This window comes from Pinus tabuliformis, chromosome 9 (assembly GCF_031772625.1).
Source record: "Pinus tabuliformis cultivar Carrire ecotype Pingquan chromosome 9, CPIR1, whole genome shotgun sequence".
NCBI lineage: Eukaryota > Viridiplantae > Streptophyta > Pinopsida > Pinales > Pinaceae > Pinus > Pinus tabuliformis.
The window spans coordinates 1,463,283,611-1,463,355,699 of record NC_142307.1 but is presented as its reverse complement, the minus strand read 5'-3'; the positions used below and the strand labels follow the sequence as shown (position 1 = coordinate 1,463,355,699).

Below are 72,089 nucleotides of genomic sequence, written 5' to 3'. Positions count from 1 at the left end.
AGAACTTCTGGGAGAGGCTGTAATCAGTTAACCTTGTTCCTTTAGGGGTTAGAACAACACTTTTAGGGACTTAGGAGCCCTTGGTTTATGGACATTTCATGCTTGGGGTTGTAGTGCCCAAAAATGTCTATAACACTAAGAGAATAGTTTCTTAGAGAGCCTCGATGTTTTGTCTTACGTCTATTGGAAAATGCAAAGTGGCAGCTTATTATATCAATTTTCATTAACCTTAATATTTTCTTGTGAACTTAGTTAGTCTTTGTTTGTTCTTTATTTAGATATTTTCATCAAAAAAATACCAAGAACAAAAATAGTAACAATAGAGTACATAGAAATTAGGCTCTCAGCCAGGGAAAAACCACTCCAAGGGGAAAATCTAAAAAAATCTTTTCTTCTTATAGAATTTGCTTCCAATGATATAACAAAGATCCAATTCTAGACCAAGTCCTCCTCCAAGTACCAAGTCACCCCTTCCAACAAGTCCTTCCTTGATCTAGCACCAACCAACTTCAAAATGCAGCTTCAACTTGCCAACTTCAACACTGCTCCTTCGACCTGCAACTTCGGCCTTGTAGCAACTACAGAAACCCTAATCCAACTTCCTCTTGATACCTTCCTTGATCAAGGCAACTCCTCTCAAGTTCAACGAGGTCAAGGAATACTATTCTTCCTTCCATCTACAAGAGACTACACTTCGTCCTCCTGCAACTCAGATCTGCAATTTTGGCCTCCTTTCTAGCTACAAAAACCTTAAAATTTCACACATGAGAGAGAGAGAGAGAGAGATATCTCAAAAAAAACTCTTCTTTTTCATCTAGACCTTTTATTTTAATGTATAAAGAGTTTTTCAGAATAAGTCACATTGAAGATTTGGGTCGACGCGTTTCGAACCAACAAGTGTGGTTCATCTTCAAGACACGATGAAGAAACAGATCCAGGAAGAGGGTTAAATAGGAAGACAGGTCAACCTAACAGTTAGAAGAAAACGACTATGTTTGACTCTGGGAGGGAGAGGGGACAGGTTTAATAATAATTAAATTAATAAATATTTAAATATTTAATTTTAATATTAAACTAGTTAACGGTTGTTAACCAGTTTAATATTAAAATTAAATATTGAAATATTTATTAATTTAATTATTATTAAACCTGTCCCCTCTCCCTCCCAGAGTCAAACATAGTCATTTTCTTCTAACTGTTAGGTTGACCTGTCTTCCTATTTAACCCTCTTCCTGGATCTATTTCTTCATCGTGTCCTGAAGATGAACCACACTTGTTGGTTCAAAACGCGTCGACCCAAATCTTCAATGTGACTTATTCTGAAAAACTCTTTATACATTATGATATGGATCACATAAGCTTGAATTCGAATATCACTATCTTTTATTTTCTTGTCTTCTTACTTCCCATCTATAGATTGAATTTTTTCCTTGAGATAGAACTTCTTGGTGAGTAAGTGATAAATGAGGTTGAACTGTTACTTTATATAGCCTTTCCAAAGGGTTGAATACTCTCCTTTAGGCCGACTTGAAGCTTTCAGGGTCGACTTGTACTTTTAGAGTTTCCATAACTTTCTAGACTCAAAAATAATTCCTTTTCCAATTACATTTTTTCCAAAAGGGTATTATAAACATGATGTTGACTCCTTTGACTCATGACAATAAATCCTAAGACCTAACAAACCCTAGAAGAATGAAGAACATGCTTTTACCTAGAATACCATCAATAAGAAAGCATGAAACCCATGCTTTAATAATAATGACTTTTTCTTTTCTTCTTTTATTTGCTACATAGGATACATATTGAAATGAGTACAACAAAAATTATTAAGACCAGAACTAGTTACATTTTTAACATTCCCTCTTAACTAGGGAAACATCATTCTCAAACTAAATATTTCTCATAATAAGAGTCAAATTGATAAACCAACTGTAAGCATCATCATTATAACCAACATTATCACTGAGGCCTATCTTGACAAGCTCAACTTTATTTAAGAGAATTATGTTGGGAGTCTTTACATGTGATATTGCATTACCTCTATAAGGTACATACCCCATATGGATGTTCACAAGGTATGTCCTTTTAGGACTATTCTTACCTTGGATCTCCAATCCCGAATCCTAAAATAATACCTAAGTCCTATTCGACCACTCTTCTTTTGGATACCTATCATATCCTCAAGGAGTGTCGGTACCTTTACTTTCTTGGATTCTATATCCTCAAGGAAAACCATAGATGGTTATCCAATCCTCCACCATTCTCTTTTCATCACTTGAATAAGAGAATGCACATGTGATGTCCAACATCACTCCATATCAACCAGAGAGGATATCCATATTCCCTCTTTCCTAGGGAATAGATCCTTGCTCCTATTTAAGAAGACTCTTTTCCTTCTCTTAAAACTATAGAAGATTCCATAGTTCCTTTCTATTTGGGAAGTCAACATCACAAGCCTCATAGCTTTTCTTTATAAGAGTATCATCTACTTGTTCTCCATAGTTTCCTGGCTCCCTCTTTTATCTTCATCTCATTGTATTGAGATTGCTTTCTTTCAAGGTATCTGGAGTCATTGTCACTCTTCTATATTGTGACATGATCCAAGTCGTTTTTCTTTCTCATCACTTTCATCATAGATGAAGGCATTGCATTGAATCTTTCCAAAATTTCCATGTTGATCATAGCTTCCTCATGAAAGTGATCTAATTTTACCTTCAAGTTATCTTCTCACACTACTACCTTTCAATCCAAAGATGGACACATCTTGACTTCACAGTTGTCAGGTACCAGATGTTGAGCTTCCCTCAACATTCTTCATACATTTTCATTCATACAATTGAACTTGCCTCAACTGTCATCATGTATTCCTATAACATTCTTCCAGGTAGCAAAATAATATGTTAACCAAATAACCAAAAATAATTAAAACTATACTTACCTCATTATGATGACCTTCTCGTTCCATCAACATCCTCATTGTCCATCTCCATATGAATCTTCCTTCATGCATCATAGTGCCCAAGGATCAAACTTGATTACCAAGTTACAACCCTTTCTTCCAGAGATTATACTAGATGTTTAATCATTATTTACATATTCTAGAAAAAGTCTTAATCTTTTATACATCCTTAAGTAAGTCAAATTCTCCCTTTTAAACATCATATAATCATACTAATAATGTTACAAGAGTCTACATACATCAATCTTATCCAAGAGTCACTTTCAATGTGCATTACCATGCTTCTTATTCCACCATCTAGATATATGTATCATTATGAGCCTACATCTTGACCCATTGTATTCTTTCATCCCTTTACTAGTATTGTTTCCGCATTACATGGAATGTATACTAACTTTGTCATAGTGCTTCTCCCAAGAACGTTGTGAAAATGATGGTTCTTTGAGGATCATAATGATCCACCTAAGCAAGATGACTACCTCTAAAACAATGTTAGATAATGCCTGGATGAAAAATATGAAAAATGACCTATCTATTTATTATCATATGATTTCTATAAAGAAAAATAACTAGGTAGACTCTAAGTATGCTGTACTACCACATGTTTCTCTTTATGATGTTATTACAAAAATCAAGCCCCTTCTACATTACACAACAATTCATACTATCCTAAAGGAAATACCAACTTTATAATGAACCTGTCAAACAAGATGCCTTCTTTAATAGTAGATATCTTTCACATCTTCTTTCTTGGGCTTCTTCTCAGGTTCTCCCATTTCCTCGACCACAAGAGCCTCGCTTATTTCCTTTCTCTTGTTGTTCTATTGACTTGGATAGTCCCTCTTATAGTGTCCATATGCATTGAACTTAAATCATTTCACCTTGGACATATCTTTTTTCTTGGACTTCCCAAACCTTCCTTCTTTAGCTTCTTGACTCTAATGTCATTATGTTGGGAGGCTTGAGACTACTCATCATATCCAATGTCATATTTTACCTTGATCCTTGATTCTTCCAAAATTAATTGTGCCCACAACTCTACAAATGGATTTGAATCTTTCTTAGAGTAGATGCTTGTTGCAAAGCTGCTCCACTTTGGTGGCAATGCATTTAATACATAGATGCTCATTAATGAATCATAAATTGTCTCCAAGTCCCTGTAAATGATATCTTAACTGAAAGATATTCATTAGAAAGGATTCCATGTCATCATCCTTTAATTTCTTCATCTTGTATAGTTTATTCCACAAAGACATATTTTGTCATGATGTACTTACAGAGTATAAGTTCACTAGATTGTCATACATAGCTTTGGAAGTTTTCAAATTTGCAACAAATAGAACAAGAGGATATTTTATGGATTCAACTATGATCCTTTGTGCCCTTACTTCCCCTTTCTTATAGTTTTCTATTTCTTGAGTCTTTTCTTTGCTAGATTCAGTGATACCTCGTGCTCTGTAAGTGCCAGGTCAATCCTTTTCTTCCATGCAAGGTAATTTGATGCTCCAACGATATTTTTTCTCTCCTTGCAGAAAGAACCCATATGGCTAGTAGAGTTATACATAGAGTAATAATATGATACTTACTTGATAACCAATACTATCCTCTTCCTTGATGATGTTTTCTTAATTCCCTCAAGAACTTTGAAGAGACTTCAATAATGTCCTTGAAAGATGTTTCCTAGTTCCTCCAACAATATATTTCAAGACGAATGATACCAACATCCTTTTGATGCTTCCTTTAAATATGTCTTTTAATGAGCCTCTAAATAGATCTCCCTTTCTCAAGAGACAACATTTCTTGTAGTATTCCATTGATGACAACTTTATGTGGTCTTGATCCTATTTAATGTAGAAACCCCCCTTGTAGATCAATAGCCATTATACTTCTTTTCTTCTACAAATTATAAGAAAACCCTTCTTTGTGTCCACAAAATGATCCTTCAACTACCTTCTTGTTCACCATAGCTCTAATACCATGTTGGAAAATGCAAAGTGGTAGCTCATTATATCAATTTTCCCTAACCTTAATATTTTCTTGTGAACTTGGTTAGTCTTCTTATGTTCTTTATCTAGATATTTTCATTAAAAAAATACCAAGAATAGAAACAATAACAACAGAGGACACATAAATTAGGCTCTCAGCCAAGGAAGAAAAACCCTCCAAGGGGAAAACCTAGAAAACTATTTTCTTCTTATAGAATTTTCTTCTAATGAGACAACAAAGACCCAATCCTAAACCAAGTCCTCCTCCAAGTACTAAGTTAGCCCTTCCAACAAGTCCTTCCTTGATCTAGCACCAGCCAGCTTCAAATTGCAACTTTGACCTATCAACTTCAACACTGCTCCTTCGACCTACAACTTTGACCTTGTAGCAACTGCAAAAACCCTAATCCAGCTTCCTGTTGATACCTTCCTTGATCAAGGAAACTTCTCATAAGGTCACCAAGGTCAAGGCAGACATTCTTCCTTCCAACTAAAAGAGACTACACTTCATCCTATTGTAACTCGGATCTGCAATTTCATCCTCCTTTCTAGCTGCAGAAACCCTAGAATTTAGCACATGAGAGAGAAAGATAGCTGAAAAACAAATCTTTTTCTTCCTCCATACCTTTTCTTTTCTTGTTTTCTTGCTTCCCAACTATAGATCGAACTTTTCCTTGAGATCAAACTTCTTGATGAGTGAGTGTTAAACGAGTCAAACTGCTCCTTTATATAACCTTTCTAGGGCGTCGAATTCCCTCATTTAGGATGACTTGAAGTTTCTAGGGTTGATTTGTACTTTTTGAGTTTCCATGACTTTGTAGACTCAAAAATAATTATTTTCCAATTACAATTTTCTTGGAAGGGTCTTATAAACATGATGTTTACGCCTTTGACTCATGACCATAAATCTTAAGACCTACCAAACCCTAGAAGCATGAAGAACATGATTTTACCTAGAATACCATCAATAAGAAAGCATGAAACTCGTGCTTTAATAATAATAAATTTTTATTTTCTTCTTTTGCTTTTTACATAGGATACATAATGAAATGAGTACAACAACAATTATGAAGACCAAAACTAGTTACATTTTCAACAACATCTTAGGCTTTTGACACTCTGAAACAAAGTTGATGCCACAACTACAAGTCAAATATGGATCATAATTTTCACTTATGCCTACACCCTCAGCAAATTCTATCCTTGACAGAGCAAGTGCAGAGATAGCAGGCCATAATTAAACAATTGAAGAATGAGATGGACTGGGTATGCCGCCAATTTACAAATCTTCAAACTCAGAGAAACAATGAGGGCAATAGAAGTACAGCGAATAGTTCCCATGGCAGTCCCATGGACAAAATGTCCATAGACCTTCCATAGTAAGATATTATAGTTCCTTGTAAATGCATTTTGTTAAGCAGTCAGTATTGTCGAATCTATAGTAGCAAATGTCTTAGTTTTGGTTCTCAAAAGGCATGCAGCAAGAATCTGATAGAAAATTTTGAGATACTTCCTCCTAACCTTCTCGAGGCTTTTGTATCTTTGAAAAAAATGTAAATTCCCTGAGTACCTTATTGTGACTGGGCACATAATTAATAGAAACTCCTTCCTATTTGTGTCAAGAAAAATAGTCACAAATCAAAGGTTGAGATTTCTCTTAAAAGTAGTTGTGCCATTTTTTCCCTTTAATTAAATTGATTAATTGAAAAAAAATGGCATATGAACATGAGTTGAGATTTTTTTGGGCATTTAGTATTAATAAGCTATGGTATTGGCCCATGATATCGTAACAAAGCTTATTTACAAGTTAAGAATTTCCATAAATAAAAATCTTGTTCTATGTTTTTTTAAATTTATATATGTTTAATTCATTATTAACTATTTTTATAAATAATAATAATAATAAAAGTTATAATTTGATTAATTTTTTAGATTTCTTTTTTTTTAATTTGGTAATGTGAGATGCAACATGAGATAAGTGTTTTAATGTTTATTGGCATTTCCCTATCATTTAATTTATATAGTTGCATTAGTTTTAATATTTTAAATTTAATAATGAATGTAAAAGTAGATTTTCTTTTTGCATATAGGTATATAGTGAATAATCATGTCGGATAAGTGTTTTGGAGTGACCCTGTATGTTCTTTGTGAAACATCGGATGCATCAAGGGAATGCTTCACCCATCACCAAGGACAATAAGTTGAATTGTGTTCACTTTTTGTGCCTGATAATGGGTGAAGTGTTCACCCGAAATGTGGGACAAGAAACACAGGGTTATCCAAAAATAGTTGTCCAATATGTAGATTATATTTTCCTTTATATTTTTGTTCTATTTTAGTAATTAATTTTATGTTTTGTAATGGAATAGACATTTTTTATCAATAATAATAATAAATGTTTTTTATTTAATTAATTTGTTATTTAAAATTAATTAAACGATTATGTCTATATTACGCTGTATGAGCTTTTGGAATGTGGAAAGTCCATGGAATAACTAGAAGTTTCAACTAAATTTGTAAGAAATGTTTAGAAGAAAAATATTATATATTAAAAAATCATAAAAAAAATATTTTAGATTACAATTGACAATGTATTCAATAATTATAAATCTTAAATTTTATTTCAAACAAACTGGAGGCCAATTCAAGATGGTTGTGAATACTAGAATTGCTACATAGAATTTAAACTATACTATATTATATTTTATTATATTGGTATATTAAATTCTAGTTTAAGTTAATTTTGCCCAAAATTTGGTATAGATTTATATGAATCATATGTTTAAGTTGTTTAATCTACAAATTTCTAGTGCATTAAGGATTTTAGGTTGTTGAATCCATTATGCATTCAAAAGTTCATTTTAAACGGTAGAAATAGAAATGTTGATCAAAATTGTATTGCCAGATTCCAACCAAAAAAGTCATTTCATCTATTAGTTAGACTGTTCCATTTTGAATCATGTAATCTAAATAATATATTAAATAACCCTTTTATATACACTTTTTATGGTTAATTTTGCCCAGAATCTAGTATAGATTTGTAAGAATCATATGTTTAAGTTGTTTACTTTGCAAATTTATAGTGTGGGGATTTTTAAGGGTGTCAAATCCATTTGTGCATTCAAAATTGCATTTTAAACAACATAAATAACAATATTTCTCAAAATTGTATTGTCGGATTCAAGCCAAAAAAGTAATTTCATCTATTAGTTAGACTACTCCATTTTGAATTGCATAGTCTAAAAAATAGACGGAATGTCCCTTTTACGGGCAGTGTTTCTTGTTAATTTTGCTCAAAATCCATATTTGTAAGCATCATAAGTTTAAGTTATTTAATATGAAAATTTCTAGTGGCTCAAAGATTTTTTAGCTTGCTAAATCCATTTATGCATTCAAAAGTGCATTTTAAACAACAAAAATAACAATGTTTCTTGAAATTGTATTGTTGGATTCTAGTCAAAAAAATCATTTCATCTATTAGTTAGATTGCTCAATTTTGAATCATGTAGTCTAAATAATAAACAAAATAGTCATTTTCAATCACTTTTTTTGCTTATTTTTTCCCAAAATTTGGTATAGATTTGTAAAACCATATGTTTAAGTTTCTTAACCTACAAACTTCTAATGCATCGAGAAATTTTTAAGGTGTCGAATCCATTTATGCATGCAAAAGTGCATTTTAAACGACAAAATAACAATGTTGCTTGAAATTGTGTTGTCAGATTCCAACCAAAATAGTCATTTCGTAAACGAAATGGCCCTCTTACGGGTAGGATCATATGTTTAAGTTGTTTAATCTGCAAATTTCTAGTGTCTTAGGGCTTTTTTAGGGTGCAAAATCCATATATGCATTCAAAAGCGCATTTTAAACAATAGAAATAACAATGTTACTTGAAATTGTATTGCTAGATTCTAGCCAAAAATGCCATTTTGTCTATTAGTTAAAATGCACCATTTTGAATCATGTAGTCTAAATAATAGGTGAAATGGCCCTTTTATCCCCAAAATCTGGTGTAGATTTGTAAGAATCATATGTTTAAGTTGTTTAATCTAGAAAATTCCTAGTGCCTCAAGGATTTTTCAGTGTTCCAAATCCATTTATGCATTCAAAAGTGCATTTTAAATAATAGAAATAATAATGTTGCTTGAAATTATATTGCCATATTCTAGCCAAAACAAGTAATTTCATTTATTTTTTAATAGTTAGACTGCTCATTTTTTAATCACATAGTCTAACTAATAGACAAAATGGGCCTTTTACGGGCATTTTTTCTGGTTAATTTTTCCCAAAATCCATTTTAGATTTGTAAGAATCATATGTTTAAGTTGTCTAATCTGCTAATTTCTAGTACCTCATGGATTTTTCATGGTGTCGAATCCATTTATGCATTCAAAAGTGTATTTTAAAAAACATAAATAATAATTTTGCTTGAAATTGTATTGGCGTATTCTAGCCAAAGAAACCAAGATATATAGATATATATATATATATATATATATATATATATATATATATATATATATATATATATATATATATATATATATATATATATATATATATATATATATAGATAGATATATATATAACATTTCTTTTTGACATATTTTATAATTTATATATATGAGAAAAATAATTTATTGTAAATGTGGAGTTTTAATATGCTTATTAACTAGCATTTGCACCAGATGTTGCAAAGGAAACGCCGTAAGGCATAAATTGAGGAACAATCATGACACGGGAATGGGAAAAATGGGAAAATCTAAATAAGATGCAGAGATGGTTAACGTTTTTTTGTGTTTCCTCATACTGTTGATGATGCTGGCAATTTTTTTGACATGATGAATATATTGGGCTTTGATAATAAAGCATCTGAGCTATTTAGGGTGTCATTGGTGTGGAGTATGCAGATGGTAAGAGTTGTAAACAAAACAAGGTACAAAGGCTAGCCAGTCTCCCACAGACAACCAAGTTACTGTTCTTGGTGAAAATTTGCATGCCACTTTAGAAAGTAGGGTTACAAACGGAAATCAAGTCGGAAATCGCAGATGGACAGAATCATAAAAGAAAAGCAGGTACAGAGGCTAGCCAAGCTCTCGCAGACAACCAAGTCACTATTCTTGGAGAAAATCTGCCTACTACATTGGATAATGGAGTCAAAAATAAACAGCATGTCAGATATGCCCAGAATAATGTTGTCTTGCTCATGAATGCACACCAACATCATATAAAGAATGTGAAATCTAAGCATGTCCAAGTAGAAAGAAACACCTTTCCACCAATTAATCTTCCCCTTCTTCCAAATGATGCTTTAAGAAGAAATCTGGACATTGATCTAGAGATCGCAGATGTACAAAATTATAATAGGGAATTTTTACGGAATTTTGCATTGCCACCGAATTTAAGTACAACAAGTGTTAATATAGCTGAATCTTGTGACTATGATATCACAAGCCATTGTTCTCACTTTACCTCGTTGACTAATAAGATTATTCACAAATTAAATTAAATTTAATTTGATTATAGATTCTAAAATATTCTGGAAATCAGATAAATCCTGAAATATTCTCGGAATAAGATAAATAGAAATTATGGTTGAGTCCAAAATATTCTGAAATCTGCCATCTAAAAAAATGAATTACCCAGATTAATATCATCTCAAATCAATGAAACAATTCCTTTTCCTCTCCTTCAGATGGAAGATTTGTTCTTCATAGGTCTGATCAATCAAGGTACAAAAAAATGTGGATTTGGACTGAGGTGAAAAAATAGGCCTCTAGAGGCTAACAGAAGAATCTTGCACTGCCATCATATCCCCCTCATGGAACTTGGATGCATTCTCCTCTGATAGAATTAAGGAGAATATTAATGGGGAACCAAATCCCAATTGGGAGATACCACTGTACTAGTAAGACTTGCAACATTGTGGACATCACCACGGAAGAGGTAACCTTTCTCTCTACCTAGTTCATTGAAATGGGATAACATGGACATTCCTTAAAAACAGCATATTTGGCAAGATAAACCATCCCTGATTCAGTCCAAATTCAAAAGGTTTGATCTTTAGTATGAAGTTTTAGACTATGCAGGGGTTTAAGTAGGGCCTATTGTGGTTCTTAGCCAATTTGGATCCTACGGCGAAATATTCATAGCTGAAGTTGATGGGTTTTCTCTCTACTAGTTAATTCAAATGGGACAACAGGGGGCATTCCTTAACTGCGACACAGTTGGCTAGGTAAATCATCCCTAGTTCAGTCCACATTCAAACGGCCTGATCTTTACTATAAAGTTTAGACTATGCAGGGGTTTAAGTAGTGCCTATTTAGGTGCCTGGCCAATTTGGATCATAGGGCGAGATATTCACAACTGAAGTTGATGACTTTGATTTTCCAAGGCTTATAAGATATAATAATAAAACACAGGTTTTTGTGGTTATCCTTATTACATTATGTCATACATTCAGAGAAGAATTGAAATTAATTATCCCAACCAGCTTCTAAAAGTTCAACTAATGAGGCAGTGAAAGACTCTGAGATTAAAGAGTCCTAGTTAGCACATCAGAACCTAGTTGATGTTATGGACTCTAAAAACTGTGTTAGAAACAAAAATCAAGTCAGATATGGCCAGAATAATGCTATCTTTTTTATGAATGCTAAACAAACTGATGGTTTGAGCCAAAATATGAAAACTGGTCTGGAGTATGCAGATGCACATATTTGTAAAAGGAAACAGGATACAGAGGCTAGCCAGCCTCCCACAGACAACCAAGTTACTGTTCTTGGTGAAAATTTGCATGCTACTTTGGAAAGCAGGGTTACAAACGAAAAGCAAGTTGAATATGTATTATGACCAGAATAATGATGTCTTGCCAGTAAACACAGTTCAACATCAGATGAAGAATATGGAAGCTAAGGAAATCTAGAAAGGCAACAACATCTTTCTGCCAATTACTCGCACTCTTATTGAAACTGATGGTTTGAGCCAAAATCTGAACATTGGTCTAGAGATCGCAGATGGACAGAATCATAAAAGAAAAGCGGGTACAAAGGTTAGCGAGGCTCTCGCAGACAGCCAAGTCACTGTTCTTGGAGAAAATCTGCCTACTACATTAGAGAATGGAGTCAAAAATTAAAAGAACGTCAGATATGCCCAGAATAATGTTGTCTTGCTCATGAATGCACACCAATATCATATAAAGAATGTGAAAGCTAAGCAGGTCCAAGCAGAAAGCAACACCTTTCCACCAATTATTCTTCCCCTTCTTCAAAATGATGCTTTAAGAAGAAATTTGGACACCGATTTGGAGATTGCAGATGTACAGAATTATAATAGGGAATTTTTGCGGAAATTTGCATTGCCACCGAATTTCAGAACAACAAGGGTCAATATAGCTGAATCTTGTGACTATGATATCACAAGCCATTTTTCTGACTTTACCTCGTTGACTAACAAGATTATTCACAAATTTAATTTAATTTGATTATAGATTCTAAAATATTCTGGAAATCAGATAAATATTGAAATATTCTAGGAATAAGATAAATAGAAATTATGGTTGTGTCCAAAACATTCAGAAATCTACCCTCTAAAAAAATGAGTTACCCAGATTAATATCATTTCCTTAAATACAAAATCTTCGTTCAAGAAACTTGCAAATCAATGAAACGATTCCTTTCCCTCTCCTTTAGATGGAAGATTTGTTCTTCACAGGTCTGATCAATCAAGGTACAGAAAAACGTGGATTTGGATTGAGGTGAAAAAATAGGCCTCTGGAGGCTGACAAAAGAATCTTGCATTGCCATCGTATCCCCCTCATGGAACCTGGATGCATTCTCCTCTGATAGAATTAAGGAGAATATTACTGGGGAACCAAATCCCAATTGGGAGATACCACTGTAGTAATAATACTTGCAACATTATGCACATCATCACGGAAGAGGCAGCCTTTTTCTCTACCTAGTTCATTGAAATGGGATAACAGGGACATTCCTTAACAGCAACATATTTGGCAAGATAAACCATCCTTAATTCAGTCCAAATTCAAAAGGTCTGATCTTTAGTATGAAGTTTTAGACTTTGCAGGAGTTTAAGCAGGGCCTATTTTGGTGATTAGCCAATTTGGATCCTACAGTGAAATATTCACAGCTGAAGTTGATGGGTTTGTTCTCTACTCGTAATTCAAATGGGATAACAGGAGGTATTCCTTAACTACAACACATTTGGCTAGGTAAATCATCCTTGGTTCAGTCCACATTCAAATAGCCTGACCTTTACTATAAAGTTTAGACTATGCAGGGGTTTAGTGCCTGGCCAATTCGGATCATAGGGCGAGATATTCACAACTGAAGTTGATGACTTTGATTTGCCAAGGCTTACCCAACGATGCTTATGATGATTGAATTCCATTTTGAAGAAAAAAATTCATCGTTGACTCAGTTTTTAGTGGTGATAAGAGGGATTGAACCTCAAACGTGACTGTGACAAGAGGTGCTGAGAAAGCCATATACGATATTGACTGGAGGGACCGAGAACCAATTTGGTTTGATATATGATTTGATGGCAGTAGTAAATATGTTCATAGGTACGCTTCACTATGGCTCTCATGGACCTGTAATTGAATACTATGAGGACTTTCATTTTTCTCATTTTATTCAAAAATGATGGGAGAAAGTAATTTCTTGCAGAAAGGAGTAAAACCAAAGCCTCCACCTCATGAAAATTCATCTTATGCCACTAATACAAAGAAAAGTGAGTAAAGAGGCTAGCCAGGCTCTCATAGACAAACAATTCACTGTTATTGGAGAAAATCTGCCTAATACATTGGAGAATGGAGTCAAAAATAAAAAGCATGTTGGATATGCCCAAAATAATGTTGTCTTGCTCATGAATGCACACCAACATCATATAAAGAATGTGAAAGCTAAGCAGGTCCAAGCAGAAAGCAACACCTTTCCACCAATTAGTCTTCCTCTTCTTCAAAATGATGCTTTAAGAAGAAATCTAGACACTGATCTTGAGATTATGTACAGAATTATAATAGGGAATTTTTGCAGAATTTTGCATTGCCACTGAATTTCAAAACAGCAAGGGTCAACATAGCTGAATCTTGTGATTATGACATCATAAGCCATTGTTTTGACTTTACCTCGTTGACTGACAAGATTATTCACAAATTTAATTTAATTTGATTATAGATTCTAAAATATTCTGGAAATCAGATAAACCTGAAATATTCTAGGAATAAGATAAATAGAAATTAGGGTTGAGTCCAAAATATTCTGAAATCTTCCATCTAAAAGGTGAGTTACCCAGATTAATATCATTTCCTTAAATACAAAATATTCATTCAAAAAACTTGCAAATCAATGAAAGGATTCCTTTCCCTCTCCTTCATATGGAAGTTTTTTCTTCATAGGTCTGATCATTCAAGGTACAAAAAAATGTGGATTTGGATTGAGGTGAAAAAATAGGCCTCTAGAGGCGGACAAAAGAATCTTGCATTGGCATCATATCCCCCTCATGGAACCTAGATGCATTCTCCTCTGATAGAATTAAGGAGAATACTAATGGGGAACCAAATCCCAATTGGGAGATACCACTGTAGTAGTAAGACTTGCAACATTGTGGACATCACCACGGAAGAGGCAACCTTTCTCTCTAGCTAGTTCATTGAAATGGGATAACAGGGACATTTGGCAAGATAAACCATCCCTGATTCAGTCCAAATTCAAAAGGTCTGATCTTTAGTATGAAGTTTTAGACTGTGCAAGGGTTTAAGCAGGGCCTATTTTGGTGCTTAGCCAATTTGGATCCTACGGTGAAATATTCACAGCTGAAGTTGATGAGTTTTCTCTCTACTAGTTAATTCAAATGGGATAATAGGGGCCATTCCTTAACTGCAACACATTTGGCTAGGTAAATCATCCCTGGTTCAGTCCACATTCAAACGGCCTGATCTTTACTATAAAGTTTAGACTATGCAGGGGCTTAAGCAGCGCCTATAAAGTTTAGACTATGCAGGGGCTTAAGCAGCGCCTATTTAGGTTCCTAGCCAATTTGGATCATAGGGCGAGATATTCATAGCTGAAGTTGATGACTTCGATTTACCAAGGCTTACCCAACTATGCTTATGATGATTGAATTCCATTTTGAAGAAAAAAATTCATCGCTAACTCAGTTTTTAGTGATGATAAGAGGGATTGAATCTCAAATGTGATTGTGACAAGAGGTGCTGAAAACACCATATATGAGTTTGACATGAGGGACCAAGAACCAATATGGTTTGATATATGATTTGATGGAAGTAGTAAATATGTTCATAGGTACCCTTCACTGTGGCTCTCTTGGACCCGTAATTGAATACTATGAGGACAACATCATATAAAGAATGTAAATTCTAAGCCGGTCTAAGCACACAGTATCATATTTCCACCAATTAGCCTTGCCCTTCAAACTGATGCCTTCAGAAGAAATCTGGACAGTAGTATGAAGGTTGCACGTAGACGGAATTGTAAAAGAAAAAGGGGTGCAAAGTCGAGGTTGATTCACATGGAAAACCAAGCTCCTATTCTTGGAGAAAATCCAAATTCTAATTTGGAGAGTCAATATAGTTGAATTCTACTTTAAAAAAATGAAAAACAAATGATATTTCTACTTTAAAAAAACAAACATTTTGCCTAATAAAAAAACCTGGAAAATACGTACACATAAATCCTAGCTCAATGGGTTGCTGAGCTGTTTGGCACAAAAATCGCACTGATGGGAGACGGGCTCTCATATCTGGGCTTCCATCTAAAAGCGAATGGATATCGCATCAGGGATTGGCAGTGGTTGATTGATCATTTTTACAACAAAATCTCTAGATGGGAGATGCGCTTCCTTTCCTTAGTTGGCAGGCTACTTTTGGTTCAAGCTGTTCTCTCTCAAATGGCGGTATATTGGGCGCACCTTTTCCTTCTTCCTTCATCTATTTCAAAAAAGATGACTTCTCTGGCAGCAAACTTCTTATGGGGCGGTCGTTCTATCCAGTCCAAGATTCACTTAGCAAAGATGGATTTAATATCAAAGCCGAAGAAGAAGGGCGGCTGGGGCCTTCTGAATATGACCTCTTTTGGGAAAGCTCTTCTCTGCAAATCGCTCATTAGAGGTATCTATGGTAAAAGCCAGTGGAGCAGCATCATAAATCAAAAATATCTCAAGGGGCGGAATATGGTCTTCTGGTTCAGAAGGAAGTCGTTGGGAATCAGGTCCGGCTCCATCATTTGGAAAAGTTTCAGAAAGCTTCAAACCTTCTTCTTAGGGAATCTAAAATGGACTCTCTCTTCCGATTCTTGTGTCTTCATCGGCCTCGACCCAACGCTGCATAATTTGGAATCGTTGATCTCTCCAGATTTGGTCCTCTTCTTCCTTTCAAAAGGTCTCTTTACATGGAATAAGCTAATTCAGTCTTGGATTTCTCAAGCCCCAGTTTGGAAGAGCGCAGATGAACTATCCATCCCCCCTTCTCTTCATCCCTTATGGGTTTCGGCTGTCAACAGTTTCTCTAGCAAAGGAAGATTGCAATCGGGCTCTGCTAATGAACTCATCTGGTCCCTAGAGAAGCCTGCCCTTCTAACTTCTGTTAAAGACTTATATGCAGCCCTCTCTATTGATCGGCCGCCTCCCTCGCCCTTCTTTCCTCCCATTTTTTGGAAAGCCTCCTGCCCGCTTAAGATGATTCTTTTCTCCTGGCTCCTTTTCTCAAACAGAAATCTCTCTTGGGAGGTCTTGCAAAGGAAAGGCTGGCAGGGGCCGAGCCAATGTCAGATGTGCCGCATCAATGCTGAATCCAATCTACATATGTTCTTCCAATGTGGCGCTTCCTCCTCAATCTGGTACGTGCTGTCTTTAAACTATGGATTTTCTCATAGAGCTTTTTCTTCTGTTCAGGATGCCTTCCTCTGGTGGAGTGCGCAACGTCCCTCTTGGCGTTCTCTTTTTATCATCACCTGCTGGTTCCTTTGGAAGTGGAGGAACGATCATATTTTCCAGAATTCTTGTCTGCCTCTTGACTTCATTTTGATAAAAATCTCGGGATATATGCCTTCTGTGGATTAATTTCCGTCTTGGCATTTTATGTCTTTATCCTTCGGGGCATTTTTGTTTAAATTCAGACTCTTATTATCTTGATCTTGATGGTTCCTTCCTTCTGAAGATTCTGTAGTGCCATGCACTCAATATTTTGTTCTATCTCAGAGATTCTTGCGGTGCTGATTCCATGACAGTAACAGGTCTCTGCATATTATGCATCAAAGGCCTTATGCCTTCGCTTGTATCTGGACTTTTATATGCTCTTAATATAAATCATGAAGCTTTTTCTTTCTAAAAAAAAAAAAAAACAAAATGGTAATTCAAAAAGGATACATGGATAAGTATCAACAACAAAATTACGTTATCCATAGCTTAGAGCCCACACTTAAAATGAAAATTTAAACATCTGTAAGGTTAAACCTGCTTCAAAGTTCATGCCATGAAGTGACGACCCTAGAAGGCTCTAAAGTTCTTTCTTGACCTTTTTAAGGTTTTTTCCTTTCTTGCGTTACTTTTAGGAAAGAATTTGGTCCATACCGGTTGAGCTGGTCCAAAGGTTCAGGTCCAGCTAGACTTGAGCCAAGTCCAACAAAACCTCGTAATTATGAACCACAGTGGGTGGCCATTGCAAACCTCACAAGGCATGCTCAGAACGCCGGTGCCTAATATTCACAAAGTTATTTTTGAGCCCTGATCTTTGCAGCACAAAATCAAAATCAAAAGCTCAAAAAGTATGGGTTTCTCAATTGTAATGCAACCCTAGCCTAGCCATTGTAGAGGAACCAGATTTGTAAAGGGTTAGTGTTTTATAGTCTGTCATAGGGTTTCAGACACGGTTTCCCAGGTGCCAATATCAGCCCTAGGTATGTTTTAACTTTGTACAGGTCCCAGATTTTGTGCAAATTTACTATGCGTAGTTAGGCATTTGAAGTGAAATAGGCGATCTCTTCTGACCTCATATGGCTTAGAAAAGCCTAAAATTAGTCAATAATAATTGTCTAATTGTCTAAGCAAAACTGCATATAAACTGTAGCCAAGAATTATATTGACCTTATTAATAAAAGTCCTAAAATAGGGGTTAAATACTCACAACGGTCATAGTGGTAAAGCTAGACATTACTTGTCTAAGATTCTATCAGAGTCTGATTAACAATCAGCTTCTCATCTGCCATGAAGCTATGAGAAGGGCGATCAAGCTTCCTTGTTTTGTATTTCATTTCAATCCATTTGTCTTTAGCATAAGCGATGGTGTATGCACTCTCTGTGGGTATTGTTGAAAGCAGATCAAAGTGTCACGGCTAGCAAAAAACACAGAGATGTTTTCTATTGACAAGCACAGCGCAGGAAAATACACAAATAGCCCACGAGCTTTACAGCGTGAAAAATCGACAACGTGATTTGAAAGATTCGAACAGCGGGCCAAGTTTCTGTCAAACTCAAGTCATGTCATTTCTTTCCATGCGCACAGGGTTGCTATGGACATGGATAGGCCGAAGGAGCGTGCGATTCGCGAGGCAGGTGGGAATAAGAAAAAACAATGCATCAGATTTTCCACAAACCCTTCAAATACAAAACATAACGCAGCCACAGCATTAACAATATAGGTACAAAGAGTAATTGACTTACAGTGATTTCTGGGAAAGTACTTGAAAATGCAAGGTGGGCAGCCTTGAAGTATTCCTGGGCAGAAATCCCATGTGTGAAGCAAACGAGTCTCTGCAAAGATATAACAGCACAAGGCTACGCATGCAGGGAAGAAAGACATGAAGAGTCTCTGCGAATAGTCTCATGGCCAGCAGAAAGTCTCATCGCCAGCAGGCAGTCTCTGCGAAGAGTCTCATCGCCAGCAGGCAGTCTCTGCGAAGAGTCTCATCGCCAGCAGGCAGTCTCTGCGAAGAGTCTCATGGCCAGCAGAAGAGTCTCATCGCCAGCAGGCCAGGCCTGGCCTTTCATGGCCCATTACCATGGGAAAAAAACCATTTTTCTATGAAAAAAACAGATTAAACGAACGGCAGAAAACACCCCAATCATCTAACACACAGAATCAATGGCTCAGGATTGCACACGTCACATTTTAGGGATGTCTTTCTCAGAGGGAACGCCTTACGGCGTAAATATTATTATCAACCAACATAAATTCATTTTAATTTTTAATTTACTATTTGTTAAGAGAAATCAAATACCTAGAGATAGAAACATTTCTTCAAGTTTCACATTCAATAAAAATTTGCATAATAAAAAATGTAGATTTAAAAAACTGAGTAACTCTAAATTTAAATAAATTTATATTGATTTATTAAAATGATTATATTAATAAATGTAAATATAGTTGATATAAGTCGAAAATGAAAACGTAATACTAATATTAAAAATAATAATAATATTTTGAATAATAAAAATATTAAAAATAATAATAATATTTTGAATAATAAAATTAATTCGATTTTCCAACCATGGCTGGGTTCCCTAATCCATGGGATACAATTTGAATTTTGTGTATCTTGGTGCAATTAACAGCACCATGATGGTTATAAAGCCATGGTGCTGTCTGTGAGAATTCCATGGTATGCTTTCAGGATTCTGAATTTTGCGTCAGTCTGTAATCTTTGAGCTAGTCTGCAATGGAGTACTTCCAATTAAATAGTAACAGTTGTATAACTGCCCGTTCTCGTTCTTGGCACGTGGAGGACATCATCCTTCTTATCAAGACGTTCAATGAAACCAACTGCATCAATGTCGATGGCTCCCGCATCAGCGTTGCCCATGTCACAGCCCTGGGCCGGAGGCCCCAAGTGAAAGTGACACTAGATAATCATGCCAGGAATTGCAGAGAACGGGCTGAGAGGTGTTCGTTGTGGGTGCAAGAGAAAGCGAAAGGAGGAGCTGATATCTATGGCGTGACCACTGGATTCGGCGCCTGTTCAAGCATGAGGACCAACCAACTGAGCGAGTTGCAAGAAGCCCTAATTCGATGTCTGCTAGCTGGAGTATTCACCAGCCCTTCTTCATCACCGGGGGAGCTCTCCCCCATCACCACTCGATGCACCATGTTTCTAAGAATGAGTAGCTTCATCTATGGCTGCTCTGGGATTCGATGGGCGATCATGGAAGCGCTACAGCAACTTATCAATTCTCATATCACGCCCAAATTCCCCTTGCGAGGCTCTGTAATCGCTTCAGGTGACCTAATTCCCTTGGCCTACATAGCAGGTCTGCTAATTGGGAATCCCCAAGTCAGGGCTCGAATTGGGGCTCATGGTGAAGAACAAGAAGTGCCTGCTCGTGGAAATGCTCTGTGGAATGTTCTGCGAAGTCATCTTCGGGCGGGAAGAATTCGCGCATTCGCTGATCCACGAGATGAAGCCGCACCCCGGCCAGAGAGAGTCTGCGGCACTTCTTGAATGGCTTCTCAGAGACAGCCCCTTCCAGGAGCTTTCAAGAGAGTATTACAGCATCAATTCTCTGAAAAAGCCCAGACAGGACCGCTATGCTCTGCGTTCGAGTCCCCAGTGGCTGGCCCCTCTGGTGCAGACCATAAGAGAAGCCACGGCCACAATTGAGACAGAGATCAACTCTGCCAATGACAATCCCATCATCGACCCTGTCAACGGCAAGGCCCTCCATAGTGCCAATTTCCAGGGCAGCGCAGTGGGATTCTACATGGATTATGTTCGTGTAGCTCTGGCTGGACTAGGGAAACTCATCTTTGCACAGTTCACAGAGCTCATGATCGAATTCTACAGCAATGGGCTCCCGGGAAACCTTTCCCTGGGTCCCGACTTGAGCTTGGACTATGGCTTCAAGGGAATCGACATAGCCATGGCTGCTTACAGTTCGGAGCTTCAATTCCTGGCTAACCCAGTCACTACCCACGTTCACAGCATCGAGCAGCACAACCAGGACATCAATTCTCTGGTCCTCATATCTGCCAGGAAGACTGAAGAAGCTCTGGATATCTTAAAACTTATGCTGGCATCGCACTTATACGCTCTCTGCCAGGCAATAGATCTCCGACAACTGGAACAAATTCTTCTAAATATTGTGTTAGGAATCATCTCAAGTGTTTCAGACGAATGCCATCTCCCGGAATCCATTAAAGAACAGCTTATTAGCGTTGCCAGGGGTATTCCAGTGTACACATTTAGAATCCCCCTGCAACCCTTCCCTCCCACTTGTCTCTGCCCTCAAACAAACAATTCTTGACACCATTGTTACATTCCACGATATTAAAATTGTAGAGCAGATAACAGAGTTCGAATCCCACCTCAAGCAGCGCCTTGAAGAGGAGATAACAGCAATCGTGCTTTCATCCGAGGAGCGCACCAACAGTCACATGCTGGAAGGCCCCTGTTGCAGAACGTTAATCCATGGCTCTAAATTCTTTCCTCTGTATGCATTTATCCGGGAGGAACTCAACGCGATAATGATGATTCCGAGGACAGACCACACGCCCCAAGAGGGCACCCAGAAGGTATTTGATGCAATTGTTGATGGTCGAATCACTGCATCGCACGAAATATTGTCTCAGTGCCTCGCGCATGCCGAGGTTTCTGCCAGTCGAACGATCAATCATTGCCGCAATTTCAACTGTAAAAGGCAGTCGGAGCTTTCAACAGCGAGCTATAAAACACCAAAAGTATGAATGAATTCCGTCCACAACTCTTTAAAAATGTGAACCTGAGAAACAGGAAACTTGTACACTTGACGCAGGATATGCAAAACTAACCTGTGTCGCTTCAGACCTCAGGGCGAGCGACTCTTCACTGACCAGAACGTTTTTCACAGATGATCTAATGGCTGGAGATGATTTAATCGTCTAACAATCCATTTAACGGCCCACGTTGAGACACGGTGGCATGGAGGGGAGTTCGTCTCAGAGGGAACGCCTTACGGCGTAATTAAATTTAAATATAAAATTTTGAAATGTCAACCTTACTAATTTAAATCATCATTATTTTAATTTATATGCTGAAATAGATCTTATTTTATAATTATTTTATAATTATTATTATAATTATATATATATGAGAAAATGAACTTACTGTAAATATGAAGTTTTAATATGTTTATTAATTAAATTTAAACGTAAAATTTTGAAATGTCAAAATTTCTAATATAAATCATCGTTATTTTAATTTATATGCTGAAATGGATTTTATTTTATAATTATTATATATATTTTATAGATATTTTGTATTTTGTTGTAAACTGAAAAATTCTATTGATCAAACAAAAATAAATTTGCATCATTTTCCATGATGACTCTTTTTTTGGCGCAATATGCCCTATACTAAAAGTATGAATGCAAAAATGAATGTTACTGAGAATAAAAAAAATAGACGTAAAGGGACAAAAGAAACAACTAGAGAGGAGAATAACCCAAATTGGGGTTGATCCTTGAGGTGACATTCCTTTCCTTTCTTTTTTGAAACCTTGACCCAACCTTCTGAAGGTGGTTTGATCAAAGTGATCTACAAATTATCATTGCGCACAGAAGGAGAATCCTTATCAAAGTCTAAAGAAGTCGACTCATGAGCTCGTTTCAATATACCTAAAGAAGCATTATTATTCAATATATGTGTGCTTGCCGAAGGAGCATGGTTCACACCAGGAGCCTCAAGAGATGTTTGAGACATCGAGTCTTCGAACTTGTCCTCCAGATGGATTTCATCATCAACTTCTTCATCATCCTTTTCTAATGTAGAGGAGGCCTTGCCTTCCATAGGAAGAGGTTTGCAGAGATTCCAAATTTAGATCTGGAATTGCAGATGTTCAACTTATGTTGAGAATTAAACACCAAGAAAGAGTTTTTTAAATGGCCTATTTGATGACAGAAGTGACAATGAAAAGCGATATTCCAATAATCCAGATCCTGGGTCCAATGAAAATCACTGATTTTTAAATTGGTTTTTTTTGGCATCCCTTTACCAATATCGATATCAACACAAATTTTTCCACATATGTATACACCAAGCTACCCACAAGAGGCATCAGTAGTAAGGTAAAAACCCATAGAGTCTACAATGCCTTGAAAGGTTGCATAGTGCCACAAGTGAGCTAGTAGTTTAGGAAGTCTAACCCATATTGCCATCTTGGTAATGACAATTGTGAAATGGTCAAAATCTGGAAGCCAATGGTTTAAAAATATTCCAACATTGCCCCAAAATCAAGACCTTTAGATAAAGCTTCCATTGGTAGAGATTGATCATGTGAGGCAGAAGCCATTAAAAAGGTAGATTAGGGTTGCCTCTGAATACAACAGATGAAGATCCTCGATATATATATATATATATATATATATATATATATATATATATATATATATATATATATATATATATATATATATATATATAGATATATATATATATATATATATATATATATATAGATAGATAGAATTTGAAATATCATAGTTAGGAATATGATTCATTGTTATTTAAAATATATAGATATAGATATAGATATTAAAATTAATGTGATATGTGTATTAGGAATTTTTTCCAAAAAAAAAAAATGTTTATAATTTTACTAATAAAAATATAATATAACAAATTCTAGTGTCATGGACTTAATTTCCTTTTAGTTGAACCTCTCATCCCAAGCATTATCTATGGCAGATGCTTAACCCTAATTTGGCCAGGTAGACATGGAGTCTCACTTTGTCTTGGCCCATTTAAGGCTTACAAGGGCTATCCTAGAGTTTGCATTGTTAACCATAGGCATAGGATCCAATTAGCGGGGTTTAGTGGGGTTGGGTTTGAAAGGATTCGGTTGTCCGCTTTAACAAAGAGGTTCCTAACATTTAGTTTTGAGACAGTAAGAGGCTAGGGATTAGAGGAAACTAGGCCTTAGGGTGCAGTTTCGGATGGAGAGTGTTGGGTATATCGGACTGGTGTTAAAGTGAAAATGATGAGACAAAGGGGTCGTGCACAATGAGGAGTTAGTATGCGCGGTCAAGGAGTAGAGCACAGAATAGAAAAGGAAGCAGTGGAAGAAGGGGATGTTCAGGACGTCGACTTAGATGAGGTGGTGGCAAATAACACAGAGCACTGACTCTGCCATGTTATTCTCCCCGCCTCCCTTGACACATTGGCAACACAATTGAGACATGTCACTATGATCTTGGAGTAGTTGGGTCAGGACAGACACAAGGATCGTAATGAAACCTTCAATTTCATGAACGGTCCTTAGCGTAATCAATGGAGTATATTGGACAAGAAGGTGCCACTTCATAGAGGCCATCGTAGGCTTGTAGAGCACATGGAGCAGTTGTAGGGACACCTGGGTCATGTCGAGTTCCATGTTCACGGAGATCTTGAGCATCCAAATCCTCCTAGAAATGATCTAGGCCATCCACCAGTGCACTAATGATAGAAGGACATATGTATATCTTAGGGGTATTTTGGTCATGTTGGGCTTTCTAGTTTTATGTATTATGAAAGTTTTGGCATTTTGAATCTAATTTTTGTGTTGTTCTTCTGGCCAACAAATCTGATTGAAGTGCGGTTGGAAGAATGCAACTAAATTACCAAACTCTATGTAATCTTTTGACAACTTAATAGAATAATTTTGACTGACAAAAAAAATGCAATATAACAAATTGAATTCGAATTGAATCAGCTTGTTATTTTATTACTTTTTACTTTTATTATTTTTTAAATTTTTTAATTTAACCAGCGTTTTATTTTATTTTTATTATTTTTTATTTAACATTTCATTGTGACATTTCTCTAATACTTTATTAGAGCATCTCTCATACCAAATTGAAAATGCCTCTCAACTTCCTTTAAAAATTAAAACATCCAATATCATCAAATGTCTAATTTACAATTATTTATACGAAATTAAATTAAAAATCAAAATCTTGCTATTCGAGTACACTCCCAAATAATGTAGAAAAATATATCTCATATAAGAGAAATTAAAGTCATTTCATATTAAATTTAAAGCCACTCGAAGTAAATTTGCAAGCATTTCCTTCATCCTTAGTGTTAGATGTGAACTTCCAAATCCCTCGTTCTCCCAAGAGAAATGGATGCAAACAAACTTGAATCCAAGTATATGAAAAAACATTGAAATTGACCAAATGGAGCTCTACGGTTTGAAATCCATTTTAGTATTGAGTTGTCTTTAGTGCAATTTTTTTAGAAGTTTTTCTGTTGGGTTTTTCCAATTTAATTTCTCTAAAATCCGGCAAGAATTTATTGAAATCACAAATTTGATGGGTAACCCCTACACAATCTAAGTGCCCTAGGGGTTTTTGAGGGTGTTGAATCCATATATACAGTCAAAAAACCAGTTTAAATAACACAAATCATGGTTTCACCTCAAAAATTTCCATTGGATTCTGACACCGGAAAGTCCAAAAAGTCACACTAAAGACATCTCCGTTTAGTAATAGTTCATTAAAGTGGACTACCTTATAAATAAGTAATGAACTTGTGTTTTTTTGAGATTTTCTTTCTGAAAAAAACAAAAAAAGAAAGATAATTTGGACTTTGACTAATATAATTTGATAATTGGTTAGAGTATTTATATAAATTAAATGTTAAATCAATCCACATTGATATATGAAGTCTTTTTATCATTAATATTATTATTATTTTTAATATAATATAATTTATTTTGCATTAATTAAATAAAGTTATTAAATAAATAAATTATAAATATGATATTAAATAGTGATAAATGTTATATAACTATAATTTTTTTTTATATGTGATATTTTAATAATACTTATTATTTGGTTTATGTATATTGGGAAAAAATATAAATTACAAAATATGCCAGGGTAAATGAGAAAATATGAATATTAGTAATATTTATTGATTTTTTTTCATTTCATAAAATTGCTAATCTAATATTATTTAAAGTTACCATTTTGTCAGTGTAACAATTGTGATGCTTATTGACATGAGTGAGGAAGTACGTTGAGTATAAGATATATTCCATATGAGGTGGATATATGCATTTTGTCATTTTTACCCATGCATTTAAAGTTAAAGATTGAAACTCAAGTCCAATTCCAAAATCTACGCACATGTCCAATTCCAAAATCCACACACCTATGCCATAAGTATGTGTTATTCCTTGCATTGATGAATAAAATTTGGTGCCGAATGATTTTAAACGTAATATAATTTTATAAAAATTATCTTAGGATGAAATGTACATATATAATATAACTTATTGTATATATAATATAATACAATTCTTTATAACATGGTATATATGGATGATGATCTTAAAAGTTAAAGAAAAATGTTTTTAAATTAATTAATTTAATTTAATATTTTATTTTAATGGTTAAAAATATTCCAAGAGAAATATTCTTGGATATCATTGAATTTTATGAACTAATAAATCATGTCGATTGCTGGTATAAAAAAATAAAAATAATAATAAATTTTGTAGATTGCTAGTATTAAAAATAAAAATAATAAATAAGATATATTGAAACTTGTTATGTTGGGTGAATAGGCCAGAAAATATATATATCTAAAACCATTTTAAAAACATTAATGTAATTATATGTATGTATGTATAATGATGAATAATAATATAATATTGATATTTTGAATTAGTTACAGGAGAATCTCTAGTAAAAATCATTTTCCATCAACATTTCAAATTACAATCGGGATCCATCATCAAGACTTTTTGAATGCTTGATAGTAGAAGAGCTTAGTTGAGGGATTAAATAGTAATGAGGAGATCTGCAGCTCTTCTTCCTATCTTCACTCTAAATTTTTCGAATAAAATGATTTCATTCCATGTATCCCCCCGTATAGGGAAATGATTCTGGATTTAAGACATCTGTGGTTTATATATTTTGACTCAGTTACCAGAGAATCCACAGTAAAAGCCATTTTCTATCAACATTTCAAATCCCAACCAGGATCCATCATCAGGACTTCTTGAATGCTTGATAGTAGAAGAGCTTAATTGAGGGATTAAATAGTAATGAGGAGATCTCCTCATTACTATTTAAAGCATTGAAGAAGTCCTAATGATGGATTGGTTGGGATTTGAAACGTTGATGGAAAATGGTTTTTACTGTGGATTCTCCAGTAATTAAGTCAAAAGATATAAACCACAGATGTCTTAAATCCATAATCATTTCCCTATACGGAGGGGATACATGGAGTGAAATCATTTTACTCGGAAAATTGAGAGTGAAGATAGCAAGAAGAGTTGCAGATCTCCTCATTACTATTTAAAGCATTCAAGAAGTCCTGATGATGGATCCCAGTTGGGATTTGAAACGTTGATGGAAAATGGTTTTTGCTGTAGATTCTCCGGTAACTAAGTCAAAATCTATAAACCACAGATGTCTTAAATCCAGAATCATTTCCCTATACGGAGGGGATACATGGAGTGAAATCATTTTACTCGAAAAATTTAGAGTGAAGATAGCAAGAAGAGCTACATATCTCCTCATTACTATTTAAAGCATTCAAGAAGTCCTGATGATGGATCCTGGTTGGGATTTGAAACGTTGATGGAAAATGGTTTTTACTGTGAATTCTCTGGTAACTAAGTCAAAAGATATAAACCACAGATGTCTTAAATCCAGAATCATTTCCCTATACAGAGAGGATACATGGAGTGAAATCATTTTACTCGAAAAATTTAGAGTGAAGATAGCAAGAAGAGCTGCAGATCTCCTCATTACTATTTAAAGCATTCAAGAAGTCCTGATGATGGATCCCGGTTGGGATTTGAAACGTTGACGGAAAATGGTTTTTACTGTGGATTCTCCGGTAACTAAGTCAAAAGATATAAACCACAGATGTCTTAAATCCAAAATCATTTCCCTATACGGAGGGGATACATGGAGTGAAATCATTTTACTAGAAAAATTTAGAGTGAAGATAGCAAGAAGAGCTGCAAATCTCCTCATTACTATTTAAAGCATTCAAGAAGTCCTGATGATGGATCCCGGTTGGGATTTGAAACGTTGACGGAAGATGGTTTTTACTGTGGATTCTCCGGTAACTAAGTCAAAAGATATAAACCATAGATGTCTTAAATCCAAAATCATTTCCCTATACGGAGGGGATACATGGAGTGAAATCATTTTACTCGAAAAATTTAGAGTGAAGATAGCAAGAAGAGCTTCAGATCTCCTCATTACTATTTAAAGCATTCAAGAAGTCTTGATGATGGATCCCGGTTGGGATTTGAAACGTTGACGAAAAATGGTTTTATTGTGGATTCTATGGTAATTAAGTCAAAAGATATAAACCACAGATGTCTTAAATCCAAAATCATTTCCCTATACGGAGGGTATACATGGAGTGAAATCATTTTACTCAAAAAATTTAGAGTGAAGATAGCAAGAAGAGATGAAGATCTCCTCATTACTATTTAAAGCATTCAAGAAGTCTTGATGATGGATCTCGGTTGGGATTTGAAATGTTGACGGAAAATGGTTTTTACTGTGGATTCTCCGATAACTAAGTCAAAAGATATAAACCACAGATGTCTTAAATCCAGAATCATTTCCCTATACAGAGGGGATACATGGAGTGAAATCATTTTACTCGAAAAATTTAGAGTGAAGATAGCAAGAAGAGTTGCAGATCTCCTCATTACTATTTAATCCCTCAATTAAGCTCTTCTACTCTCAAGCATTCAAGAAGTCCTAATGATGGATCCCGGTTGGGATTTGAAATGTTGACGGAAAATGGTTTTTACTATGGATTCTCTGGTAACTAAGTCAAAATATATAAACCACAGATGTCTTAAATCCATAATCATTTCCCTATACGGAGGGGATACATGGAGTGAAATCATTTTACTCGAAAAATTTAGAGTGAAGATAGCAAGAAGAGCTGCAGATCTCCTCATTACTATTTAATCCCTCAATTAAGCTCTTCTACTATCAAGCATTCAAGAAGTCCTGATGATGGATCCCGATTGGGATTTGAAACGTTGACGGAAAATGGTTTTTACTGTGGATTCTCTGGTAACTAAGTCAAAAGATATAAACCACAGATGTCTTAAATCTAGAATCATTTCCCTATACGGAGGGGATACATGGAGTGAAATCATTTTACTCGAAAAATTTGGAGTGAAGATAGCAAGAAGAGCTACAGATCTCCTCATTACTATTTAATCCCTCAATTAAGTTATTCGACTATCAAGCATTCAAGAAGTCCTGATGATGGATCCTGGTTGGGATTTGAAACGTTGACGGAAGATGGTTTTTACTGTGGATTCTCGGGTAACTAAGTCAAAAGATATAAACCACAGATGTCTTAAATCCAAAATATTGATATTATTGAAAGGTTATAGTTTAGTTAAATGTAAAATTGGTATATGAGACTAATTGTTTATGTGACAAAAAAAAAAAAATTAATAATAATTTGATCACATTTACATACTCTACTTTTTTTAGGTTTAAATATATGATCTGTAAAAAAGAAACACATATTCTAATCATTAACCCTATTAACAAAAAAAAAAAAAAATCATATATACAGATATAATTTAACACTAATAAAAAAAATTTAACATATACTCATTTCAACCCCTAAATACTTTAAACACTAAGAAATTATATTTAAATTAGTTTTATCTTTCTTAGTATTTGTAAATATAAATTATTATATTAAAAAATATAAAAATAAAAATAATTTATGGAAATATTATAACGGAATATCATTTGAACATGCTTAATGATTAAAAGCATGTACTTCTTAAAAAAAAGTTATATACTCAAATCCAAAATCAAAATTTCAACATTAATAAAGAAAAAATTACAATAATCTGATTAATCCTTCAATATATGATGATGATGATGGTGGTGGTTAACGTCCGCTAAGACCAAACATTGGTCTATCGGACCTAAAGAAACAAATTATTTATTTTGATTTAAGATTTTATTCCTATGCTCAAAAAGCTTGGAGAGAAGCCTCCCGAGCTCACTATAATTTTGACATTGTAAAAGGCTAGGAAGGTTAGTATTGTAACAAAGATTGTGAAACTGAGATCTAATGTGGTTGTACGCGGGGCACTCTAAGAGGAAGTGGTTTTCATCCTCGATGTTCCTATTCTCACATATATGGCAGATCCTTTCCATCCATGGCGTTTTAGGAACTGTCCAACGACCTGTTTAACTATGGAGCTCATGAGAATTCGTTTTAATCTTTGCTATATTAATTTTCTTCTTTGAGCTAGTTAAAATAGAGAGATACTTTTGATCTTCTAAGGTGGGTTGATGACCTTCTTATAATAACTTAATTTTCTTTTAGCCGCTAAATCTTTCTCACACCACATTTTTTCTTTGAACTTAGAAGTAACAATATCTTTAATGTTATTTATGTTTTGCAATGCATCATTCTCGTTGATCTCCCAATAGTTTAACCAGGCCCTTGTGTCTTTATGCCACCCCCGATTGAGCCTTAGGTGGTTTTGGCTGGAATTTAAAGCTAGCTTAGAAAGTCTATAATCTTTAACTAATAAATACTTTGACGCAAGGAACTCTTAATTTTAATGCATGTAATCTCTATTTAAGACGACCAAATCTTCAACCCAGTACCATTCTCACAAAACTTTTTTTTCAAACAAATTCACATACAACTTTACTTGCATCATTACGGGAAATGTTATTATGGGGAGGAAAGTGCACGAAAATAAGTTACAAATATTGGAACATTGACTTAAAAGAGATAATAGAAATGAATTAATTTGAAAAATAAATAAATAAATATTATTTATTTAATTAAAAAAATATGGTTAAAATTTTATTTATTTGTCATATTTAATTCTAGAAAATAAATTACTTATATTAAATTATCACTATTAAAATTTTCTATAACAATTATTGTATTAGAAAAACCCAAATCAAAACTATATAATTTCAAAATTACTTTGGAATAATATTTATAATTACTTTTTAAATAACATTTTTTTTTGAGCTTTTCCCAATGGGGTTTCTATTGTTGGTGATGACATCATGGTCAGAAAGTTTGCAATGGCTTTCGAAAATGTCGACCTCCAACATGCTAGCTAGACCACAGGTTTATTAACTCTAGGGAAGGCATCCACCACCCATATTGTATGTTGTCTTTTATCAATCTCATTCATGCCTCCGGTGCATCTAGACTTTTCATGGACGGTTTTAGTTACAGGCTCCTAGATATTCTCTCACATTTAGACTTGGTTTCATTTCTCCCTATTGTTTCCATTGCTAATAATGGAGTTCAGTTGTATCTCCTTCCTTTCTCATGTCTGCCTAATTTCTTCTTTATGCGGGAGCATCATAATAAAATATGTATTTTTCTAAAAGGATTTCAAAAATAAAAAACAAAAACAAAAAAACTAGAAATAATTTTTTTTAGAAAAAACATTATGATAAGTTCTAGATAAATCAAGAGGACTTTTTGCTTTCATCTAAAAAGACAAGAGATAAACCACCTCTTGAGAACTCCAAATCTTTCCTTCTTAAGTATAAATAACATTGTAATCATTTTTCATAAACCAAGCAAGGTATTGGGCCTTTAATAAAATATGGTTTGATCGTTTTTATGAATTGAGTTATTTGTGCTATCAATGTGGCATAGCTTCCGTTGTGTCACTTTATTATCATTGTGGTATCAAAGCAGGACAAGATCTTGAAGTAGATAAGATATTGTGTGGATAAGAAAGGATGTGTATTTATGCGTGACATATAGGTAGCAGTAGTGGAAGAAGGCATGGTGGAAATGATTACAACAAAGGGATTTGTAACAAAGAACTGGCGATGTTCTTGGGTGAAACAAGATCGTTGCATAGAATCTTAACAAGTTCTAGCTAAAGTTGTAAAAGAAGAGGACAAGATACATTCTCAAGAGTGTGAGTAGGTGCAAAAGCCTAAAAGAGCGAGGAGTGCTTAGGAGGTTCTATAGGAGAGAACCAGAGGAATACCAAAATTTTGAGCTAAGGAAGAACCTTGGTGAGGTATTGGGTAACAGGTTAATGGAGAAGACCAGTGCCCAAGGCTTGATTATAGCTCACAGTGTCAAGCAATAGGAAGCTCACAAAGGAGAAAGGAAGATGACTATTAATAATCATTGCAAAGGTTCAAGTGCAAAATGGCATGAGGAAGAGAATGAGCTGAGAGGGTTTTGACAAAGAAATGGTTGAGTTGAAAGAGAGGCTTAGTGTAATAAGCATGTTGCTACAATAAATGTATGAAGACTAGACATGTGGATAGACTCTAAAGAAGAAGGTCCAATGACCTGTTAGGCATCTATATGGCAGGAAGATGATGCACCTGTTGAATGCTCAATTGAAAAATGGAGAACTCAAATAAGTTGAGTGTGAAGAGGAAGAGAGAGTTAACTACTATGAACCAGAGTAAGGAATACTCTTTGGAGAAGAGGATGAGGAAGGTGTTGAGGAGAGACTATCTGAGAGTCTCATGGACTATGTGAAAATTCCAGAACAATAGATTATGCAAGGAGCATCAGTAGAGGCTCAATAGCCTCACATTTTTAAAAATAATCAATTGTGTGCATGTGCAGGACATGTAGATCATGAAGGTGGATAGTCACTACAAAATGTCATGAAGGGAAAAATGTAAAATTGAGAATGATAGAGGATTGGCTAGTTAATCCAAAGAATGAGGAAGATTGCATGAAGATCGCAGATAGGAAGCATGAAGAGGAAGAAAGTAGAAAATGTCATCAACAGATTGTAAAAGATGACACAGAGGTTGAAAAGGGAACAAATGCACATGGATAGGTAGTAGACTACATGTTTGTAGATAACAATGAAAAAAAAAAAGCATTCTTATGAATAATGGTGATTTTTGTAATAAATGTGCGATGCAAGTAAAAGTGAGAGTTTAGAGAATGAAAGACAATTTTTCATTAAGCAACAATGAACAAAGTTACCAACTTAAGAAGAACTGTACTGAGTTCTCATTTTTTTAGAGGTCATAAAAAATCATGATTTTCATGCTGATTTTGAAAAGTGTTGATGTAGCATCAACCTTTTTTTTTGGAGCATATTTTTGACACTTTAACTTTTCTTATGCATTAAGTATGGACATTTTTTTTAAATGTTAGTGATTTTCATGTCCATTTCGAAAAGTGTTGATGTAGCATCAATCTTTTTTTTCAAGGGGGGCTTATTTTTTACATTTTAAATTTTCATGCTGATTTTGAAAAATGTTGATGCAACATTAACCAAGTTTTTGTTTTGCATATTTTTGACACTTAAAATTTTATTTTGTCTTAAGTATGAACATTTTTTTTTAATGTTGGTTATTTAACCATTTTTTAAGTTGTTTTCTTCTTCTTCTTCTTCTTCTTCTTCTTCTTCTTCTTCTTCTTCTTGTTTTATTCCTGAGATGTTTGTTTTTTAGGGGTTGTTCAAGTTTGTATTTTTTGTTTTTCTTTGTCACGTTTTTTTGTAATGAATTTTTCCATTTTTTTGCAAAGTTAAAAAAAAAATAGTAAAAGTAATATTTTGAAGTTATGATTTTTTAAATATTTATGTATTGTTAATTAATACTTCAATACACATAAATAATTGTCACAAAAAAATAATAATTTTAAACACTTGACAAAAAAATACACATTTTGCATATAGAAATAATTAAGAAAATACACATTTTGCATATAGAAATAATTAAGAAAATACACATTTTGGGACTTTTCGCTAAAAATGACATGTTAATTAAAGGATTTTTATACCCGGATGCGGGTGTTAACTCCAGCTATTAATGATGCATCACGCCACCGCACCATCAAGTCTGACGGTTGGCAGGCAGGCGTACTCCGAGATCTGCGTTGGTAGTTATAGGTTGCAGTTCAAGGCAGGTGATTTCATGTCTGCTCAGATTCGAGGGGAATTCGCATTCAAGGCAAGCATGGCTACTCAGTCCTTGATGCGATCCAGGCTTAAGGAAATGTGCCATTCTCCTGCGGCAGTTAATGTCTCAGCTCCTTATAATATGAGGCATGTTCAAGTTTATGGCCAGAGTTCTTCGATTGATGCTTGTGCTACGCTCACAACTCCTCACGCCTCCAGTGTTCTCAGGCTCGAGTGGCGTTTCAGGTCTATCGCTCTGGGTGCTATGCCGCGTAGCAGGGGTGTTCCGCGACGAGGGGGTCGGTCTGGCCTCAGAACTGGCCTCGCTCCTGCGGACGTGCAGCATGTAGTCCCGATTACCTCTGCTTCCCCCTCATCTCCGCCATCGGACCAGGAGAGATTTATCCCAAGCAGTTCATATCAATCTTTCCGCCTCAGGTTCCAAAGCAGGCTAATTCGTCCAGTGGTCACGTTAAATTTCACTGTGTATATCTCAGAGGAGGAGCCTCGCACCACCAGCTCGACTTCCCCTGATTCCACAAGCGCACAGGAAAGCAGCATTCTCCTGGGGGACATGAATGGTCTGGTTTACAGGACTGATTCTTTATATGAGGAAACCCCGGTCCAGGAAGAGCCTCCGCCTTCCAACCCTACCAAGAACGAGGAAAAGGTCAGCGAACATTCTCCGCATGGTCCTGGCTGGCTTCACCTGGTCACTGACTCTCGCGGAGAGCCGATTCTAGATGAGGATGGATTTGTCACCTGGCTGCCCTCACCAAGCCCGGAGAAAAAGGAGCAGCAAGCGTCGCTCAGCCAGGAGGTCTAATCTTCTTCGGGTGCATATGTCAAGCTTTTTTGAACTTGTGTTGTGGATTCTGCAGCTTTTTCACCCTGTTTGTTTCAGTCTAATGCCCCTAGTTGTTAGTACTGTCAATACAGTTGTTATACCTTGTTCTAGAGTCAACTATGTTAAATGGCTCTGTCTAGTTACGATTTCTGTTGTTTATGGTAAATGTAGTCCGAGTCCAGTTAGTCAGAATGTCAGGACAAATCAGAACTATGAAGCATTTTTTGTAAAACCGCTTGACCGATTCGTCAGTATTGTTCAGGTTTTTTTGATTGAGGACTGGCCTCGGCCTCCTCGGAAGGACTGTCCACCATGTACATAATTTTCTCTTTTTAATATAGAACTAGTCTTTACTTAGAAAAAAAAAAAAAAAAAAATTAAAGGATTTTTATGGAAAAAAATGAACATAAAAAAAGTTAGAAAAATAGCAATTTTATGAACTTTTTATAAATTTTATGTCCAAATATAAAATGATAACTCACCTAAAGTTTTAAGTAAAAATAACAAAAAAAAGTATATGTTTAAAAAAAATTAAAACAGCTTTAACAAAAAAATTAATAATAATAATAACGAACAAAAAAAATAACAAAATTGTTAAAAAATAACAAAATTAAAAAAACAACAAAAAAATTAAATAAGAATTAAAAAAACAAAAAAAACAAAATCAAAAACATTTAAAACAAAAGTTTGGAAAAAAAAGGGGGTGCCGCCAGCTGGAGTGGGAGGCACAATATATAACCCCAAAGAACAATCTGCTTATAACTTCACTTAGGGTTTAAGAATAGCAACAAACAACCAAGATGAATTATGGGCACTATGGAAAGGATTGGACATCACCATAAGCAAGGGGATAAAGAAAATCAAGGTTTTGGGATACTCAATGGTTGTTATTAGATAGGTCACCAAAGCGATATTATGTAAGAACTCTAGCCTCACCTCAATTGTCCACAAGATCTCCTTGCAATGTTTAAAATTTGACGAAATTTACTTTCAACATATTTTGAGACATTTAAATGGTGAGGCAGATAAGTTTGCTAAGCTAGGCTCACAACTTGAGTAAGAACTATTGAGACACGGGATGGAGTAAGGGTTATGGTCCTAATTCCATGAAATCAAAATGGAGTTAATGCATCAATTATGGTGGTTGCTTCAAATGAAGCCTGTGGAAATAAAAAGAAAGGAATTAAATGAGAAATGTTATGTGGATTTCCATTTCCCTAGCTCTGTCCTCTTGAATGGCCTTATGTGTGGTTGGAGTGAACACTCCACATTACATTCCCTACATGGAGGAGATAATAGTTGGTACAATCGGCCAGGAGGAAGGTCGTGTATTAAAGAGAATTATACCCTTCGTGTTATGTTGAGGATCCATCTAAACTCCTCGAAAGCCATGAATATTAATGCCCTAGAGAAATTCCTTTATGCAAAGATATTTTGTAAGGCTGTGGAGGCTAATTGGAGTTCTCGCTTGAGGCTAGAATTAATGATTTTTCTCAGGGATTGTCATCATCAGAGAGCGCAAATAATGTTAAATTTGGTGGTTCATTAACTGGTCAGTTGTTATGGATGAAATCAAGAGCAAAGGTCTAGAAGGGGAAATGGCCCCCCGGAAAAAATCGGTGGAGATGTTGTTTAAATTGTTGATGGGAATATATGACCTCACTGTTAAAAGGTTAGAGCATGTGGAGTGGGAAACGGATGAAAGGTCCAAGCTCATGGACCACAATTTTGAATGGTTACAAGCTTGAGTGGATAGAAAGTTTGTTGGTTTGGAGGCGGAGTAGGGAGGTCATGAAATTTTGTACCTGGAATTTTGAAGCAACAGAAATAACCAATGGTCGTAAATAGTTCTGGCCATGAAAACCAACTCTTATAATATAATAAATAGTCATTCTATTTAAAAAATAAATAAATAACATTATAAACAAATTTAATTAAAAATTAGTAATATAAAATTTAATTTTATATATATATATATAGAGAGAGAGAGCAATTAAAATAAACAAATTGACAAATAAACAATCTGCAAAACAAATTGAAAAAAAAAAAAAAAAACATAACTAAGAAAATTTAAAATATATATATAGATATATATATATATATATATATATATATATATATATATATATTTTTAAAAAATTCAATAAAAAAAATATTATGCAATTTTTTAACAAAATAATAGATAATAAAAAATATTAAAATATTAAAACAAAATATTAAAAAAAAAAACATATTATAATTTTTTTAATAAAAACATACATAAAAACAAATACAAAATACAAAAATATTAACATAATAATGATAACAATAAAATTTTTAAAAATGTATTTTAAGTGGTTGTCCCTCTCGACGTTAAAGGGTCGTGAGCAAGGCAGCTTGAGCGGTGGCAGCCACTCCAACTACTCTCCTGGTGGCGCTTTAGCATCGAGGCGAGCACTTAGAGATCCACCCAATGACAAAGGGCCACCGACAGGGAGGTTGGAGCTACGTGCGCTCTAGCCACCCTGTCGCTGCTACAACCACCCTGTTGACGGCCATTTCGCACCGAGGCAAAGGCTTAGTTGGCCACCCCAATGCCAAAAGGCCAACTAAGAATTTGCCCTAGTTTCAAAGAGCAACCGAAAAGTGGTTGGAGCAAGCCGCCACCAGTAAGGCGTTTGGGTGGGGGCTCATCAATTCATAAAAAGCCACCCACACACTAATGGGTTGGCAGTTCATCGATTCCCTGAATCGACAAGCCACCCACATAGCATCAATTAATTCAACTGGCCCCCACCTCGATGCCAAAGGGCTACAGTCAAGGCAAGACAAAAACATAATAATAATTCTTAAAAAAATTGTTATGTTTTTAATTGTTTTTAATATTTTATTATTATTATTTATTTATTTTCAGTTGATTTTTTTATTATTTAATTTTTAAAAATTTTGTCTTGTTTTTTTTAATTTTTATTTATTATATTTTTTAACCATATTTTTTTTATTTTTTTGATATATATATATATATATATAATAATTTTTCTCTTTTATGAGTTTTTTTGGGTTTTTTAATATTATGCTTGAATGTTTTTTTGTTTTTTTATGTATGTTTTTTTGGGTAGTTTTAATTTTTAAATTTCTTTTCATATTTTAATCTTATGTTTTATTTTTTTCACATGGAAGATATTCCCTTTAGGGAGTTGATTGGGTAAACACTATTCAGCCCAACGAATCCCTTCACTTCATTTTTGTCCTCCTCCATCTCGTTAGAATTTGACATGTGGAAGTTATCGCAGGCAAGTTGCTCCCGCGTATACCTCACCCCTTTCTTCTTTGTTTTGTTGTTTCAATGGCAGCGGCTTCATAAGGAGCTTCAGCGACTATGCACTTCTTTAACGGGTTCATCTTCTTTAGCCACTTAGGCACCTTCCTCCTCCAACTCCAATTGGTCCATTTTTTCTTTGAGCCCTTTCACCTACTATTTCACCTTGAGTCTCATAAATTTGATCCAACCATAAGAATTCATTCATTAATTTAATGAATGAAATGTTGGGTCGCAGAAATCCGCAAATGAATATCCCCATCCCTGCATGCCAACAGACTCATCTTTATCGACTTCCTTTGCCTCCGCAAAGTGCAAATGTGTCTAGAGAAGTGTAGGATCTCGGCCATGGAAGCGGGGCAACGTGTACAAGTTCTTACACAAGAAACATTGACCAAAAGCACTGACAGTAACAACCATAACTTCACTGCCCTTTTCATTGACCTCCACAAATGACTAGTGAAAAAAAATTGAAATGTGCAGTGACCTCACCATAGGTGAATCCACCATTTTAGCGAATTCTTCTACATTAAAAAAATGCAACACCAAACCCAACTTTTCCAGAAGTTTTTGTGCCTCAAAAGAAAAGGAAATCTTGAAGTGAGGTAGATGAAAAGATCTGACTTCAACTTCATGTCCTTGGGATAGATGATTCTCACAAAAATTAAGATCGATAATTTTCTCAAGATCGAGCAATAGTTCTTCTTATTGGGCAGGAAGAAACACATGGAAAATAACACTTATCCTTGGACATAGTTGGCAGTTGCTAACTCTCTTAATAAATTGTTTATTTTTTGTAGTCATCATGGGCACTTACACGATTTCACCATTAAGAAAATTAAAAGTGCCTTCTTTTGTTGTCAAATTCTTTTTTCCATGTACCCTTGAAGTACAAGGCATTTTCCAATACCAACCTTGTATATTTGTACACATAATCATATGGTAGTGGTTATCGTATTTTCCCTTCTATTTCATTTGTATCTTATTTATTGGTCTCCATTCCAACTTCATTCTTTAGTTGCTTTCAAACATTTTATGAGCTTTAAAAAGACCAATTATATAAGAAATTGCATTGATCCCCTTCTACAAGTATAAGACTAGAAGCATAACCCTTTAGAAAACAAAGAACAATAAACAATAGGAAATTGAGCTTTGGTTGAAGTCATAATTCATTTTAAATATGAATAGGGGTTCTTTTATCATGGATGCTTTAGTATGATTACAAGAAATTCTTAATTCTAACCAATCAACCATTTGACCTAATTTAAGTTCAGTGGGAAGTTCAACTTGATCTAGATAAGATCTTCAGCAAGAAGAAGTGTTGATAAAATAACAAATTCTTGAATAAAACAATATGGATTAGGTGGTGTCAATGTATTTAAACATCCCACTCTATTTGAGTTTAGTGTACTTAGGTTGTTGTTTCCACATAACAGTTTAACAATTATAAAAATGCTAAAGTGAATTGGCCTAAGAAATGAATGTCTGGCTGGTCTCCGACAGCTTAAGATATCTGCACCATCACAAAATTGTGCATGGAGACATAAATCCCCCCAATCTGTTGATAAACAGGAAGCAGGAAGTAAAATTTGAAGATTTTAGGGTGAGAATAATTTTGTCTCAGACATTAGATCCCTGCAATACATATTTGGGTACTTGTGCTTACATGAGCCCCAAGAGATTTGACCCCAAGACCTACGACGGAAGGTGCGACAGAGCTTCAGTAGAATAGAACTCTAGCTAAGCCGATTGTTGTTTCTCTTTGTCATTTTGAAGTGCATAAATGAGAGGGTGGTGAGGCAATCATATTAGGCAGTAGGGAGGCAGTGCTTGGGAGCAAGTGTGTAATTGATAGAAATAGAAATTTCTCCTACAACATTGATCATTCAAATGTAACGTGTGTGGAAACAAAACCAAGCTAAAGAGCCCATGATGAAAGCACCACCATTGAAATAAAGGTAGTGTTGTTGTTTGTAGTACGTACATGAACGTCTCTAATTACTTGGATTCTTTCATGACAGACGCAACCACGTGGAGTGCATGCTGAAGTTTATATAGTTGTTGTTTATTCCAACATTGTGCCCCTTTCATGACAGTCACAACCATGTGGAGTGCATGCCGAAATTTATAGCACTTTCATTTATTTCAATGTCCAGCCACTTTTTTCTTTAAAGAAATTAATTCAGAATTAATTTTTTTTGATGATTTGATTAGATTAAACCTTAATATAAAAGTTGAATTAATATTATTTATATTTTTTATTTATTTGATAAATTGTTTTGAAAAATAAAAAGGAAAAAATTATTCCTAAATTTTGAATATAGATATATAATTTAGGATTTACTAATTTTATCTTAAAAAATCTATACTTGAAGAGAAAACAGCTCTATGTAAATAATTTGATTTGATTAGTGTTAATTTATAATTAGTTCTCACTTGTAGTTATATCCTTTAATAATTTATCTATTAAATGTGCTGCCATGATTTTTCAGTGATATTTTTGTACCACGTAGAAATTGGTTTATTCTATGGATTCTGAAAAAGATACGAACGCTTTGTGAAGCATGTATTTGGAATTTTTAAATAATAATTGTAGCTAATCCTAAACAGCAAACCATACGACCATAGAGAAAATTTTACTTTTTATTTTTCTTAAATGGTTTATTTTACTTTTTATTTTTCTTAAATGGTTTTTATTTTTCTTAAATGGCTCAAGATTCGTGTAAATATATGGTTAATGCATGAATTAAAGTAAACTATTTTGGGAAGGATTTTTTTAACGTATTTATCTTGGTGATTAGCAAACACTTTTATATATATGGGTTAATGCATGAATTAAAAGTAAACTATTTTGGGAAGGATTTTTTTAACGTAATTATCGTGGTGATTAGCAAACATTTATATATATAGATATAATAATTAGATAAACGTGGAAAAAGGATTAAGTAATTTTGAGTTTTGATTTTTTAAGATTAATATGTTAGGTATTTGGTGGATATTAATGATTATTTAAAATATTTTTATATTTTGAAATAGAATTTAAAATTATTGTTTTTAGTTAAAAAATGTTTTTTAATATAGGAAAATAGGTTTGTTACTTTTTTACAGATTATTATTAAATTTAATATGAATAAAAGTTTACTAATTTAATAAAAGTAAATATTTATTAAAATAAGCATATTGGATCATCTAATTTTCCTTTTACTCGGACCATCATAAAATTTTACTTTTTTCATTAAAATAGTATTTTACTAGAAAATCATATCATATCACATAATTCTATTACTTAATTGATATTGATAAAATGTAAACAATAACCATTTCATTTAGCCTATTTAATAACAAAATTATAATAAACTCTACCTAATTAAAGAAAAGAGAAACACAAATATCTCAATCTCGTAGTCTTAGTTTCAACATAGATATGATAAGTTTCACCAACAAGTATGATATGGTTTACGTTCTTTGTGATTAATATGTGGGGTTGGCATGGGAAACACTGTTCATCCCAACCAGTGAGATCCATTCATCATTAGTTCATTAGTTCACTAGTGGGTTGTCCAAATGATCTTCCCAAATATTCTATTCCTTCAGTGTACCCTTGCACCTTTAGGGGCAATTGCTAGTTATTTATTTTTAAATGTCTTTTGTCTTTTTCTTTTTTGGGTCATTTTAATTACTTTGTTTTTTTGTCTTATTTTTTCCTACTATTTATTATTTTTTAAATCTTTTTAATTGTTTTTTATATTATTTTGTTATTTTTTTGTCTTGTTTTCAATTTTTATTTATTTATCATTCTTTTTTAACCTTTTTTTTGCTATAGGGGTTGCTTCAATACTCATCTAGCAACATGACTCCACTATGTGTCAATTTGTTAGTTGATTTTTAAATTTTTATTACAATGGATCAAGTCTACCTCCACTATGTGTCAATTTTATAATTGGTTTTCAAGTTTCATTCTAATGGGCCAAGTTTGCCCGTGTTGAAGAATGTAACTAGTGTCGGTCTTCATGATTGTATTTTTCTAAAGAAAGAAAAAATATTTTTTATTATAAAAGAATTTGACTTATTAAAGCATGGTTTTCATGCTTGGGTCAATGGTCAAAAGGTCAAAGCACCCATTGAGAGCTCTAGGATTTTTTGTATTGTGTCAAAGTCAAAGGAATAACATAAAAGATATTTCATGGGAACCTTAAGTCAAAGAAGAAGAAAAAAATTGTGTCAAAAAGACTCCTCCACCAAGTCAACTCTCTCTCCTACATGTCGATCTACCCTACTCCTTCAAGTCGACCTCTTATTGTAGACTTGAACTACTATATATATACAAGTGCACTCGCAATTAAAGGTGACACATATGTGATTCAATATGAAGCTATGAAGTAGAAATAAAGTGTAAATATTGGAAGATCTTATCCTATGTCTAAAAGAAAATCAAACTGAGATCTAAGTTATTAAAGAATAAAAGGAATGTGAATGTCATATCTTAAAGGATGTTTCATCATAAAGGAAGATTCTACATGAATTTGCAGGGTCGGGAATATTTGTGATATATCCACGATGTTGCAGGACATGGAACCACGAGGTTGTAGGACATAGATCCACGAAGTTACAGGACATACCGAGATTTTTGTTGAAGAACAAAATTGGGACTTGAGAGGTTGACTTGGTGGAGAAAAGGAGATCATTTGTTTTTGTTCTGGTTGTCTCAATTTGATCTGAATCTACTAGTGGAAGAGTTTGACTGGGTTTTCCCCTTTATAGGGGTTTTTCCCTGGTTGAGTACCTATATTTGGTGTCTATTTGTTTTTCATGTTTTGGTAGTTGTTTGATGATCAAAGAGATAATAATAACAAGAAGAAGAAGAATTTAATAAGAATATCATAAGCATCTATCAAAGTTAAAGAGAAATCTAATTTAAATGCCCTAACTAAGTTGCCCTAGATTTCTCAGCATGGTATCACAGCTAAGGTCAGTGATGAAAAAAGGGCAGATGGAAGATCGCTATTGGTTGGAAGAACAAGAGATTCATACATACCTTTCAAGGTCGAGCCATCCAAAAGAAAATCAAACTGATTCTACACATTTCTGGGCACATTCTATTAGTCCTTGCCACAGTGACTAGGTCACGGGCCTAAGCAAGGAAGAGCAAAGGATTTTGAAGAGTATTAAACTATGTTTCAGAAGTCTGGAAGTTTAGTTCAATAGTATATTTAAGGCTGATCACTTTCACAAGGAAATCAAAGTCCAGTAGCCTATAAGTCAAGGTCTAAAATCATCCTCAAATTTTGTGATATCTCAGTAATCTGAATTCTCTAATTTCAAAGATCTTAAAGTCTAGAAGTTTGTGCACAATTTCTGGGTGACTGGATCCAAGTTTAAATAGTCTCATTATGGACTAGAAGAAGCCCTAAACAGTCAGCAAGGAAATGGATCAAGTTCTACTTTGACACAGTCACCATAATATATGAAGGAGTTGAGACTCGTATGAAATAAAAGACCTAGGCACACACACGCACACACACACACACACATATACAAAGGACCAAGTTTTATAAATTCATTCTTATAAGCATGTTTAGAAGCCACCATAAGGATTACAGTCTTCACTAAAAAGAGACTTGTATACATTTATTGAGAAGGGAAGTTGAGACCACTGTGACATAGAACGAAAAATTGTGCATCTACATATAATGTCCAAGTCTAAATGATGACATAGAAGTTGACCTAGAATCAACCAATCTTGAAATTGATGAATCATTGAAACAAATCAAGGTCTACAATGATCTACGTCAGTATAAGGAGAAGTCAAAAATAGAATATCTGTAGCAGCCTCTACTACAGTCAATAAAAGGATATCCAACATTTGAGGACCAACTCAAAGCCTTCATCAAGTAAGTATTGTTATTGCTCTTTATGTTTTTAGTCATCTAACAAATGTGTATGCAGTTTGCAAGAAGAGATAACAAGCTCTATGAAACATCTATCCTTCAAAGGTATGTAAGTTTTGAGGTATGTATAAATTGCTTATTTTCTAGAGTTAGTTGCTAGTATATCTCTAGGAATGGAAAATCCTCATTAAAGATTATTAATATCTAGGAATAATACATATGATAGTCTCTCTTAGAAACCCTATCTCACAATTTTCTAGGATAGTCCATGATATATGACGATTCTTGGCAATAATGAAATTAAGAGATGTCTAGATTTTGTAGCTCAATTCCCTGGAAACTCACTCTAATGAAAAATTCTAGATGATCATCACACTATTGTACTTGCATATTTTGGTTGTGCTTTCCAAGAAATATTGCAGGGATATATTAAGAACGGTGACTTGGTAAATCAAACCTGTGAAACACAAGTTGGCAAATAAGGAAATTAACTATGAAGATGTTATCAAATTTCAGAGGGAGCCCTTCATTAAAGAAAACTTACTAGGTTTGTAAAAGGAGTAACTCAAGTTATGTATAAATATTTATAGTAAATCTTATTCACATTACAAGGCACAGTCATTTTGAAATTTGGTTTATATTACTAACTCTTTTATGTATAGGATTTTGAATCATAAGGATTATTGTTTGGGTGATTAATATTTAGATTGAATCTACCCTTATCACACTATATCGTGTTGCTTTGGTGAAACCCTAACCTTTAGGGTTCACTATAAAACCCTAGCCTTTTGATGCTTAGGGTATTCTAATGATGAAACCCTAGTCTACTTAAGGTTTGTTGATAAAGTTTAGAACCTGTAATGAAATATTACTCTCTTGATGCTTATGGTTTGTTAAACCCTAACCTTTTTAAGGTTTTTTGCTGATGTTTAAAATTATATGATAAAACCATAGATTTTAAGGTTTGGTGATTTTGGGTTTATGACAAAACCCTTGAAATAGTTAAATGAAAACCTGGGTGTATGATCTTTTGCATGATTGAAACCATAGTTTGGCCAAAAATTTTGGGGTTTGATGTTTGTATCTAGGGTTTACGATAAAACCTTAGTAGAAGACTGTTTAAGAATTATTCTTGTATGCTAATTTCATTAATGAAATCTAGGGTTTGTGACAAAACCCTAGTAGAATTTGACATAAAGTTCTGTTGTAGCTGCTACAACCACCCTCCAAAATTTTGCCCATGCTTTGATTTTGGAGACTTCCTTCTATCCACAAGAGCTTATATTTCACTTTTTTCAAGTCTTCATGTTGTGATTAAGATTTATCTTTTCATGTTGTGCTTGTGATTCTTTGTTTTGACCCTAATATGAACCTTAGCAGTCACAAGCAAGCTTCTAACTTGACCTTGCAACATTGTTGGGCTTGCCTCTAGAAATTGCATAATCTTGGAAGGCAAACCAGCCTTGATGATTGGAATTGCGCAATCTAGAATGGCAGGTCTTCCTTGAGCTCAAAAACTACGCAATCCTAGATGGCAGCCTAGCCTTGAGCCCATAAACTATGGAAAGCATCTCTTCAACTCAGAAACTGCGCAATGCACTGAGTCAAGAAGTTGCCCAATCCTTGGAAATTGTGCAATCCTTTTTGGTAGTGTGCATTCCCAGTTTCCTAAAAAATTGAAAAGAAGAAAAGAAAAAACATCCCTAGAAAATAGGAGACATTAATTAATTTCCCGAAGGTGGCACACTTACTTTTTTTGGAACTTTCCGCCAAGTGTCGTTTTTCCCTTGATTTTAGGCATGCATGTCATAAACCCTACCCGGCCTAAATATATAAAATAGATGCACCTAGATCTCATTTGTATATTTGGTCTTGGATCTCTAGCATTCCTAAGGAGATCAAGGAGCCTTCGGTGGAGTTTGTGGCTCTTTTCTGGGTGAGTTTTTCTTTTGTCGTCTTTTGTCGCTTTTTATCGTTTCGCTTCTATGAGTGTTGTTTTGCTTGTTTATTTTAATGTTTTTTGGTGTTTTAACTTATATTAGCCTGTACAAGTGTTGGTTTATTCCATTGTTCACTTTTAGAAGTGTCACATCAGATTTCTTGTGTTTTCTCATTTAGTGGTCATCGTTTCGGTGACTCCCCATGAATGTTATTTTTACTTTTGCATGTTGATCTTCTACACTTTATTTGCATTAGTCCATCTATCCTTAGTCATATTTTCACTTTAACTTGCACCATCACTCGGATCTGCCAGTTTCCCACACTCTTTCTGAACAAATCTGCCCTTCCCTTGGCCAACAGTTACATTGTCTAGTTGGGCATTTCACAAGTCAAAGGCTCAAGCTTGATGCTTAGCCTTTGAGACTACGCAATGTGCAGTACCTAGCTATCCCAACTGTGCATTGCATAGTTCCAGGGCTCAAGCATGTCCCTTGGCCACTGATATTTCACAATGCATAGCCTTTGCCTTAGTCTGTCAAGGTTGAGACTGCACATTGTGCAGTCCCTAGCCTCAAGTTGCTCCCTTGGTTGTTGAGACTACATAATGTGTAGTTCAAACATCAAGTCCCCCTCCTTCACCTCAAGAATTGCACAATTTTCCTTTTCAGTCCAATGGTTTTTGGTGTGATCTTACTTTGAGATTCAATTTTCTTAAGCTAATTTATCTTTTCCATGAGTGCATTTTCCTCCTATAGGTATTGTGGTTGTTGATAAATTCTCATCATTAGCCACTATTGTCATGGCTCCAAATAGATCTCCTTCAAAGGATACCACAGAAATCAGCACCGAGGAGGCAGTTGAGAGTACGCCAATGAACTTGTCAGTTTACTTAGATACTCAATTGTTTATAGAAAAGGAATCATATATCACATGGCAGAAAGTGAATGAAGCATTCTTAGTAAGAAGCTTCAAAGCAGACCTTGAAGGCCAGCAGTTGTATATCAACGTCCAAAGGTCAGGGTTACATAAGGTTGCATGCAGGTACCTGGATTTCCCATGTGTAGACATCATCAACTGGATATTGTCTCATATAGATCCAAAGACTATGACTCTGAACAATATTAGTGGACAAAGGCTTGCTTCTTTTCTGGAACTGGATTATCATCTCATGTATCATTTTCCAAAGCCGAAATCACTCATGGATTCTTACTTTTATGTTGCCACCAACTACTTGAGCACAAAGGACATTGTCAAAAGTTGGGTGAAAGAGCCAGCAAAGTTTCATCAAACACCCACCAACACCTACAAGACAAAATATCTCAAGAGGGCCTATCAGCTCTTGATATTTCTATGTTAGAGAATCCATTGCTATCATAGCACTGAGAATTTCCATGAAGGGTGGGAATTCTTACTGAACCAGGTTATGAAAGAAGGAAGACATTTCAATTGTTCAGATTTGTTGGCTCAACAACTAAGGATCCATGTAGATAATGCCCTCATTGCTCCCAAGGGAAAGCAAGCTATATTTTACATGTATGCTTATCTACTAGATGCAATCTACACTCACAATGCATTCCTTGACATGACTTGGACCTGGACACCATGAGAGCTTGTCATGCACATCTATTGCAAACTGCTTTTAGAGTGTAGCTATAGAGGAGTAATGGAAAAGTTGAGTGATCACTTCCTCATTCTGTTGTACAAGTTGATCTTTGAGGAAGAGCCATCTTGCATGTCACGTGGGGAAATGAAAGCAGTGTCAGAGATAGCAGATTGGTTTTCCTCACTAGATGGCACTTTCCTTAAAGTTCTTGGTGGACAGAAGTCTCTGCATCTTTTACCGAGGTATGCCACTAAAAAATTATTCATGCAAGAAGTTGTGTACCATCTCTCCACAAGGTTGTCATCAGCTTTGCACAAAAAGAAGAAATCACCTTGGCCCGCTCTTCCTATGTAGATCAGATTGTATGAAATCAAGAATCTGAAAGTTGTAGACGTTGAAAGCAAGGCAATAGAGAAATTTGCATTCATTTGTTTGGAATTCAATCTGTATGGTCCAAGGAATGCCTGCAAAGACCATTTTGTGCGGATTCATTATCAGTGACTAAGAGGGACCTTTCACAAACCTGAAGAGGAAGCATGGAAGAATTTTTATAATGCCTCCAAGTCCCGCAAACCAGACATCTTCACTGGAACATCGCAGGTTACTTCGAAGAAATAAGTCACTCTAGAGGTAGTACCAATGGAAAGGCACAACCCAGAATGTGATAAGGTCAAGAGGAAAGTTGTGCACAGTCCAGGAGGATAGTGAAGCTGATAGATGAAAGTAGATCCAGTCATACTTAAAGCGGCCATAATAGCAGAGAATAAGAGGAAACAAAGGATGCAAGAAGAAGAACAAAAGTAGAGGGAAGAATGAGAGTAGAAGAGATTTTAGGAAGAAAGGCAGAAGTAGAAACAAGAATAAAAGTGAAGAGTAGAGGAAGAAGAAGTCGCACGAAGACAAGCCGAAGAATAAGAGCAGAACTGATAGCTAGAGGAGGAGAGAAAACAAATGCAGGACAAGGAGCTCGCTCAAGAGATTGAGGAGTTAATCGAGATTCAAGACATGGAGGTGGAACTGGAGCTGCATAACCAAGATGTTTATCTGATGCCAAGTACACAGTAGGTCACCATTCATTCTCCCCATCCTCCAACAGTAGAGAAAGCTCCAAGAGAGGAAGAGGAAATTGTTCCTCTTGATGATGGTCTAGTTATGGACATGTACAATCTGACTTATGACGAGCTTCAGAAAAATATTGTACAAGTGAGGATGAAACTTTTTCCAGACGACCTCGCATCTCCTACATTCATTGGAGAAAGGGTGATTATGACAAACACCACAATAAATCTAGGTGCCATTGTCTCATCCAACTTGGCCTTCACATGTGCTACAAAGACAAACACAGACTATCTGATGGTCAAGAACAAATATTTGGAAAATAACTTGCATTCTACAAGGCAAGAAGTTAAACAACTCCGAGCAAAGGTTCAGAACACAACTCCCATGCAAGTTTATTTGGAAGAACTTAAGGCATCCATACTTGGTGAAGTATCAGCAGTGGGTGAAATTATGCAGAGCTTGTATGGAGAACTTGTCACCGTGCATAAGTAGTTGTCCACTTGCATGGCATGCAGCAAAAGTGTAACAATAATTCCAAAGCTCTTAAGGTTTTCCATACAGCCATCACTACCATGCATGAATGGTCAATGAAATACAAAGGGGCACCACCCAAATTGGTGAAGAAAACAAGGAAATAGACAGAGTTGGAGAAAGTGATAGTGTAGATGGTCATTTAGAGAAACAAACAACTCGCCTCATTCATCGCCAATATTCAGGCCTCATATGCACAATTGTACAATAGTGTGAATTTCTTGTTGAAATCACACAAAATCCCATCAGTTGGCTCACTCACTAAATCCAAATGTAGGAATCAGGTCAGGAAGGAGGCTGAAGAATACTTGGAGCGGTTTAGACAGATTGCTACCAAGGAAGATCTTGAAGTAAACAGGCATAACATGTAGAGTACATTGGTGGACCTATCCAAATCAATACTACGAGGCTCCTACTAAATAAGGAAATCAAATTGGTTCCAAATCAGTGTACTCAGATACCATGGAGGTTAGAGTTTGCTGTTAGCCTGATCCCATCGCATAGTTTGGGGAAGTCATCGCATAGTACAAATCTTGGCACCGGCATGTGACCAAGAATCTACAAGTTGAAGTTGTTGAGTTGGAGTTTCCCCAAACTCAAGTTTTACTTTTTTATTATTAGGTTGTCTAGTTGACTCTACCCAATTTTGCCTTATATGGGTATGAGTGTATTATAATATTCTCTTGTAATTAATTTGTAAGTGAAATTCCAAGTGTCAATTGTGGAATGTGAAGAGTCATGTTGTAATGAAGTTGAAGAGTCAATTTGTAAAGAAGATGAAGAGTCATGAGGTAAGTCCAAGAGTCGTAAGGGGAAGTGAATAGTCACCCCTTTTGTTATAAATATACCCTCATAACTCATGTAAAGGGATTTTGGGGAGCCAAGCTTTTGGCTAGGATTAGGCTTAGGCTTAGAATCAGGAGCTTGGGAGTTTGTTGAGAGCATTGGCTTCTCCATAGCATAGAGGGAGTATTTTTATTTGGAGGAGCTGGTGTAGACTTCATGTTCCACTATTAGGGTTAGTGGTTTGTCAATGGTATATGTATGCTTGGAACTTTCAATTTAACAAAAGCTCTGAGTCGGTACGTTTTCATGCGTATATTGTGAATATATTAGGATTATTCTTGTTATGCTTGCAATATATGTTATTTCACTTATGTTAACACTTATGAACTATTTTGTTTGCGTTAGTATTAATATTTTTGAATGTTTGTTGTTGTTTAATTCCATCATGGTTAACATGTGAACTATTTCGTAGGCTAACTTGCGATGACTTTCTTCTTATGTGTTCCTTTCAAGTTGTGTGCTATTATAGGCTTCTAATTGGCTCACTCATTTTCCCCTCATGTTTTAGAACCTTTCATACATTGCAATTAACCCTCTGTAGATTCATACACTTGTTCACCAAAGTCGCGATCACACCACTTTATGTGTTATTGCAACTAAGACACATCATTAAACCCCATTTCTTCAACAACCGGGCTGTATTCCAGATGGTGCTTTTACACCAAATGGTTTGAGGTCTAATTGGGACTTCATACCGAGGAGACCCCCTGAATTTTGGTGGGTCAAAAATTGTCAACAAGTTCCAGGGCATAATTTTGAAGATATAAAATGCTATGATTGGATTCTAACTTGATTTAGTTACTAATATCTCAAGCTTTAAGTCTCAATGATCTAATCTAGGGTTTGAGACAAAAACCCTAGCAAGTTGTTGAAGTCCATAATATAAAAGATGTAACCCTTGTTGACTATGAACCTAATTGGTTTAGGTATTTGATGTCTAAAGCTTAAATTTTTTTGACATGATTTGATATAGTTGACTTCATGCTTCTGTATATTTGTACTTGGTTATACTTGTTGAATATTTGCAGGTACATAATCCTCAAAATGTTGAAGATGTTCATAATTGAAGAAGACTTGATAATAATGATGAGCATGATGAATAAAGGGAGTTGTAAGAATGATTATAACTATATGACATTGTTTCCATGAGAAAGAATGATGTTCTTGTAGAACTAAAGCTTTGAAAGGTTGAATTTTCTTCGATGTTATGATAAATAACCTATAAGAATGAAGTTGTTGATATCCCTAAATTGAGAGGGAGATTGGATTAAAGAAAGTGTATATCTCCCTAGTTGAGAGGGAGGGAATAATGTGACAACTAAAACCTTAAAGAAAGAATAAAAGATCATGACTTAAGCCTTGTAGATACTACTGTTCATGAATGGAAAAGTTGTAAAACAAGACTTGATGATCGAGAAGAAGTGTTGAGGGTGAGTTTGGTGTTGCTATAAAAGTTAAAGAAGAAAGCTTCCTAGATGTGTTTGAATAATATGATGATGACCTAGCAGCATCAATATATTTGAGAACCTATTGTACTATTCAACAACCCCCCCCCCCCCCCCCCCCCCCCCCCATTTATTTATTTAATAGTTAATATTTGATTAATAAATGAGGACCCTTTAAAAAATTTCAAAAAACTTAGCAAATGATAGCTTCCATTTTTTAGAAATGAAATTTCGAATAAACTTAAGATATCAAGCCGAAATCCCTTTGTGACTAGGCATTCTCGCTTTATCACAAATCACTAGACCTTAGATAACAAAGGTTAATTAACAATCGGAATCCGTGAATTACGATAAAAGGGACCGCCGTAATAGACTTATGGTATCATTGAACTTTTCATTAAATCTAAGGCTTAAAGCATTTCTTATGAAATAAAGTACTTATTGCAATCACATACCGGCATTCATCAAAGCGCAAGACAAGCAAACCTTAATGATATGTGATTTGCGATATTACGATATGATAAGTAAAAAGCTCATCGCATTGCGACTTTTACTCAAACGCCAAACATGTGAACCATGAAAAAGTTGTGAAATGTGATGTGATCCAGACCCGATGGAATTATGAAATTTTTTATATCACATACCAGCATTCATCAAAGCGCAAGACAAGCAAACCTTAATGATATGTGATTCATGATATTGCAATATGATAAGTAAAATGTTCATTGCATCGTGGCTTTTACTCAAACACCAAACATGTGAACCATGAAAAAGTTGTGAAATGTGATGTGATGAGGACCCGATGGAATTATGAAAATTGGTATATCTTAGATCAGGTCCAACATATAGTAAACAACTACTTTATGGAATAATTATTTATTTTAGCCAAATGCGCGCAAAACGGTAAAAGGTATGCCGCTTGCATCGCATATCACAAAATACTAAATGACTTCGAAATGGTACATAATCAATATTATGATATAGTGATTTTCGATATTGTGATAATTACCATTAATCGCAATCGCATAATCAGCATCGCATGCTTTAACGCATCAACTTGAGGTATCACTTACAAATTTACGGTGCGATGGTTTAAATGAGTCATAAAAGAAATCACGAAAAGGCATTAATGCATAGTTAATGAGTTTTATTGGCATTTACATTTAAAACAGCTCGAGGAGATTTGATATATTTCATCTGTATTTTCAAATAAAAGCTTCTTCCTTGTCATCTTTTAGAATTAATTGTTATATTCACTGTCATTTCTGCTCTGTGTGTTTATTCAATAATCTCCATTGCTCAATTTTAGTAAACCTCCGAAGGAAACAATGCTTGAAAAGATGATGAATAAATTAAAAGCTACTATGTCTGAGAATTTGGACATGCCCCCACTCTTCTTTGATACCACCTACAACAAAGACGGTGGGACTACATCGTGGGAAGCCATGTATAACTTACTAGAAGGAGAGAAACCTAGACCACTGGAAACTAAGGTGACAGTGGACACTGAGGAATCATCTAAGGCTTCCTACTTTGAGGCAGCATGTTCATTTCTACATAGAATAGCTGCAAGGCCCAAGATATTACCATACACAGATATGGTGAAATGGGTAATCGATAATGTGGATATCTCATATAGGACTTTCAGAAATTCAAGACATGAAGTTACGAGATCTTTCACTCCAAACAACTTGTGCCAAATGTACCATCTACCAGAGCACAAAATCTCTATGAAAAAGGTTTTCCTGAATATTTTGCCAAAGAAAACGAGCAACCAATGGATGTTATGCAAAACTAGAGGTCCAGCTCTGGCAAATTCAAATGGGAAAAATCCCGTATGTACCCAATTTCACCCCTCTTGGCTCCACATAATTTCGCAGCTGCGATGATGTGCAAACTATTTGGGTAGGATGATACTACCACATTTTCTATAGAATGGGTTCCATTGCTTGATGCAGTTGTTAACACAATGCTTATGAATTGGAGTCATATTTTGTCAGATAACTTATCTATGGCTATTAGGGAATACAGAAAAAAAAGAATTATCTCCACACGAACTATTCCCCCTTTTTACATGAGTACTTATGTAATGGATGCCATATGTTTTTTCTCACAATTTCCAAACATGGGTTGGAAGTGGAATATAGAGAACCATATCCCCATCCATGTGTATCATAAATTTTTGTGGAATCACAGTTTAGTTCCCATTTTTACAAAATTTTCCATGGTATTTGTTAGAGCCTAGATCTGTCTCAGGCTGAAAAGACAAGGTTCTAGGTCCACATCAAACCACGCTCAGCCTCGTAGCTAGCCCTACGAGAACAGAAGAGGGCTCTCTCCGGGTCGATCTCGGTAAAAGACAAGTGATGGGGCTTAGAGATGACTTAAATGAAAGCTAATTTTAGGCTAGGTATAAAGTACAAGTGTTTGATTTGAGTTTTTTGGGGGTTTTGTGTTGGAAAAAGGGAAAAGCAAATTGGGCTCGGGGATGAGGCACGGTTTCTGCAGAGTTCTGATTGGGGCAAGGCAGGCAATCGTTTTGATGCTTTAAAGTGAGTGAATGGATAGATCAGACTGGTGAGGAGATAAGGAGAGCAAGAGAGTCTCAAGAATACTCCTTAAACAGATGAAAACATGGAAATTTAAACAAATTCAAAGGCAGAGCATAACAGTTAATGGATTCCACCTTAATCACTCATTTGTTCAAATTCAGAAGAAAAGAGAGGAAAATGATACGCATAAAACTACTGAACTTAAAATTACATAGAGAATAACACCATCAAAACATAAAGCCACATGGATCCCAAACAGTGCTGCAAAACCCTGGTCTTTCCTTAGCCAAAAATGCAGAGATAGAATGTACAATGATATGCCAAGCAATCCCAAGTGTCCAACCTTGAAAAATGATTGAGAAATTACATGATATAGACAAGCCAAACCTATTCCCTTGCCTCTAGCGGTCGAGCTCATCATTCTAGGAGTTTTTTTAACCAATTCTAAACAAGGAACTGAAAACTAGGTAGTCAAACAACTTACCCCTATATGCTAGGAAACTAATTCATTCACTCACATTTCACCTTTTGGTGAATGAATCTTCTAGAACAAGTAAAAATGTGCCAATATTAAATCATGGTTGTCAAATTACATCATGAAAATTCAATAATAACATCAAGAAGCAAAACTGGTCAAAACTGGGCGAATTACTGAGCTAAACAGTGAAAAATGGGCAAAAATCCTCTATGCGCCGCGCCAAAATCTGTGTGTCTTGCCACTTTGGAGCTGATTTTGAGGCGCTTCCTGAAGTCCAAATTGAGCCCTAGATAGCTTTTTGGAAAGCACTACCTGTCTACTTTCCAACCCAAGTGGAATTTTTGAATTTGGTGCTCATTTGCCCCTCCAAAACTTCAACCTCCCAAGACTGCTTCCTGTGTGTCAAAATAGGGGCAGAAAGGTCATTTTGTGAGTGTTTTTGACCTCCTAAGAACTCAAAAATTTCCCAAACTTCTTGGCCATGCACCAGCAGTCATGATTTTTCATGAAAATTCTAAAAATATAAACTTTTCGCAATTTGGAGCTCCCTAGGAAAAGCGCGCGCCACGTGGCGCGACGCACATGGAGAAAAACCCTGTTTTTTAGTGCAAAAAATTTCAAAATGTCAAAAATTGCTCCAAATTTCTTAAAATTTGGGCTGGAGCTTCTTCATTAAGTTTCATGCTGGGCTAAAGAGGCTTCGGCCAATATCTGAAGACGATCAAGCTCCCTTTGCCTCTTTTGCTTCCTTATTACCTTCTTTAGTTTTGCCTTTAAATTCCTGATTCGTTCCTTGCAAACATGATTTTGTGCCCCATAATGGTTTTTCATGTGCCTGAGCATGTACTTGTCCTTGTTTTATTTCACCAACAGCTCTTCTAAGTGGATGTTGATCCTCTCGAGCCAAACCTCTCGATCAGCCTCTATCTCCTGCTGAATGGGTGTCCTCTCATTTAGGCTTCGTTGGGCAGCCTGCTGGTCTTCACGGATGTTTTTCCACCTCTATGAGGCCTCCTAGGTGCACGTACCTTTGTTGGTGAATCACTATGTTTCTCTTCTTCATGATCATATGATGGATCAGATGTCATGTCTGCTGGTGGACAAACTGTCTTGGACAAATAGGTGTTGATATGTCACACTGTCTTGTAATGCCTTTGATGATGTGCTTGACCTTTGTCACCAAGAGAAAACAATGACATGAGGGATAGTAAGGGGAGGGAAAAATAGTGAGGGATTAGGGACTATTGGGACAAATTTTATTAGGGAAATGTAGGAGGGTTTGAGGGGTTTTATGTGTGGGATAGGGTTTAGGGTTTCACCTTTGAAAGTTTTGGGAAAGGGAATTTAGGATAGGGGTTTAGTAACTTTAGGGGATGGGGAAAAATGGAGTCAAGGAAAAAAGGGAATTAAGGACAAGAGAAATAATGGAAAAGAGTAACCTTGGTGGCAAACAAGTTTTGAAACCCTAGGCAGCAGTTTACATGTGAGGAATTCAAAATGATAGGGTTTGAATTTTTGTTTCAATCATTAGCATCCATCAACCACCATACCCTAGCACAAACTTGGATGAAACACAAAAATGGAGGCTCTACCTACTTTTGGAATGAAGAATTTTCAATTTGGAGGAAGATTTCAATGAATTTCAGGCCTTTTAGCCCAATGCGTCGTGCCTCCCCAGTGCGCCGCGCCAGTGTAAATTTACACTGGAAAATTTCTCCCAGTGCATCGTGCCCTTTTGCAAGAGCTTTTTGGAGGCCTTCCCGGTGTCCAAATTGGGTGCAGGATAGCTAGTTGGAAATTTATTTGAGTATACTTTCCAACCCAACTAGAATTTTTCAATTTGGAGTTCGTTTTCCCTATCAAAAATCAAATCTCCAAGACTGGTTAAAATGTGCCAAATGAGGTTGCCTAAAGGCAGAGTGGTGTTGTAGTCAAATTGTGAATGCCTTCCTCAACTCCAAATTGAGCTCATGATAGCTCATTGGAAATCTCTTTGTGTCTAGTTATCATTTGACTCATCAAGAAAGTCATTTGACCAACCAAGCTAGGATAAAAATTGATTTTCCGAAGGTCACTTCAGAGGTGCATCAATTCTCCCAAGGCAACTGTATTTTTGACATTTCTCTAAAACCATGACACCTGTGTAAAAAGTGAAGTATTTTTTTCTTCCTTGGCCTTTTTTGTACAAAAACCTCTCCCAGTTTTCCCAAATTCATATTTTATTGCTCAGAAACATCATTTGAGTAAAATCTACCCCAATGTGTAGAACAAGGGATTTGTCGAAAGAAAGGGAAATGAAGGGGATAAGGGGCTTCTAAATTCTTGAGAAAATTTTGGGAGGTAGGGAGGGATGTTAGGAAGTAGGGGAAAGTGGAATCTCAGAGATTGAGTGAGGGGAAGGGGTGAAAAAGGGAAAAACACAGGCCTAGCCTAGAAAATTGCCAAGTTGTAGCAAGAAACTAGGGTTTGTGCAAAAATGAGGAATTCGGGGGATCTCAATGATGGGAAGTGTTTAATAAGGTACATTAAGGATAGGGGAATGTGTATGAACATCAGGATACAAGTTTTACTGATGATTTGACCATCCAAGAGAAATTGCCTTCAAAACCCTAGGAGAGGGAAATGAACCTTACCTAGGCACAACTGAAGCATGAACAAGGTGTAAAATGACCCAGTGGAACTTGACATGATAATGGAAACCTCTTAATTATGGTACACTCAGCTGAATGGTGACATAGACCGACATTTGGACAACTTTGGAAGGAGTAAAAGCAAACCCTAAACCTAATACCTAGTGACCAAATTTTGCTTGAAGACTCACTAAAATGACAAAATTTGACCTTAACACCTTAAAATCACCTTGTAAGAGCATGTTTGATCACTGGAGGAAGGCTGGAAAGACTGACACTAACAGTATTATGTTACCCATTTATCGAACCATTTTTTATCAAACAACCCCTAGGCTTTTCGAAGAGGCAAAGATAGACATCTTTCCAGTCACAAGATGGTTTGGAGAAGAAACATTTACTTATACCAGAGTTTTTGGAAGCATTTCATCCCCACATGCCCTCTAATATTATGTTCCAGACAAACTAATGGTAAGAGAGATTTCTTACCAGATAGTAGGGAATGGTTTAACCAAATCCATAAAGGAAATGAAGAAGTCCATTTGGCCAACCTTTCCATTGCAATGTAGCACTTTCGTACTACATGATTTTGGGCACACAGTGAAAGAAATAAATAATATTACATCTCTAAAACTAGCCACGGTTCTAGGTCGACAGTTTGACCCAATCAAAGTTGCCAAAGACTTCACTACCATGCTTAAAGTCAAGTAGTTTACTAATGAGGAGGATTTGTTTGATGACCTCTTCCAAGGAGTTGAATCATTTACACAAGTCTTACATTTAGCATTGCTAAAATTAAGCCCAGAAGACATCAACTATTTTCATGTATACAGAAATAAAAGATTGTTGAAGGACCCATTGGACCTATTACAAATTGAACAGATAAGAGAACCGACTCCTAGCATGAGGCTGGCAAAATCAACTCAAGGTTCAGAACATTCAGAGAAGCAACCTCGGAATGAAGAAGAAAGTCCCAATAAGACTCCTGAGAAGAATAAAGAGGAAAATACTAAGGAAACAGTCAAAAAGGCCTTGGCTGAGAAACATACATAGGCTCACTCCACATCAACTCAAACAGATAAGATTCCAGTTATTGATCTAGATAAGGAATGGGATAAATTCAATCAAAAGCTCCAAATAGGGGTAAGTCTTGAGGGGACGTCTAGATTCCAAACCCCAAAACAGACACAACAGGAAACAAATCTAGAGACGATAGAGAAAGAAGTCACAAACAATCAAGATTTTGAGGTCATCCCAGCTTTCTCCACTTCTAAAGTTGTCTTAAAAATCGAAGAAATACCCCAGCTGGACATATTTTACAGCCCTACACACAAGGTTGTGGTAAAAATACAAAGAAAGAAGAGGAAGTTAGACACAACAACAGTTAAAACTCTTGAGAATGAATCAATGGAAGTTGTATGGAAAGACACTCCTATTGATCCATCTGAGAAACTTACAAAGTTATCGTAGTTTGCAAGCGCCTATGCCACCACAACCATTGATAAAGCAGCAAAAGTCTGACTTCTGCTTAAAGAAAAAGAACAAAGAATACAACTATTGGAATAGCAATTGGAACAAGAGAAACAGAGTACCAATCAGCAAGCAGAACAACAGGTAGCGCAACTTCAAGGGGATTTTGAGCAAATGAGGTTACAACACCAGGCAAGCATGTCAGAGAAAAACTCACAGATTTTCCAAATGCAAGATATGGTAGATAGATTCAAAGATAACCCTCAGACATATGAGTTCATTAAAGAGGCACTCAAGCTAATTCTCTGTTGACACAGCAACAAGAGATGTTTTGCTGAAAGATCTCATAGATCAATCCCTACTGTGAAACAAGTAATAAATTGACTAACCAAGTGATTGATCTAAGATTTGAATATGAATAAATCTATAAAAAGATTTCATAATTTATTGCCTCGCAGGAATCTGATGAGGGAAGAAAAGTTAATCTTCCAAAGATAGAATAATCCCATAAATACATTCTATTTGCAGATTGGGACACATAGTTAAAATAGGCAGAAAGGGCAACGACAATAGCAGCAGATACAGAAAACAGCATAATTGAGGTCGTGAATGAAAATATTCATAGTTCTAACCTTGTTAAATAATGCATACCAAGAGATCTTTCAGACATCAGACAGCTAGAACAATAGTGGAAAGAAACAGCCCAAATCAAATAGGAAGCAATCAAACATCTGTCCAAACTTGATTGGGAGACATACTAGCAGTATTTGGTAAAACCACATAGCCAATGGATGACTCTACGATGCCTAACTAGTTCTGCAGAAAAAATGGTGCCACCCCTCTTAGATGTTGTATTCATAGGACAATTAAAATCTACAATTGGCCAGCCACCCCAGGTGAAACCAATGATGGATATCTACAATCTCAAGGACCAAGACAATTCAATTTGAAGAAGCTTGTCATTAGTTTATTTTCTATTTTAGTTTTTATCTTGCTTACTCTGAGGAAGGTTGTTTGAAACCTCCTCATCTTTTTATGTAATAATCTATTTTTGAAACATGTATTATAGTATTTAAACCTCTTTCATGCATTTAGAGAGGGGTCAAGGATTTTATGAAAAACACTTTGCAAGAAATTGCACTTCTTTACTTTTGCAGTTGCTTTGATGAGATAATTGGAACGAGATCTGAATTTTCTTGAAGATTGAAGTATACTCTACTGAAATTGCACTTATGTACTCTTAGGGTATATCAAATTGAAAAGAGGCAGATCAACATTGCTGATTCCATCAGTAGGACCTTTTATATTTGGTACTATTATCTTTATGATTAAGTTTTATTTATGAATTGGCAGTAGTCTTTCTTTAATTATCCTATGTATGAAAATATGAGTTATAGTTTTATATTATTGCACTTTTGTGTGATGTTTCATATTTGATTCCTTATTGAATACATGAACAATTACTATATGCGATAAAGTTTTCTCAATTGTTTTGTCTAACTATTTAGCCAAAACAATTACTATTCACAATTTCATTTATTTTATCTATTGAATAATCTTCATTACCAGTTGCTTTAAGACATCTTTGTAGATCAGATACCTTAAATTAGTCCCAGGTATATATATAGTAAGATAAATAATAGAATCAGTAGATGCATGTGTTTATTGTTTAGATTAAATCATTTTTAGTTAAATCATTCTTCATTATATCTTATATCAATGCAACACCATTCTCATATCAATTCATTCTGGGAAACTGGTCCCATTATCCCCAGTCGCAGCCACCACACCAAATGGAAAAGGAGTTGATTTTAAGGTTTGAACTGGGTGGTTTTCCCCTATGTTGTTGCAACGGAATTCCAGGGCTTCAAAAGAACCCTATAGATTTGAGTTAACTTATATATATATATGGAAATTTTATTACTAATTGGGGTTGTGATTGTGCGAGATATCTCCTTAATAAGGTTGAACATTTTGAAGCATGCTTAGACTGGTGGATATATCTTATTTAGTTTATAAGGAGAGATGAAGCATATTAGGGTGAGAATATGCTTGGGAGGACATTTGGTCGGCTTCTGATGATGTCTATATCTTGAAGTAGGGAGGGTGGTGTTGGTCTTGGAGCTCTGAACTTGGATACACACCTAGATCCCAGAGTTGGTGTTAGAGCTAAATCCTAATGGTACCTATAGAGGCTAAATCTTGGAGCACACCTTAGTCCCACCTGATTAGATATGTTGGTCAAGTATTTAATTTGTAGTATTTCATGTGTTGTGACTCTTCATAGAGAATATCATTTGGATATCTTCCATATATGTATGTATATATACAATTATGAATACCTCCCTAGTTAAGAGGGAGTGTTGAAGAATGTAACTAGTGTTAGTCTACATAATTGTATTTGTCTAAAGAATGAAAAAGGAATAATTATTATAAAATAAATTGACTTATTAAAGCACGGGTTTCATGATTGGGTCAATGGGAAATAGGTCAAAGCACCCAATGAGTGATCTAGGATTTTTGATGTTGTGTCAAATTCAAATTCATAATGTAAAAGTCCTTTCATGGGCACTTTAATTCAAAGAAGAAAAATTGTTTTGTGTCAAAAAGACTCCTCCACCAAGTAATCTCTCTCTCCTACATGCCGACTTTCCCTACTCCTTCAAATTGGCCTCAGAAAAAGTTGAAAAGTCGGCCTCATATTGTAGACACAAAATACTATATATATACAAGTGCACTTGGAAAATTAAATGTGACACATATGTGATTCAATCTAAAGCTATGAAGTAGAAATAAAGTATGAAATATTGGAAGAAGATCTTATCCTATGTCCAAAAGAAAAGCAAGTCGAGATCTGAAGTTATTAAAGAATAAAAGGAATGTGAGTTTCATATCTTGAAGGAAATTTCATCATAAAGGAAGATTCATCATATATATATATATATATATATATATATATATATCGATGCATCATATATATATCGATGCATCATCAACAACTTTTATTTTCAGAGTGCTCTACATGTCTTTTGCGCAAAAATGTGGGTTTTCTGGGCTAGAGTTCTCGTTTTGAGGTTACAGTTCTTGTTGATTTCACAACTTTGTTAATGGAGGAAACAAAGTGCCTTAAATATCTTTGGAGATGTGTCTGGTGATGAATAATAGAAGATGAATAGTGAAATGGAAATGGAGGCCATAAAATTTTTAAATTTTGAAGTGAAGCTACAATGGAGCAGTGTCAATAGTATGGATCAACAAAGGAGTAAGTTGGAAAATTAGATTGAGGAGTTATGTATACTGATGAATAAATTTCCTAAGAATGGGAATGCTAAGGTGAAGAAGACAATCAAAAATAGAGATCAGTTGATTGCAAATGAGTATATCAATAAGGCAAGTGGAGCATTGCAGAATAAAGTATGGAAACCAGGAAGATTGAGAACAACAGAAATAAATCAACAACTACAAGAGGTGAAGAGGATAGATTTCATGATAATGTTCAACATCATGACAAATTTTGTTGAAGACGATCATGAGAATGAAGCAAGTGGACATAGGAAAAACAAATTTTGGAATCCAGAAGGAGAAAAAAATTATAGTAGATGTACCTACAATTGGCTGCAAGTAGTAGCAACAGAGAAAACAAAAATACATTGTGCTAGAGCCCTCACAGACCAGTAAAGTGGTGATAGTGAAGAGAATTGAAGAAGTTCTTAGAAGAAGAAGTGTGATGTGTTGAATCCTAGAGAAAAGGAAGCTAAGAAGGTGCTAGTGAAGGGAGCCAAGAGAATACCAAAAGACTAGGATTGGTTAGGTATTTTGTAGTAGGAGAGAAGACAGAGTACTACAAAGGTTGCATGCAACTCTCGGTAGGCATGAAGGATATCACAAGAAAATATGTGAAGGTGAGTATGGATAGTCATGTAAAGGCTTTAGAGGAAGGAATCCACAGTAAGATGAGAGATGAAGAAGTGAACAAAGAGATTGCTAAGTTGAAGGAACAACTCAAAGTGTTAAAGAAGTTGTTATAGAAGAAAGTTGTAGAAGATTTGAGACAATGGATTAGATTAAGGAAGAAGGTTAGGTGGTCTATCGTACAGTTGTATGCAAGAAAGTTGATACACATAATGATTGTTTTTATCGGGACAAAGAGAAAGCTCAAAAGAACCATTAAAAAAGAGGAAGTAATTCACTTTTGTGAACCAAAACAAGCACCAATTCTTGGAGAAGTTGATGATATGGATGAGAGTTTAGATCAGCATGAGGAGATGATGTCAGAAGCATCAAATGAGAGAAAAGAGACTCTTGATTTTAAAATTAATAAATTGTGTGTGACTGCAGGTTATGAATATAAACAACCACTAGATGTTGTTATAATGGAAGAGGAAGATGAAGGATTTTCTTGTGATGATATAAATAAAGGACAAAATTCAAAGAAAATGATATATTTTGAAGAATAATTAAAGTTCCTAGAGGAATGGTTGGCAAAACCTAAAGTTCAAGAAGACTACATAGCAGTTACAGAAACAAAACTAGAAGATAGGATGGAAGAAAAAGGAAAGAATTTTCAAGAAATTTTGGAAGATGACAACATGATTGAAGAAGACTACATGATAATTGTAAACACTTAGCTTCCAAGAATACCTAATGGTATTGATGAAGTACATGGAGTCTTAAAATGGGCTATGCAAGATGCAAGTGTGAAGCTTGAATACCATATCAGAGATGGTATTACAAGAAAATCAAGTTTGGGATCCTGGAAGATTGAGGACAGTTGCAAGGAAACAATTCAGTAGAACAGGTGGACAACAACAGCATCAAATATGGGATCTAGGTGGAATTCAATAGATTAAATATACATGACCAAGAGGTCATGAAATTTTGTACCCTGGGAGTTTGATGCAGGAGCATCTCTCCCCACTCAAATCACAAGATCCTCATGTATAAGAAAGAATAGAAGTATCTTTTTAGTTGCTATATTTTAGGTTTTAGTTATATTTTTAGTCCCTAGAACTAAGGAGAGGAATCTCTTGATAAATTCTAGAGCTTTCCTTCCTCAAGATAATTTTCATTCTCTCCTTATCCAAGAGAATTCTAGATACTTCTATTGAAGCCTTGGAATTCTATTGCAACAACATGGGGGATAACCACCTATTCCAGACCTTATAAGTAGTTCCTTTTCCATTTGTTATGGTGGCTCCGACTAGGGATAATGGGACCAGTTTCCTAGCAAGAATTGATATGATGATGATTGTAGTTTGAAATAAGGTATAATGGGAAATGAATTAACTAAAATGACCTAATTAAACAAAAAACACATGCAGCTATCTATTCTAACACTTATCTTAATATATACCTAGGGAATAACTTAAATCATGCGATCTACAAAGGTATCTTAGAGAAACAAGTAATAAAGATCATTCATTTTCTATAAGAGGTGAAAGCGTTAACGATAATTATTTTGACTAAATAGTTAGGCAAAATAATTGGGAAAACTATATCACATATATCAATTTCTCATGTACTTAATAAGGAATTACAACTAATTTTTTTTACAAAAGTGCTATAATGTCAAATTGTAGCTCAGATTTCATACATAAGACAATATAAGAAAAGATTACCGCTAATTCATAAACAAAACTCAACCATCAAGATAAAAGTACTAGATATGAGAGGTTCTACTCATGAAGTCAGCAATATTGATTTGCTTCCTTTCAACTAAATATACTCTAAGAGTACATAAGTGAAAATTCAGTAGAGTATGCTTCAATTTCTAAGAAAATCAAGACCGTGTTCCAATTATTTTATCAAGACAGTCACAAAAGTACAGAAGTGCAAGCCTTTGCAAAGTGTTCTTAATAAAATTCTGGACCTCTCTCTAAATGCATGAGAGAGGTTTAAATAATACAAAATATGTATCAAAAATAGATTATTACATAAAAAGTTGAGGAGGTTTCAAACAACCTTCCTCAAAATAAGTAAAATAAAAACTAAAATAGAAAATAAAATGATGACGAGCTTTTCCAACTTGAATGGTTCTAATCAGCCATTCAGTCCTTCAGTTCGCAGATATCTATCATCGGCTTCACCTAGGGTGGTTGGCTAATTCTAGATCTTAATTGCCCCGTAAATACAACATCGGAGAGTGGTGGCACCATATTTTGAGTGGAATTTGTTAGACAGTGCAGAGTCATCCATTGACTATGCGGTTTCACCAGAAACTGCCAATAAGTTTCCCAGTCAAGCTTAGACAGTTTTTTTATTACCTTTTCTTTCATTTTGGTGGTCTCTTTCCACTATTTCTCTAACTGTTTGAAGTCTGGGAGAACTTATGGCTTGCATTCTTTGATGAGATTGGCACTATGAAGGTTTTCAATAACAACTTCAATTATATTATTTTTTGTGCTAGCTGCTCTAGCCACTGCCCTTTCTGCTTGCTTCAACTGTATGTCCCAATCTGTGAATAGAATATCCTTGTGGGACTCCTCGATCTTTGGCAGATCGGATTTTCTACCTTCTTCTGATTCTTGCCAAGAAATAAACCCTGAAATTCTCTTATTGACCTCTTCATATTCTAATCTCTTATCAACCATTTGATTGGTTAATGCATCACTTGTTTCACAATATGGATTGATCAATGAGATTTTATGGCAGAATACCTCTTGTTGTTGTGATAACAGAGAGTTTAGTTCAAGTGATTCCTTAATAAATTCCTTTGTTTGAGGGTTGTCTCTAAGTTTATCTATTATATTCTACATTTGATTAATGTCTGAATCCTTTTATGTGATGTCTGCTTGATGTTGTAATTTTGATCTATTCAAAATATTATTGTAGTTGTGCCATTTATGCCTTTTCTTGTTTGTTAGTGATCTATCTCTCCAGGTCAAGATGTTGTTCCAACAGCGAAATTCTTTCTTCTTTTTCTTTAAAAAAAGTCGAACTTCTGTTGCCTTATCAATTGTCGCAGTTGCATAAATGCCTACAAATTGTGATAGCTTAGTAAGGTTTTCTGTTGGATTGATGGGGGTGTCTTTCCATAACACCTCCATCAATTCATTTTCAAGAATTGTTGTTGATGATGTATCCAATTTCCTTTTATTTCTTTGCCTCCTCACTGCAGACTTATATGTTAGGTTGTAGAATATATCTAGAGGGGATATTTCCTCAATTTTTAGAACAATTTCCGAAGTTGGGTAGTCCGGGATGATTTCAATATCTTCAGTAGTTGTAACTCCTTGTATTGTTGTCTCCATGCTTATGACCTGTTGAGTCTATTGAGGAGTCTGAAATCCAAATGTTCCTTCAAGACTCATCTATGTTTGTTGTACTTGGAGCTTTTTATTAAATTTCTCCCATTCTTGATCCAAATCAATGACTTTGTTCTTTTCTATATGAACTTGTGTGGAGTCAATCTCCATGTGTTCCTTAGTTAAGGCCCTTTTGGGTGTTTCTTCAGCACTTTTCTCGGTGTCTTCCATATCTAGAGATTGGTTTTTAGAATATTCTAAACTTTGAACCGATTTCCCTTGAGATTCCCTATCAGAACTATGCTCAGAACCTTCCTTCGGGCTTACGCTGGGAGTGGGTTCTCTTCGTTTAATTTTTTTTTCAATCTGCAATAGGTCGAAAGGGACCTTTGTTAGCCTTTTGTTTTTGTATATATGGAAGTGGTCAAGGTCTTTTGGGCTCAGTCTCATGGATGCCAAATTTAAGACCTTCGAAAATATTTCAACTAACTTGAAGAGATCATCCAAATCATTGTTATCATGAGTAAATTGTCTAACTTTAACCATAGCAGTGAAGTTTTGGGCAACCTTGTTAGGGTCATACTGTCTGCCTGACACAGTAGCCAGATTCAGGGATGTGATATTTTGTATCTCCTTTTCTGTATGCCCAAAATCATGTAATCCAAAAGCACCACATTGCACTAGGAAGGTAGGCTAGTTGAATTTCTTCATTTCTTTTAGGGTTTTGGTAATACCATACCCCACTGTTTGATAGGAAATTTCTCTTTCCAATAACTTATCAGGAACATATAATGCAAGAACATGAGGATTTGTGATACTCCCAAAAACTCAAGTAAATGACTCTTCGCCAAACCATCTTGGCACCGGCAAGATGTCTGCTTTATCTTCCTATGATAGCTTAGGGGCTTTCTTATAAAAAATGGTTTGGTGAAGTGGCAACATAACGCCATGATAGCTTTTGTAAAATTGGGAGTTATAATGTGATTCCCACAAAACCTTTAGATAAATATGGATAGGAGTAGGGTCCTGTAGAGTCCATATCCAACCCATGTTTGGAAAATTTGAACAGAAACATATAGTGTCCATCACATATGCACTCATATAAAAAGGAGGGATTACCCGAGAGGTGATAATTATTTTTTGTTTGTATTCTCTAATGGACATAGCCAAATTATCTGATAAAATATTTCTCTAGTTCATAATGATAGAATTAACAGTCGCATCAATTAATGGAACCCATTCAATAGAAAACTTGGTATTGTCTACCTTTCCAAATAGTCTACACAACATTGTGGCTGCAAAATTATGCGGGGCTGACAGAGGTGCAATTGGGTACATACTAGTTTTCTCCCACTTGAACTTGCTGGAGCTAGACCTCCAACTCTACATGTTGTCCATTGGGTCTTCATTTTCTTTCGCGAAGTGCTCAATGAAGGCTTTGTTGTATAGCTTCTGTGGTTCTGGAAGATGATACATTCGACGTAGATTATCTGGTTTAAATGACCCCATGACTTCGTGCTTAGAATTCCTGAATGTTTTGTCTGAAATTTTCACATTGTCAATTATCCATCTTACCATATCAGTGTATGGAAAGATTTTAGGCCTTGCAATTATTCTATGCAGGAAAGAAGAAGTTGCTTCAAAATAAGAAGCCTCGGATGAGACCTCGACATCTACTATTGATTTAGTCTCCAGGACCTTTGGGTTTTCTTTCTCCAATAGATTGTACATTGCTTCCCATGAGGCAGTTCCTCCATCCTTGTTGCATGTAGTATCAGAGAATAGTGATAGCATGTTTGAATCTTTGGATGCATTAGCCTCTACAATATTCTTTCCTTTCTTTGCCAAATTTTGTTAATGGAAAAAACATAATGAAATGTAGAGCGGAAATGAAAGCGGAAACACTATAACATAGTAACCTCTGAAAGACAGGTAAAAAGATATCAATCTTCTTGAACCGTGAAAAAAGAGTAAAAGCGGTTAAACCTTATTAACTAATCATTAAGGCCTACATGTGATTTTATTTAATGCCTTATTAAACCATCGCATCGCAAGTTATAAATGATAATTCACATTGGCATGTTTTAAGTGCGATACCGATCTACGATTGCGATAAATGGCTTTATCGCAATATCGTAAATTGATGATGTCAGGTTATGTGGAATAGACCAATTCAAAGTCACTTTGGTATTTTTGAAATTTGCGATGAGCGATGTGCTTTTAACTTTTTTTCAAGCACTTTTTCCCTAAACGCATGATTATTCCATTGAAACAGATCCTTGAGATAGGTCATACTTGATTCAAGTTATAGCAATTTTTATTATTTCGTCGATTCCGGACCATGAAATTCGCATTTTTTATGGTTTGAACGTTTGCGCCTTTGTAAAATATGTGATGTGATAAGTACTTTATATTATAAAGAATACTCTAAGACTTAAGGTTTATAAAAGATTTTAACGCTGCCTTCGGTCTTCTAAAGGGTTTGTTTTATTGCATTTCACAGACTTCGACTCATGAATAACCTTGTTACTTTGGGATCATGTCATTTACGATAAAGTGAGAATACTTAGTCATAAAGTGACCTGGCTTAATATCTTAAGTCCATCCAAGGTTTTATTCTGAATGGATTTAAAGGCAAGCTCTTATTTTCTAAGCTTTTTTGAAAAAAAATTGAAGGGTCCCCATTTAATAATACAATACTAACTATTATATAATAAATGGGGGGGTTGTTGAATAGTATAACACCTTCCTTCTCCAATAATAAATATGGATGTAAGTCATTTGATTGGTGTGTGTGAAAGGGCAGAGAAAATCCCATTATAGTTGTGGCAAGGATTATTTAATTAATTTTTCTTATAAATATTGATTATATAAAATAATTATGTTTTATAAAATACTTTGTGTATTGTGTTGATTGGAATGAGATAGAGATGATGGGATTTGAAGTGAAATTCCCTTCCATTAAGAAAATGATGATAGAGTGCCACAACGAAAGCAACACACAAACCAAAACCAAATAAAGTAGCAGAAACAAAATATGTATTCATGAAGAAATTCTGGACCTTTGCCCCTTCTTTCTTGGCCCAACAAATACATTACTTTCCTATTTAAACTTAGGGAAAAAGAGATCTAGAATTCTCAAGAGAGAATTATTCTCCTATATTTATGGAATAATTTGAGAAAAAATCTTCTTTTAAGGAGCTTATCATAACTTTTTCCTAAATAAAATAGATTATTTCTTTTTCCTTTTCTTTTCTTTTTCTTCTTTTTTTCTCTTTTTTTTATACATATTATTTCTATATTTTTTACATGATATAGCAATTATAGCGACTTCCTAGACTTACATTTTGAGATGCTCCTGCATCAGACTCCCGAGGTATAAAAATTCCATGGACTCCTAGTCATGGGTTTCAATCTGCTGCCATGTTATTTTTTATTCTTTTCCTCCTAGATCACAAACTTGATTTTGTTGTTGTGGAGTTATTTTAATATTATATTGTCACATTGTTATTTCCTGCAACCTTCCAAGATCCAACACTTTTCCTTCTTATTATTTTATGGAAGATTGCTTGCTTCTATCTCCTTCTGCACCTACATAAAACATAATACTGTGTTTTTCATCTTATTCGTCAATCCACCATGCAAGTGGCATTTTATTCCTCATATTTATCCTTCAGATAACCTATTACCTCCTTTGGAACCCGCGGTTCTTCTACAACCTCTGCATAGTCTTCATGAATATTGGGATTTGATATCCATTCTTCCAAAATCTTTCACTCTTGATCATATTTTTTTGCATCAATTAATGGAACCCATTCAATAGAAAAATTGGTATTGTCTACCTTTCCAAATAGTCTACACAACATTGCAGCTGTAAAATTATGCGGGGCTGACAGAGGTGCAATTGGGTACATACCAGTTTTCTCCCACTTGAATTTGTTGGAGCTAGACCTCCAACTCTGCATGTTGTCCATTGGGTCTTCATTTTCTTTCGTGAAGTGCTCAATGAAAGCTTTGTCGTATAACTTCCGTGTTCTAGAAGATGATACATTCGACATAGATTATCTGGTTTTAATGACCCCAAGACTTCATGCCTAGAATTCTTGAATGTTTTGTCTGAAATGTCCACACTGTCGATGATCCATCTTACCATATCATTGTATGGCAAGATTTTAGGTCTTGCAGCTATTCTATGCAAGAAAGAACAAATTGCTTCAAAATAAGAAGCCTTGGATGAGACCTCGACATCTGCTATTGCTTTAGTCTCTAGGACCTTTAGGTTTTCTTCCTCCAATAGATTGTACATTGCTTCCCATGAGGTAGTTCCTCCATCCTTGTTGCATGTAGAATTAGAGAATAGTGGTAGCATGTTTGAATCTTCGAACGCAGTAGCCTCTACAATCTTCTTTCCTTTCTTCTCCATTCTCATGAGCGTTGCTTCCTTTGGAAATTTCCTGAAATTTTGGTAATGGACAAAACAGAATGAAACGTAGAGCGGAAACACTATAACATAGTAACCTCTGAAACGACATAAAGATGAAGCTTTTATTTCAAGATGGGTAAAAAGATATCAATCTTCTCGAGCCGTGAAAAGAGTAAATGCAGTTAAACCTTATTAACTACTCATTAAGGCCTACGTGTGATTTTATTTAATGCCTTATTAAACCATCGCATCGCAAGTTAAAATGATAATTCACATTGGCATGTTTTAAGTGCGATACTGATCTACGATTGCGATAAATGGCTTTATCGCAATATCACAAATCGATGATGTCGGGTTATGTGGAATAGACCAATTCAAAAGTCGCTTTGGTATTTTTTTCAATTTGCGATGAGCGGTGTGCTTCTAACTTTTTCAAGCACTTTTTCCCTAAACGCATGATTATTCCATTGAAACAGATCCTTGCAATAGGTCGTACTTGATTCAAGTTATAGCAATTTTTATTATTTCGTCGGGTCCAGACCATATCACAATTCGCATTTTTTATGGTTTGAACGTTTGCGCCTTTGTAAAATTTGTGATGCGATAAGTATTTTGTATTATAAAGCATACTCTAAGACTTAAGGTTTATAAAAGAGTTTAACGCTACCTTTGGTCTTCTAAAGGGTTTGTTTTATCGCATTTCACAGACTCTGGTTCATGAATAACCTTGTTACTTTGGGATCATGTGATTTGTGTTAAAGCAAGAGTACTTAGTCATAAAGTGACCTGGCTTAATATGTTAAGTCCATCTAAGGTTTTATTCCGAATGGATTTAAAGGAAAGCTCTTATTTTCTAGGATTTTTTGAATAAAAATTGGAGGGTCCCCATTTAATAATACAATACTGACTATTACATAATAAATGGGGGGGTTGTTGAACAATACAACACCTTCCTTCTCCAATAATAAATATGGATGTAAGTCATTTGATTGTTGTGTGTGAAAGGGCAGAGAAAAACCCATTATAGTTGTGGCAAGTATTATTTAAGTAATTTTCTTATAAATATTGGTTATATAAAATAATTATGTTTTATAAAACATTTTGTGTATTGTGTTGATTGGAATAGGATAGATATGATGGGATTTGAAGTGAAATTACCTTCCATTAAGAAAATGATGGTAGAGTGCCACAACGAAAGCTACACACGAACCAAAACCAAATTAAGTAGCAGAAACAAAATATGTATTCATGAAAAAAATCGACCTTTGCCCCTTCTTTCTTGGCCCAACAAATACATTATGTTCCTATTTAAACTTAGAGAAAAAGAGATCTAGAATTTTCAAGAGAGAATTATTCTCCTATATTTATGGAAGAAGTTGAGAAAAAATCCTCTTTTAAGGAGCTTATCATAACTTTTTCCTAAATAAAATAGATTTATTTCTTTTTCCTTTTCTTTTCTTTTCTTTTTATTCTTCTTTTCTCTTTTTTTTATACATATTATTTCTATATCTTTTACATGATATAGAAAGTATGGCGACTTTCTAGACTTACATTTTGAGATGCTCCTGCATCAGACTCCCGAGGTATAAAAATTCCATGGACTCCTAGTCATGGGTTTCAATCTTCTGCCATGTTATTTTTTATTCTTTTCCTCCTGGATCACAAACTTGATGTTGTTGTTGCGGAGTTATTTTAATATTATATTGTCACATTTTTATTTCCTGCAACATTCCAAGATCCCACACTTTTCCTTCTTATTATTTTATGGAAGATTGCTTGCTTCTATCACTTTCTGCACCTACACAAAACATAATAATGTGTTTTTCATCTTATTCATCAATCCACCATGCAAGTAACCTTTTGTTCCTCATATTTATCCTTCACATAACCTATTACCTCCTTTGGAACCCACGGTTCTTCTACAACCTATGCATAGTCTTCATGAATATTGGGATTTGATATCCATTCTTCCAAAATCTTTAACTCTTGATCATATTTTTTTGGCATTGCATAT

At 35.1% G+C, this 72,089-nt stretch overlaps 2 pseudogenes; one reads left to right on the top strand and one right to left on the bottom strand.

Annotated features, from left to right (window-relative positions):
• The first annotated feature begins 19,635 nt into the window (after window positions 1–19,635).
• LOC149154105 (phenylalanine aminomutase (L-beta-phenylalanine forming) pseudogene) lies at window positions 19,636–21,656 on the top strand (annotated as a pseudogene).
• Window positions 21,657–38,292: 16,636 nt separating this feature from the next.
• LOC149154104 (serpin-ZXA-like) lies at window positions 38,293–70,075 on the bottom strand (annotated as a pseudogene).
• Window positions 70,076–72,089: the final 2,014 nt, after the last annotated feature.